We start from the raw sequence: 72089 nt of genomic DNA, 5'->3' as shown, positions 1-72089 counted from the left end.
ATTCTTTCAAACAAAAGAGCAGCCTGCAGGCACAGATAAGGGAACCCACATAGGAGGGCTTGCCTAAGACATGTCAACAGCCACACAGAAAAGAAAGGCTACACAAGTGACTTGCCCAGATGGGCCCACATGAAAAATTTCATCCCTTCACACACACGCAGTAAGGGAAGTAAAACAATATGGAGTAACTCAAGCTAAGGGCCTGCATGCGCACTTAGGAGGACAGGCTGGAGCTACCAGAAATTCACACCTTAAGTGAATAAGATGCCCAACCCTCATTGTTTTTTTCATAAAAGCCTTTGCACTCAACTGTAAAAATGACAACCCTCTTCCGGGCCCCCTCTTCATGGCAGAGAGCTTTCTTCTTTTGCTTATTTTTTATTTTTTATTTTTTTTGAGATGGAGTCTCGCTCTGTCGCCCAGGCTGGAGTGCAGTGGCATGATCTCGGCTCACTGCAAGCTCTGCCTCCCGGGTTCATGCCATTCTCCTGTCTCAACCTCCCGAGTAGCTGGGACTACAGGCGCCCACAACCATGCCCGGCTAGCTTTTTGTATTTTTAGTAGAGACGGGGTTTCGCTGTGTTCGCCAGGATGGTCTCGATCTCCTGACTTCTTTCGCTTATTAAACTTTCACTCCAACCTCACCCTTTGTGTCCATGCTCCTTAGTTCTCTTGGTTGTAAGACAAAGAACTCCAGGTAGTACCTCACAAGGAGCACTGCTATGTTGTGGTGCATTGGTGAGACTGTAACAATAGCATATATTTTGTTTTATTATGCTGGTTTTGTCCACTTACTGTTACACTGTGAGCTGTTTATAGCCCTTAATTGATCACTTTCAACTAGTCACTTAGATGAGGTTTCCTAAAATGCAGATGAACTCGTGTGTAGGCGATTTCTTGGGGAGCAACACTTTTGAGGGAGCGAAGGAGGCAGGAGTGACAGAGAGGAAAGTTAAACTGCAACAGAGGCCCCAGCCAGCAAATGCCACCAGAGCTCTGCAGCTGAGATGACCAACTCTGAAGTCGTCACTTCTTGAGGCAAGAGGGCTGGGCCTTCACACCCAGCATCCACCAGTGGGGCAAGACGTTGGGTGGGGTGACTCCCTTCCACTGAGGGCAATTCCTGAAGAAGGGCTCATCAACTGGGAGAATGCTGGCTTCTCCACTGAAAGAGGTAATCTAGACAGTGCAGCCCAGCATCCACTACAGCCAGGCATTTTAAAGAGGGGAGAATATTTCTAGAAAGACAGGGAATAGGAATTCTCCTATTTCTCCTTGCTGTATACCTTCTACAAGGCTTTCTATGCAGCTGCTGAAATATTTTTTCAACCACCATTTCAAACTTTTCCTCTTTCCAAAAACTTAGTTCTGGAGTCTAGAAGTCCAAAATCCAGGTGTTAATAGAGTTTGTTCCTTCTGAAAGTTGTGAGGGAAAAATCCGTTCCATGCCTCCCCTTGGCTTTCAGTGGTTTGCTGGCAACCCTTGGCATTCCTTGGCTTCTGCTGCATCACCCCGGTCTCTGCCTTCATCTTCACACGGCTTTCTCCCTGGATGAGTGTGTAAACCAACAATAAAATTCTAAGGCTCCCAAGCATCTGAATGGACCCCTCCTCTCGGCCAAAGGTGTTCCCTGAAAGTCTAGTTCAGGCCACGATGGAACATCAACATAGACCTTAAGTCTGATAAGAAATATTTAGTCTCTTCTCTCTAAAGCCTGCCACTTGGAGGCTTCATCTGCCTGATAAAACCTAGGTCTCCACAACCCCTTATCATAACCCAGACATTCTTTTCTACTCACAATAACTCAGCCAATTGCCAATCAGAAAATGTTTAAATCTACCTATGACCTGGAAGCCCCTGCGACCTCGAGTTATCCCACCCATCCAGATTGAATCAATGTAAATCTTATATTTTGTTTAACATATTATGCCTTCCTAAAATGTATAAAAGCAAGCCGTACCCAGACCACGTTGGGCACATTTCAGGACCTCCTGAGGCTGTGTCATGGGCGCGTCCTTAACCTTGGCAAAATAAACTTTCTAAATTGACTGAGACCTGTCTCAGATATTTTGGGTTCACAAGTATCTGTGCCTAAATTTCTCCCATTTATAAGGACACCAGTCATATTGGATTAGAAGCCCACCCTATCTCAGTATGACTTCATCTTAATAAATTCCATCTGCAACAACCCTATTTCCAAATAAGATCACATTTGGAAGTACTCTGGTTAGGACTTCAGTATGTGAATTTGGAGAGGAGCACAATTCAACTCATTACATACTCATTATATGGAGTAGTAAATATAAAATGCTGCATGTAAAATACTCAAAAAGCATCTGGCCCATTGTGAAAACTCACTGCAAGTTAACTATCTTTATCATTGTTATTCATCAAACCTATAATGGGTGCGTTATCTGTGCCAGGCAGTGTGCTGGGTGTTAGAAACACTAAGATGAATCAGATGTGGTCCTTGACCCAAAGGATGCCCAGCCTAACTGGAACCACAAGCATAAATAAAGAATTATAATCCTCAAGTTCTTTATAGCTAGATCAGTATTCCCAGCTTACTAAGCCAATTTGTACATCGAATGGCATCTGGGGTCAAAATAAATATCTTAGATGCCACCAGAGAATGAAGAAAGTTTATTGTTCAGAGGAAAGAAGTTTTCCTTTTTTCCTGGCTTCTTTATATCTTTGGGGGAAAAAAATTCCAAGTGTCATGGTCAAACACTACTCTGATTTCTTGTGCAAAGTTTAAGGTGACCTTTACCCTTCCTAATATATCATTGTGATGAAGCCAAAATTTTCCGAGATTCTCAAGACTGGCAGAAAAATAACCTCAGAAACTGGTCCCAAATTGGTAACTGAAGATAAGTTGGAGGGCAGTTCCTTCCTCAAGTGTTGCCATATATCTTACTTCATTGCATGTTGATAGTGTATTAAAATTGAAATAAAAATAAAATATTATCTGTGCCATTAAACCTGACCAATTCTCACTTCACTAATCTCCAAACCCTGATTCTTGCTAAAAGATGGACTGTCTTAACCCACTCTTGGCAAAGATGTACAGCAAAAGAGAGACCTGAGAGGTGGAACCTTCATCTTTTTGAAAAAAATATCCTGTCATCATTCAATATTTATGGAGCACACACACGGTGTGAAGCACTGCATCACCAGATGTCCTTTGCTTCCAGAAAGACATTGGTGACAGGGGAGACATTAAATAAACTGAGGGTTTCATGAGGACAGAGTTTGGGGGTGGGGGGTTGCTTCAGGCAGGACCTTGGTCATGAATCTTGTTTACACATCCGGTGGACCACCCCTGGGAAGCATGGCCCCCCAACCACAGACTTCCTGTCTCTGATTGTCCAGCCTAACAGCTACAGGCACCAGAGTTCCTCACTGGAGACAGTCCCAAGGTGAGGTGAGGTCCTCAATGGGAGAAGAGGGATGGGATCTAGGAGTGAAGCTGAGGGAGGGGATGGAGCAGAATGCCACCCCTAGATTGTGTTAGGTGTGTCCTGGAGGGTAAGGGAGGCCGTGATCAAGCCAGTGCTTTGCCCACCAAGCCAGGTTCAGTGGGTGTCTCCTGCTTCTGCTAGGAGGAGGGAGGGGGCCATTTTCAAATTTGCACAAAGCACCTTGTGGGCTATTGGTGCCCTAGGGCAGAGGGGTATTTTAGTCAGTTCCTGCTGCTATAACAAAATAACTTAGACCGGTTACTTTTTCAACAATAGAGCTTTACTTTTCACAGTTCTAGAGGCTGGGAAGTCCAAAATCAAGGCACCAGCAGGTGTCTGTGAGGGCTGCTGTCTCTTTGCAAGATGAAAGATGTGGCATTGTTGCTGTGTCTTCACAAAGCAGAAGGGATGAAAGCTCTCTGAAGCCTCTTTTGTAAGGACATGAATCCCATTCATAAGGGACAGGCTTCCCTATCCAATACCACCACATTGGTGATCAGGTTCCAACACAAAGTTTGGAGAAACACAAACATTCAAACCACAGCAAGGAGTAAGCTGTGACCTAGAACCAAAAAGTCCTACATTTCAGTCTTAATTCTTCCACTCACTCACATCACTTTCCTAGTCATGTAGCTTCTCTGGGTCTCAGTTTTCTTTTCCCCTCAGTAAAATGGGGTAGTACAGTCTGCCCTGCCTGCCCCACAAGGTTGAGCTGAAGGTCAGTATTTAAAATTGGATGAGGAGAAAACCTCTTTGCAGTCTCTGAAGAGCTTGGTTCTATTCTCTCTTCTCCACAGTCTCCTCAGGCATTGCTGGTGGGGTGTGCTGTCCTCTGCATAACTATGTCCTTCATTCTTCCCTGCTCACCTGCACCCCAGCTGGCACCTTGGATTGGGCAGGGACTTCCCTCAGATGCTCATCATGCATCTTAATGGGCAGGATATCCCATTTTTCAAGTTAACTGTGCACCATTCATTGACTGTCTAGCAGCGTGCACTGGAAACTCAGGATGGGGTGCTTCATCCCCACCATCCTGAGCCTCATCTGCCCTCCTGCACTGCAGATCAGCAGGTCACCTGGCTTCACCTCCACAGCCACCTGAGTGAAGACAGGCAGCAGCCACACTGGGCTGGATGTGTGAATCCTGGGGGAACAACTTCTGGGAGCTCTTGACCTTTCTGCACCCAGGGCAGTTCTGATGAGATGTGACTCCATGTAAACGACCTCAGCGATTACTGTGGTCACTGGTGGGAGGCACAGAGGAGGGCTAGAGGGCTGGACAGGGAGTGGAAGAGAAGTTCCCTCACCAAAGACAAGGAAGCACATTCCAAGCAAAGCAACAGTGTGCGCAGAAACACAGAGAACAGGAAAGGATGCGGCTGGTTCCAGAAATGCTGCAAGGTTCTCTGTGACAGGGCGGATAGTGTGGCAGAGTCCTCGGAAACAAGGCCATGGAGGTTGGAGCTGGCCTGGGAGGAGCCTGGAATGCTATGCTAAGGAGTCTGCACTCAGTTCTGCAGGGGCTGAGGAACCATCTCAGGTTTCCTCTAGCAGAAAAAGGGCATGATCAGAGGTGTGTTTCTCAAAGACACTCTGGTGGCATTATGGAGGGGAAAATTTGGAAGAAAGGGGTAGGAAGAATCTGCACATAGAGACCGTTAGGAAGCTGTTGTAATAGGTCAGTTTAGAGATGCTAAGAGCCCGCCACAGCACAGGGACAGTGTGGAGGGCACTGAAGGGGGTTTTGCTCAGAAGTTGTCCAGAGTAGTGATGAAGAACGTGGCTCCAGAGCTGGTCTGCCTGGGGTTGAGTCCTGGCTTTACTGTTCACCATCCTGTGGCTTTGGGCAAATTACTCACCTCTTCAGTGCCTCAGTTTCTCCACATGGTGGGAGGTTAATAATGGTACTCCACCTCATACGGTTGTTGAAAACCTTCAAAGTAGTTCTTGGAACAGACTGTCAAAATGTTAGCTCTTATTAGGAGACTGTATTAGTCAGGGTCTCTAGAGGACAGAACTAATAGGATAGATGTATATATAAAGGGGAGTTTATTAAGGAGTGCTGACTCACACGATCACAATGTGAGGTCCCACAATAGACCACCTGGAAGCTGAGGAGCAAGGAAGCCAGTCTGAGTCCCAAAACCTCAAAAGTAGGGAAGCCGACAGTGCAGCCTTCAGTCTGTGGTCGAAGGTCCAAGAGTCCCAAAGCTGAAGAACTTGGAGTCCAATGCTCGACGGCAGGAAGCACCCAGCATGAGAGAAAGATGGAGGCCAGAAGACTTAATCAGTCTAGTCCTTCCACATTCCTCTGCCTGCTTTTATCTTAGCCATGCTGGCAGCTGACTAGATGGGTGGACACCCAGATTGAGGGTGGGTCTGTCTCTCCTAGTCCCCTGACTCAAATGTTAATCTCCTTTGGCAACACCCTCACAGACACATCCAGGAACAATACTTTGCATCCTTCAATCCAATCAAGTTGACACTCAGTATTAACCATCACAGAGAAAAAAACAGACAGGATTTGGTGCCTGGTTAGAAGTAGGGAAAGAGCAGCTCCCCAGTGTTGCCAATGCTATTGTGGCTGTGAATCATCTGCCGCCTCCTCCTCCTCCTCCTCCTCCTCCGCCAGCTCCTGGGGGCATGCAGGCTGCTGTACTGGTCAGGAGCTTACATTCTGAGATCAGATTCACCTACTCTCTCGCTGGCCTTGAGCAAGTTTTTAAATCTCCTGTCTTAGTCTCTACATCTGTAAAATGGGGATAACACTAATATCCACCTCACAAGATTGTTTGAGGATTAAGTGAGATGATATGAGGAATAACCAGCATATGGGGAGTGTTCGATAGGATTATTCAATCTTATTTGTATTATTACTCACCAAAGTTGGAACTATAGGAGAAGAAGCAGTATTGGGTGACAAAGCAGAGGAAATACAGTTAGGTGTAGGTTGTGCAGAGAGCTAGAACTCAGGAGGGGAACTCAGGAGAGATGGAGGATGGAGGACTTACATGAGGAAGACAAAAAATATTATGCCTCCAATAAAGGTCTGATCAACCTTGAAGTCTGAGCAACACATTAAAGAAAATGGAAAATTAACAGGGAAGGGAAATTCGGTGAAGTTGCTTTATTCTGGCTTGGCTGAATCCAGATATAAATTTTAAACATTTTTGCTGAAAATTGTTCTAAAATGTATTACACATTTCCTTGCAACTTGATATTTGGCATATCTATTCACTTACTCTTTCAACATTTCTTGATCGAGGACTTAATGTTAAGCTCTGTGCTAGCTCTTCAGGGTTACAGATAGAAAGTAGATCAAGTCCTTGCCTTATGAGAAGCTTACTTCTAATTTTTCAGTTTCATAAACTTTGAATAGGAAGCATGCTTATATTTAAAGTTTGGGGGTACATACTGGACTATCTACTTAAAATTCTAAAGTGGGACTCCTTCCTGAAAGAGGATCTACTTTAAATGTTTTTGTAGTAGATTGCAAAGTAGAAAAGGAGACTTCAATTTTTTTTTTTTTTTTTTTTTTTTAAGAGACGGAGTCTCTCTCTGTCACTCAGGCTGGAGTGCAATCATAGCTCACTGCAGCCTCCAACTCCTGGGCAAAAGCCATCCACCTGATTCAGCCTCCCAGTAGCTGAGACTACAGGCAGGCGTCACCACGCCTGGGTAATTTTTTAAATTTTTTTATAGAGATGGGAGCCTCACTATCTTGCCCAGGCTGGTCTTAAACTCCTGGGCTCAAGCAGTCCTTCCACCTTGGCCTCTCAAAGTGCTGGACTTATAGGCATGAACTACTGTGCCCAGACAGACTTTAATTTTTATAATTATGTAAAATATACAGAAAACTACAGAACGTTCCTATTACCCAGACGAGAAATCTAACATTTAGCCATATTTTCAAGCACTTATTTTAAGTTAAAAAAAAAAAAGTTGATACAACTGAAACTTCCTGTGTTAACCTACATATGAAATAATATTTTTCAAACAGAATTTAAAGTTAATTCAGTATTGTTCTCCTCCTGAATAAGACAAGGATTTAGCATACTTAAAAAACTTGTTGGTCAGGCATGATGGCTCATGCTTGTAATCCCAGTACTTTGGGAGGCCAAGGCAGGAGGATCACTTGAGGTCAGGAGTTCTAGACGAGCCTGGCCAACATGGTGAAACCCTGTCTTTACTAAAAATACAAAATTTAGCCAGGCATGATAGTGCACACCTGTAATCCCAGCGACTCGAGAGGCTGAGGCAGGGGAATTGCTTGAACCTGGGAGGCAGAGGTTGTAGTGAGCCAAGATCACACCACTGTACTCCAGCCTGGGCAACAGAGTGAGACCCTTGTTGGACTTCTCTCCATTTTTAAGTTGTTTTTTTTATTATGTAGAGATTTTATTTTACTTTTTATATAATGTAAGCTTTTGAAAAGTAAATTAACTAAATTTCCCACTTGCCTGCTCACGATTGTTTCTTGTGTCCCACACCTCTGTGGATTTTCAATGGGTCTCCAGATGGTAAACTTCCTTAGAATTGCATTGCTGAAATGTCTTGATTTCACACTCATTCTTGAATGATGGTTTAGCTGGGTATAAGATTCTAGATTCATTTTTACCCCCCTCCCTTCAGCGCTTTTAAGTCATTATTTCATTTTGTGGCCACAGAAAAACCTACTGACATGCTAGCAGTCATTGTTTGGAAGATAATCAGTCTCCTCTGTCTGGTAAATATTAGGCTTTTTATTTTTAAAAATCTCTTTGGTTCTGTAGTTTCTTTATGATGTGTCTAGATGTGATATTTAGAACACGGTATTTTTTTTATTATACGTTAAGTTTTAGGGTACATGTGCACACCGTGCAGGTTTGTTACATATGTACACATGTGCCATGTTGGCGTGCTGCACCCAGTAACTCGTCATTTAACATTAGGTATATCTCCTAATGCTATCCCTCCCCCCTCCCCCCACCCCACAACAGGCCCCAGTGTGTGATGTTCCCCTTCCTGTGTCCACGTAGAACAAGGTTTTAATCTAAGTGGGCAAGTCCCAACCGGAATACTTTGTAAACATTGTGAGAATGTGCAAATGGCAGCAGACTTGGAATTTAGGGTTATGTGGGAGAAACATTATTGACACTTGAGAAAAGTACTTCAGAGAGGACAACTAAGCATTTATCAACAAAGGAACAATTTACTAGTTAAATGAATAATTAATTAGATTTGGGGGCATATAATATGTACCAATCACTGAAAGTCAGACCCAATCTGGCAATTTGGGGGTCCTATCTATCTACCCAACTCCCACACCACGTTCTAGGCACCCCAGAAATGGACTCTGTCCTTGTTGAGAATTTCCCTCCAGATCTGATGCTCTGTCTTCCCAGTCATCCTTGTCTCCCCTTCAGTGATGACTTGAGTCTCCTCTGGTCCACACCCCTCCAGTCAACCCAGCCTTAAGACCTCCTGTCTCAACTCTGCCCAGTTCTTCTGGGGAACTGAACATTAATAGAGAAAATATGGCAGTAATTTAGAAGAATAAGAATACATTAATGAATTCCTAAAAGGTGTCAGCTGATTCAAAAGGTAAAAACTCATGATGGGAACAAACCACACACTCCCCTCCACTCCCTCCCCACACACCCATGAGCAATGTTTATAAATCAAGCTTTCCCCTAACATGCCATGGCTGACTTCCTGAAGGAGCATATCAAATTACACAAAAGGTCAGTGAATGTGAAATACTGTACTGACCGTTATGGAATCATTCTTAATCTTCTTCATCACCTAAAACATTGAAGGAAAAATATATATTTAAATAATGTGGAGTAACTAATGAGAGTTTTTGGGTTATTCTGCTGAAGTCAGGAGATTTTTTTTAATCCTAAATACTTGACACTTACTAGAAATTCCATGCAATTACCCAAGACATCCGTCTTGAATTTTTTATGGACAGCTAGCTTTAGGAGGAAGAAAAAATGTCAAAATGTGAAAGTATTTGTAAAGTGGCACTGGTCAATAAGAAAAGGAAAGAGGGAGAGAGAGAGAGAAGAAGAAGAAAGAAAAGAAAAAAATAGAAAAGAATGAAAAAGGAAAGAAAGAGAGAGAGAAAAAGAAAGAAAAGAAAGAAAGAGAAGAAAGAAAGGGGAAAGAAGAAAGAAAGGGAAAGGAAGGAAAAGAAAGAAAGGAAGGAAGAAAAAAGGAAGGAAGGAAGAAAAGAAGGAAAGGAAAGGAGGAATGAGGAAGAAAAAAGGAAACACAGAATGACTTTGTCTCTTTTTCCCATTCCTGCGTGACTTTCTCATCTCATCTGTTCTTTTATAAGTTGTCACACCAGGTAGGGCCAGACACAAGTTGTCTAATCTGAGGCTGCAGAAGAGACTTAAATAGATGTAACCCTCACAGCAAGATGTGCCAAGTCCAGGAAATGAGACAGGATGAGAGATGCAGATTTTTATTATTTATTTTTTGAAAAGCTGTAAGGTAGAAACATTTTGAGAGGATCAAGTATACTTTCGAGAAATGAAAAGTCCAATTTCGTTAGGCCACGGAGTCAAGGAAGACGTGAGCCTCATGAGGAAATCCTCAGAAATAGAAGGGCCTGGACTTTGGCTCAGCCACCTGGGTGCAGCTGCCTGCTGCATGCATCAATATTTAAGCAAGGGAAATGATCTGTTCTGCCTTCTGGGGATGGCCCTCTTTCCTCCCTATCTGATCTGATTGGAGTGGGATGCAGAAGGAGCAGCGGCTGGCAGTTTGGTTTCGATGGGGGATGGAGCACTGTGAGCGTCAGGTGCCCTGTGGTCTGCTCCCCAAGAGGTGGCAAGCTCATCTTTCCTCTCTTTTCTCTTCTCTCCCAGTTTTCCCCTCTTCCTTCACCTGCTCTTATTTTTTCCACCTGCTGCCTTTTTCCCTGGCAATTCACTTCTCACTCGTTTTTTTGTTTTTTTTTTTTTTCTGATCAACTGGGATACTGCTGAATTCTCCTTATTTCTGATCAACTGAGATCAACTGGAATACTACTGGTGGGGTTTCTCCTTATCTCTGACAACATCACAGCTGTTCATCAAGGCTCTGTACTGGTGCCGGGGATACCAGGCTTTAACAGGGCAGGCAAGGTTCCTCTTCTTTTGAAGCTTCAAGTCCAGTGAGGCCTAAAGGCTGTGGCTCTAACCAATCCCCATGTTAGAACTGAAACTCTACCAAGGTAGGGATCCAGTCCATTTGCTATTTGTTCATCACCTTGTCGGCAGCTCTTAGAACAGTGTCTGACATGTAGCAGGCCAGTGTAAGTTTGTAGAATGAATGAAGAAAGGAGATTTCACCCAGTCCTTTCCTAAACCACGGTGGACTTATCTTTGAGACTTTCAAGTTGCCAATTCTTCCCCACCTTTAGATTCCAGTTCAAGGCTGCCTCCTCTAGGGCATGTCTCCTTACACCTTCCACACTGTATTATGTTGTTATCTGTTGCCATGGCAGACCTCCCTTTGCCGCCTACTGCACAGTGAAATTCCCATAGGCAGAGGGAGATTTCTAGTTGGTTTTCTAGGTTGCAGTGAGTGCTCAGTGTATGTTTTCTGACTAATGGGAATCTCATGACATTTGGATAAATCTTGATATCTTATGCCATATCCCTGGTCCTCTCCACTTTCTACCTGCTCAGATCACACCATCCTTTTGACCCAGATGATGAAGATTTCTCTGACACAGTACAGTACCATTCTCATCTGTCTACTCAGCAAAGACAAAAAAGAATGGGAATTTTAAAAGTCTGTTTCTGATAAGGATACTGGTGGGAGCAAACATTGGTAAAACCTTTCTGGAAGGCGATTTGGCCCAAAATATTTTAAAAACTTAAAATGTACACAACTTTTGATGCAGCAACTCCACTTCTAAGAATTTATTCTGTGGAAATAATTTCAAATGTGCCCAAAGACTTATTCAATATGATGTGTATCCCAGTTGATGTTTATAATGTTAAGAAATTGGAAATCCTCACTAAGCAACTGATTGAGTTGAATACAGGTAAAAACCTACAATGTAATATTTCAAAAATGAAGTTAACATAATTATTGACCTGACAAGATGTGAATGTTGTTGTTGTGTTTTTGTTAAATAAATCAGCATATATAATAGATCCTGTTTATATAAAAATTATAACATTGTATTTCCATAGAAAAAATCTGGAAACGTATGTAACTAAGTAATATGTGGGCTTCTCAGAGTGATGGAAAGTTATTTGATTTTTATGTTTTTTTCTTAACTGTATTTTTCCACTTGATTTTTTTTTTTTTACAAACAGGAATTATTGATTTTCTTTTCTTGTGACAGGGTCTCACTCTGTCACCCAGGCTGGAGTGCAGTGTCATGATCACAGCTCACTGCGGCCTCAACCCCTTACTTGGGCTCAAGTGATCCTCCCACCTCAGCCTCCTGAGTAGCTGGGACTACAGGCACGCACCACCATGCCCAGCTAATTTTTAATTTTTTTTTTAGGGACTGGGGTCTCACTTTATTGCCCAGGCTGGTCTTGAAATCCTGGACTCAAGCGTTCCTCCCATCTTGGCCTCCCAAAGTGCTGGGATTATAGGCATGAGCCACTGTGCTTGGACCATAACGATTTTTTTTTAAGTTGTAAGAAATTGTCTGAATGCTTTGCTCTTTTTTGACTCTAAAAGTAAACTGTTTAAAGTCAAATAGACTTGAAAAAATTAACATTCCCACATGGACTAAGGACAATTTTAGATCTGAGATGCTCAAAGGAGAGCCTTTAACTGTCTGAGCCTCTGTAGCCACCAGTGAGTCTAATTTCCCAATGCTCTGAGAAACTGTGACAGAGAATCATTACCCTTGAAATGGGTTTGTGTAATATAAAAAATCAGGGTCTCCTCTCGACTTAGTGAGTGTGTTAACATTCATGGGAGTTCCCATGCATGCTCTGAGGGAGAGTCCTGTGACATCGTGTCTGCGTTGTATTGAACTCAATCACTTGTAGAAAATGTGTAAGGTAATAGGGATATTACACGGGGTGATATTATGGAAAATCCTAATTGGTACCAAAGTAATTCTTACTAGAGTGGACTATAAAGCCTTCAGTGCCATTCTAACTAATCACCCCGTGGCATTCTGAGCAAATGCAGGTTAATGGTGACGATCTTAATTTTTTTATTAATTAAATTAAGTGTGTAATCTGACAGTGCAAGCCCATCGTCAGCGTTCATCATGCTGATAATAAATGGCTTGAATACTCAGCTCCTTTGGCTTCACCAGAGCCCCGAACTCCTCTTCCATCCACCATTCATGACCTAAGAGAGATCTCCAAGTGACCCATCAGAGCCCAGAAACAACAAATAATGAAGCCATATGCCAGAGATTGGGGTGAACAAAAGGCAGGGTGGGTTCGTGGGCCTAGGAGAAGCCTCCAAACTCAGAGGCTGCAATTGCTCAACCCTCTGTTCTCTGCTTCTACACCTTGAGTTCCTCTTTAGCCAATGATTTCTCATAATACTTAAACATAGAAAGGAGAAAGTTCAGAAAAGTGAACATGAAAATGGGAGAAGCAAATATAAAAATAGAAGAATGTCTTCTATAAAATATCTTAGATGAAAACATAAGACATGAAAGTGGCTGGGCGCAGTGGCTCATGCCTGTAATCCCAGCACTTTGGGAGGACGAGGCAAGGGGATCACAAGGTCAGGAGTTCAAGACCAGCCTGGCCAACAAGGTGAAACCCTGTCTCTATTAAAGATACAAAAATTAGCCAGGGGTGGTGGTGCGCACCTGTAATCCCAGCTACTCGGGAGGCTGAGGCAGGAAAATCGCCTGAACCCAGTAAGCGGATGTTGCAGTGAGCCGAGATCGCGCCACTGCACTCCAGCCTGGGCGACAGGGGAAGACTCCGTTTCAAAAAAAAAGAGAGATATGAAAGTATAAGTGAATGTGAAAATAGAGAATGTGTTCAAATAAAATTAAACAATTGATCAAGCTGCTAGATTCTGGCTCCTTGAGTTTAAGGCAGGAGGGTGTCTTAGTCATCACTGTTTTCCCACCACCTTGCACCAGACCTGTTATATGGTAACCTCTATCAATCTTTATCTTACCAAGCCAGGACATTTTTAGACTTCCTTTTCTCAAAGTGTGTTCCCTGGAAGACTAACTCACCAGACACATTCTAAATTGAAAACTGTGGACAATTAAATTTGAGAAATCCTGCCTTTCACCCTTTCCTCTAGGAGATTTATAATATATAATAGTAATTTGAAGTCAATATAAGTCCTTTGGAAAAGAAATATTTTTAAATTGTTGAACCCAACATGGTCTAACTGAATTGTCCGAGCAAACTTATTTGATCACAGAACTCTATCAGCATCCCACAGAGCACAGTTCAGCAATAGACTACCTTAGATATCTGCTGGCACGCTTACAGCCCCAGGGATCAGATAAAAAGATTAAGATGGAAATAACAATTTCCTGATTCTCCTAAATCCTGGCATAATAGAGATGAAACTCTCCCTTGATTGTGACTAAATCCCTAATAAAAATATAGAATTATAGGGTTTTAGACTGGAGGGGAGCTTGGACATCATATATCTTAACCTCAGCTCATTACAGGAATCCGCTTTACAGTATCCATGATAGATACATTGTCATCTCTGCCTGGACACCTCTGATAGCCAGGACTCAGCAACTCACCATGCAGTAGATTGCGTTATGATCCAATTTCTTCTTCTGTTGAGTCAAAGTCTGCTTTTCTGAGGTTCTAGGTCTCATCCTGGAATAATAAAACAACCTACTCTCTCATATGTCTACATCCCAGTTCCTATGCCCTCAGTTAATATATCAGGAATTTTCAGTCTCTACACTTCAAAGTACAATCAGAATAAATAAGAAAAGTCAGCCAGGCGCGGTGGCTCACGCCTGTAATCCCAACACTTTGGGAGGCCAACAGGGGAGGACCACCTGAGGTCAGGAGTTCGAGACCAGCCTGGCCAACATGGCAAACCCTGTCTCTACTGAAAATAAATACAAAAATTAGCCAGGCGTGGTGGCACATTCTTGTAATCCCAACTACTCAGGGGGCTGAGGCAGGAGAATCGCTTGAACCCAGGAGGCAGAGATGGCAGTGAGCCAAGATCGCACCACTGCACTCCAACCTGGGCGACAGAGCAAGACTCTGTCTCTAAATAAATAAATAAGAAAAGTGGTTCTTGAATGGCTACTAGAGGGGGGAAAGGAGAAAATCTTACTACTTGAGTTACAGAAACAAAATAATAGAAATCCCTTAGTTGCAATTCCAAAATCTATTAAGTTCTGAAAACGGAAGTGTTTTTCATAACTTTGGCGCACACTTATTAGGTGACAACACATGACTCAAACTGATTTGAAGCTATTTATAGTATTTATTTATCATGCCAAGTGTGGGCACACGTACATTTGACTAAAGAAATAATAATATGTTTGATTACAGAAATAAGAGTGTTTCCTCAGGCCCCACTGGGAATATTACATAATATACGGTATCTGTGCTGTATAACCTTTCTAAAATTGGACAAAGTCTGAATTCTGAAACACATCTGGCCCCAAGGATTTGGGGTGTGCCACCGTGACTCTATCCTTTCCTTGGTACCTTCTGTGTGCTCAGTGCTTGACCTATATTAGTGTCTTTACTCCTCACAACTCTGAGAGGCAAAGAACCATTTCTTTCTCACCTTACAGGTGAGGAAAGTCATCCAGTTTTGCAGACATTTTTCTCTTCTTATTGACTGTTTGATATTTGTGAAGAAATCCATTTCTCCTTCAATTAGTAATATACTAATCAACAACAAAATAATTAAGTCACAGGATCCAATATGGGACACTGGTGCACACCAGAAGAGTCCTTGCCAGAAAGGGAAGACTGTGAGGTCCATGAGGCAGAAGAAGCCCTCAGAGGAATCCCTCCTGCTGGCCTCCGTTGTAAGGTACTTAGATTCACAATGTCCGCAGCTTCCAACTGCTCCTTTCCCACCCAAGCCTTTGGAAACTTGGGTAGGGTTAGGAGAGCCATAGACACCTTTTGCAGGAAAGAATATTATTCTGTGTTAAATTAAATTATGTCAAAGCCTGGATCCAGCCTCTGGGATAGAACTTTCTTACTGCCTGCTGCCCGCCCCTCACATGACCAATTATGATGAGATTTGAGGATCATCAGCCATCCAAAATTCTATTCCATTGGTTCTTTCACTATATTTGAAATTCCTATATATTTGTCTTTTGTACAGGTCAACCTATTAAGCCATTATAAACTTAATTTAAATAATCAAGTGTGTGAGTCAGTCATTTAGCCAGGCCCAGAGGGAACTGAATGTAGAACACACCAGGTGTGGTGGGAAATAAGAGGCAAGAAGCATGGGGAAGTTCCAAAGCGTGGACACTTCTGGAGGAGATCTACAGAGGGTATTAACTTTGGGGACACTTGGGGTCCAGCTTAGTGGCATTGAGCAGCAGTGGGAAGAGGCACTAAAAGGGAAAAAGAGGCAGGAGAAAGTGGGCAGAGTATCTCCAAAGTTCAGCATGGCCCACATGAGCTACGTCCATAGGATTGTGCCTAGGCTGTACACTAAGCGTGTCCAACCCACTGCCCGCAGACCGCGTACAGCCCAGGAGAGCTCTAAACGCGGCCCAATTTAAATTTGTAAACTTCGTTAAAATACTATGAGATTTTTTATTTTTAATTAATTAATTTATTTATTTTTAGCTTATCAGCTATCGTTAGTGTTAGTGTACTTTATATGTGGCCCAAGACAATTCTTCTTCTAGTGTGTCCCAGGGAAGCCAAAAGATTGGAGACCCCTGCATGTAAACCCTCTTAAAATGGATGACTCATAATATTTTAGACCATTCACCAGGTAACATCACTCCCCAGATGGAGTCCAGGGAGTGGAATGGATGCCCAAGTTACAGAACCAGGGAAACAAGGAAAGAGAATGGGCAATAGCACGTGCTAAGAGCCTCCAACCTCGGCTATGCCAGTATCCCCTTGGCTGCCTTTGTTCCAGCCACACTCCTGCACATGACTCCCCTCAGCCAGGAAAGCTCTTCCCCCTTCCCCCACTTCTCCCACTCTCTGCTAAGTGACCTCAAACCCATCCCTGCCTTCAACATCAATGTCACCTCCCGGACAGGCCTGCCCTGTCCACACCCCACCACTCTAAATTGCATTCTGCTTATTCAACCTTTTTTCATTGTTCTATTGCTTTTCTCCTTCAGAGCATTCATCACAATTTGGAAGCACTGTTGTTCTCTCTTATCCACGGTTTCAGTTATGCAAGGTCAATCGCAGTCTGAAAATAGGTGAGTACAGTACAGTAAGATATTTTGAAAGAGAGAGACCACATTCACATAACGTTTATGATAGTATATTTTTATAATATTCTATTTTATTAGTAGTTATTGTTGTGAATCACTTACTGTGCCCAATTTACAAACATTATAAGTATGTATATGTAGGAAAAAATATAGTATTCATAAGGTTCGGCACTATCAGAGGTTTCAGGCATCCACTGGGGGCCTTGGCACATATCCCCCATGGATAAGGGGGAACTACTATATCTATTTATTTATTAGTTTAGTGTATGTATATTCCTCTAGAGTATAAATGCTATGAGTACCCACTAAGAGCCAGTCCTTAACAAATAGCCGTTCAATGAATCATTGTCAGGCACTATGTTCTCTGTTTCAGCAGTGGTAGCCCTTTTAATCTTCATAATAATTCTCTGAACTAAGTTTTACAGATGAAACTTAGGAGGCTTACAACCCAAGGGGGATCATTTTTGTACCCTGAAATGGTGAAGTGCATACCCTGCGCAGTTGTGTGTGACAATTCTGCTCAGAAGCTCCTTGTTGTAAACCATTTAGAAGTGGTATTATCTTCAAAGGAAGAGTGTCTCTCTGCTCCTCTTCCCACCATTGTGACAACCATGGCTGGAGGGGTTACTAATGAACAGAAAGTCCAATTAGTCTCACCCATCACATCAGTCCTAGAGTTAAATCCTTGTTCCTTGCAAGCCCCAAGTAAAGACTCCTGTTTATACATCATGTTAATAATTAATTGATTAGTTAATCAACAAGCTAGTTCCTGTAAGATTGTCCTGTCCTTTTTTGTCCCCTCTGCGTCCTGGTCAGGGTCAGTGGACCTGTGCTCATGTATGCATTATGTTGATATGAAAGACTGAAGGAGCTGGGCGTGGTGGCTCACACCTGTAATCCCAGCACTTTGGGAGGCCAAGGTGGGCAGATCACCTGAGATCAGGAGTTCATGACCAGCCTGGCCAACATGGCAAAACTCCGTCTCTACTAAAGATACAAAAACTAGCTGGACGTGGTGGGGCATGCCTGTAATCCTAGCTACTAAGGAGGCTGAGGCAGGAGAATTGCTTGAATCCGGGAGGCGAAGGTTGCAGTGAGCCGAGATCGTGCCACTGCACTTCAGCCTAGGTGACAGAGCAAGACTCTGTCAAATAAATAAATAAATAAATAGAAAGACTGAAGGAAGGACCATTTGGAAACATGCACATGATAAGTGCTTTTTAACGCCCTGAAATTTTATGAGGGAGCTGCACATTATGTACCTGTTGAGAATAGTTTTTTGTTTTTGGGGTTTTTTTTTTAAGTACTGTTTAAAGCTGGTCGGGCATTGATTGAAAATGTATAGCAGTACCTGGTTACACCAAGATGGTAAGTCAAGGTTCTACCTTCTAGGAGCTCCCAGTCAGGTGCTACGACAGGAGAGACAAGGAAGGCTTCTCACAAGAGGAAGCTCAGGGGGACAGGAGAGGGGCTAAGAGGGGAGGCCATGGAAACTATCCTGGGCAGAGGGCAGAGCCTGTGTGGGGCCTGGGAGTGTGATTGCAGAGATGGAACAAAAGCAGAAGGCCAGGCTAGAGAAAAAATGTCGTTCCTTTTTTCCTGGGTGCTTGTGGAAGGGGCTCCATGTTGTGATATTTTATAAGATACTGCAGAGACACTTGCTATGGAGAATTGTAACTGAAATGTGGACCAACTTACTCTTCCTGCTGCTTTGGTACTGCAGCTGTCAACTCTAACCCTAAAGTAACTGATTCCTTTGCAAGATGCAGGGCAGAGGCCAGTTTTCAAGAAATGCCAAATATTCCATTTCTATCAGGTTTTAAAACTGTCTTTTACTCCCTAGTCTAAGCAGCACTTGGGTAGCCATAAGGCCTTACAGCTCGGACCGGTGTTCCTATTCCCAGCAGCTCATTAGAACCACTTGTGGTGCTTTTTTAAAACACACACGCCCAATCTACTAAAGCCGAACTTAGGTATACGCTGCACTCAGCAATTCCACTCCCAGTTAAACACCCAACAAATGTAAAAATTCACCAAAAGACATACAAGAATTTCATGGAGGCACTATTTATAATAGCGCCACAAGGAACCACCCAAGTGCCCAGCAACAGCTGAATGAGTAAATAAATTGTAGTATATTCAAACAGTGGAATAGCATACAGCACTGAAAAGGAAAGAATGAATGCAACACATACCATCATAGGTGAACCTTAGAAATATAATGTAGAGCAAAATAAGCTTGATGCGAGAGAACATATCCTGCATAATTTCATTTTAGTTTTATACTAAAAATCAGAAAAAATTAATCCATATATTAGAAATCAGCATAGTGGCTATGTCTTGGAAGTATAGTAACTAAAAGGGGACACTGAGGGCCTTCTGGGATTCTGGGTGCTGACTGCATGAGTGTGTTCACTTGGTGAAAAGTCATCGAGCAGTGTATTTATGATTTATATACTTTTCTGTATAATGTTATATTATTTCACTGAAATATTTTTAAAACTACATCTGCCTAAATTTTACCCCCGTATATTCAATTTCAATCGATCTGGGGTGAGACTCAGTTACCTGTATTTTTTAAAGATTCTCGGGCAGGTGCAGTAGCTCATGCCTGCAATCACAGCACTTTGGGAGGCCGAGGTGGGAAGATCACGTGAGGTCAGGAGTTCCAGACCAGCCTGGCCAACATGGCGAAACTCCGACTCTACTAAAAATACAAAAAATTTGTCAAGCATAGTGGGGCATGTCTGTAGTCCCAGCTACTCGAGAGGCTGAGGCAGGAGAATCACTTGAACCCGGGAGGCAGAGGTTGCAGTGAGCTGAGATCATGCCACTGCATTCCAGCCTGGGCGACAGAGCAAGACTCAGTCCCCCCCAAAAAAAGATTCTCAGATGTTTCTATTGTACATCCAGGTTCAGGAATCACTGACTAGGATTACCACTGATTTCTATTTCCGAATTTAATCTCCTTTGTTTGTTTGTTTATGTGTGTGTGTGTATATATATATATATATACACACACACACACACATATATATACACATATATATACACACATATATATATACATATATATATATTTTTTTTTCCAAGTCAGCCTTTCGCTCTTGTCACCCAGGCTCGAGTGCAGTGGCGCGATCTCAGCTCACCGCAACCTCTGCCTCCCTGGTTCAAGCGATTCTCCTGCCTGAGCCCCCTGAGTAGCTGGGATTACAGGCGCCCACCACCACACCCTGCTAATTTTTTGTATTTTTAGTAGAGATGGGGTTTCGCCATTTTGGGCAGACTGGCCTCGAACTCCTGATCTCAGGTGATCCGCCCGCCTTGGAATCCGAAAGTGCGGGATTACAGGAGTAAGCCACTGCACCCAGCCTCTTTGCATATTAAAAGAGTTTACTCATTAGTTTACTTTTCATTTTTCTTTTTTTTTCTCAAAATAAGAGTAAAATAGCTACTGCAACCATGTGCATCCAGGCATCTTCACGCCACTGAAATGAATGGAGGCTGGAAAGGCAGTACTTGTTCAGTGTCAGTACTTGATTTGCAGAAGTATTTGTACTCTGGTACTTCAAGAATCCCTAACAAAATTAATTTATTCAATTAGCCAAACATTTATTGAACCCCTACAATAATAAGAGCTAATGATTACTAACTTTATGAAGCACTTCCCTGGGCCGGGCATGATCCTATATCCTTTGCTTACGTTCTGGGGTTAAGTGTGCGGACTCTGGAGCCAGGTGACCCTGTTACAACTCTGGCTTTGCAACTTAGTTGTGTGACTTTGGGAACATTACTTTGCCACTCTGTGACTCAGTTTCCCCCTCTGTAAATTGGGGATCATAATAATTAATAATACTGTTTCTTGAAGTTGGGCTGAGGAGTAAATAATGTTTAGCCACCTACTGTAAGTAAGTGCCACCTACTGTAGCAAGTGCTACATATATATGAGCTATTCATTTCCACAAAAGTCCGACGAGATGGCTGCTTAAATAATGCTAATTTTGTACTTGAAGAAAGTAAGCTTAGGGAGGTTACATAACTTGTCCAAGGTCATACAGCTGGCAAACAGCAAAATCAGGATTCCAAGCCAGGTTGCCTAATCCCAGCACTGGGATATGTTGCCATCACACTCTTTCCTATGCTGACGTATTTCTCTCTGGGTCTGTGTTTTGATAGACACAGGGATCACATTTACGAAGGGATCTTTCAAGAGCCTCAAAAGCAGGACTACTTCATGAGCCAACTCGTAGTGACAAGCCCTGCCCCTGCAAGTGAGAAGGGGGGCGCTTCCAAATCAAGCACCATTTGTCAAGGTGGGATGGAATGGGTAACTTTTTTGCTCCCTGAAGTCAAAAATATTTTTTAAAAATGAGTTTGTCGTGTCTTGTTGCATAATACAGAGCAGTATTTATAGAACATGGAAATGAATATGAAAACTTGTATTTTGATTCAAGGCCTCTTAAAACTAAGTGGTGGTTTCATTAATAATTCTGACTTGACTTTTTCCTCCCAGATTATTGGAATTTTTTAAACTTTACAAATAGTATGTTTCTGACTGGGGTTAGGGAATGGAGAATGGAGAGGTAGGAAGAGGGAGGAAGCACATTCCTAAAGACACTAACACTGCCAATTTCTGGAAAAGCAATTCCATGTATTGAGAGCTACCATCGTGTAACAGATAGTACCGGGTATTTGGTCCCCGATACTGTTAATTAGATATGTAAAGACTGCATTTTTCGGGCGTTAATTTTAAATAAAAACCTTCATTAAACAATATCTCTCAGTAAAAATTTAGGCCCTAGCAATTAATAGGCAAAACTGTGTACCTAAGATTTTTATTATATTGATTCCAAAATAATTAGGTTGGCAAAAGCATTGTGAATATCTCTCCCCACGTTAATACAAAGTGCTGCTATCATTCTGCTGTTTTTTTAAAAGATGGCTGCATCTTACCATAAAATGTATTTCCAAGTTTTGTCAAGTATTAAGGTGATTGATTTTATTTCTTTTATTAGGAATTTAGGTTTATCTTACTTTTTTAATAGACTGTTGAAACGCAAGCCTGCTTTCACAGGCCTCCTGCCACCCAAAAGACTCCTTGTTCAGCACAGAGATTTCTTGCTGATCACATTTTTCCCTCTTCTTTTCTTTAAGCAAACACTGAAGGCTTTCAGCAGCTGCCCCAGATATCACTTTAAAACCCCTTAAGGCAGTTTGAAAGGCCTCCAAAAAAGCATGACATTCAATCAAAGTTCAGCAAGGAAAGTTTTAATGAATAAACTTAGTAAATTAGAAAGCACTGCGGCAGAGTGATTAACTCTCATTTGGGCATTAGTGTTGAAATTAATTAAAATGTTTAAGCCATAGGAGGCAGGCTACCTCGTCAGGACCTGGCTCTGCCCTCGGAGTCAGTCTGGATCCAGGAGTGATTCATCTTACACAGATGAGAGGGGGATAAAAGGAAAAGAACAGTCAGGACAAATGTGTTTTCAATGGTGCTTAGCAGCAGGAGACCACTGGGACTTCAGAGCAACGCTACTGGAGTGTGACATCATAATACGGTATGTACACTGTGGAGCGGAGTGAAAAGGACTTCGCACTTACATTCTTGCCCTCTCTCCTTTGGATTGGATGCCATGTATATTCATTTCTCTGCCAGGCAGAATGCTGCAGTCTGCTGTCTTCAAGACCACTCACCAATTAGCTCTGTTTCCCTGCTCTTTTTAAACCTGCTTGCCACCGTTAATGTTCCTGCGGTGACATGAAGAGGTAGGCTTGGTGTCCTGGTGGATTTCCCTAAGATCAACTCCATAGAATGTATAAAAATATAATTGCTTCAAACAGACTCTCAGACACACAACAACGGATTTATTTTTAAATTCCCTTGACAATATGCAGGGCAGAAACCATCTTTTCAAGAAACCCAAAATATTCCATTCCCATTAGGTTTTAAAATAACTTGTAAGCTCGATTTCTTTCCAGAACTATGGGTCTGTGGATCTTCTTATAGAAACCCATTACCATGTGGCTGTTTAACAAATCCGTGCCTGCTTAAAATTATGAATGACAGCCCATTTCATAAAGAGAAAAGTCCTCCTTGACAGGAAAACAATCTCAGTTGGTTCTCCTTGGATAACAAATGGACTTGCATCAGGCCCGGCCCCATAGCTCTTTCTAAAATAGGGTGGCGAAGGACTGCCATTCCTATTTCAGGGGTCCTAATTAAGGAGCTTGCAGAAATTAGTGACCACCTGCAAATCTGAATTATCGCCACCAGGAGAAAATTATCATGATTTGCTACAGATCTGCATTCATAACTTTAAAAACTGTCCATCTTCCTTATTTTTTGCTCTATGGATTTCTTGTCAGAGGCAATGTCAGAGGTCACTGCCAGAGTGTCCCTTTGGTACCCATTAACTATAACCAGCAAACTTGTTCACTATTGATCCATTATGTCTAAGTATCTATTATGGTGGATATAAAAGGTGGCTTCACATCTTTCTAAACAGATAATTCATAAAGGCCAAGGGGTCATGGCTTGTGATATATTATTCTTTCACTGTATTTGTGACTGAATGGACAAAGAGAGAGAAGATGCAAAAGGGGTGCCAAGGGTCACGAGTGTTAGACTAGAGAGGTAGAAAGCTGTGTGTCAACTGGACACATTAACATCCATATAAATAATAAAAGGCATTAATAATATTTGTTCATGACCTCATTATCGATTCATTCTACTCAAAAGCAGAGGTTCCTAGAGCGAATGAAGACAGAGTTGATTTTTTACCACCAAAGTTCAGTTGAGGTTGAACTCTAAACTGGAAGTCAACTAGAGACAGTAAAATATATTCTGGTAGGCATATACTGGGTCCTGGGATTGATACATTTTGCAAGCAGTGCATCATCCGGGGCAAAGCAACTGTTTGGAGAACAGAAGCCTCACACAGAAAGTGTTAAGGGTCTGCAGGGCCCTAATGGGCTCAGCACATCACCACATTCCTTTGGGACTGTTTGATTCATCATGTTATTTAACCTCCACTGGTTCGTATTGAACATTCAGCAATACACTACAGAGGCCATTGCTAATGTTCCACACATTCCCAGCCTAAAGGAAAGCATCTCATTAGGAGAACAATAAAATCTAATGAGTGAGCCTTGCTCGCAAGTTAGCTGACATTGGGCTCATTTAATGCTGTTTATGGTCTTCTACCCACTGGAGAACCCAGAGATGGTGCGCTTTCTCAAGACTACAGTTTGGAGGAAAGTAAATTGAGATGAATCATGGTGAGATGAGATACTTAAAATGTCATGCTCCATAAGTTTGAATGCATCCTTCAAGTTCTGAACAGTAAAATGCAACTGAACACTGAAACAAGAGAAACAAAGAAATAGCAGATAACTAACAATACAAACCCGCCTTCTTGGGCAAGGATGCTTCATTGGGGGAAACCAAAAACATCTTTTCAGAGCCCTCCTTGAATACACACCAGCATGCACACACACACAGAAAGACACACAGACACAACACACACACACACACACACACACACACACACACTTCCTCCCAAATTTCCTTCCTTTGCCACCAGACTTCAATACATTACAGGCTTTAAAACAACAACAACAACAAAAAGCCCATTATGGATCAGGGGATGACACGTCAAGATTGTAAGATTTTTAGAGACCAACAACAAACCACCAGCTTTATTTCTGTTTACAAATGTGAGCCAGTCCCTAGACTGGCTGAGTAAATTATAAATTGTCCCCAGTAAATGTAGGAGCTAGCGATCACATGTTTCTGAGTCAGGACAGGCCTTTTTAGCTTAAGAAGTGGGTCGAGGAGAGGCTTGGGGGTTGAGAGGGTGGGATGTGGGAGCTACACAGTTACTTTGCCAATTTCTTCTTCCAGAGCCCCATTCATTTCAAATATCTACGGACTCGATGACCTCTCTAAGTTAGAACATCCTAAGAGAAATCCAAGGACAACCTATTTCCTGGAAGCCACCAATCTAAGTGAATAGTCTAACCCTGGGGATAGCTTTTCTTCATTACATGAAACCCCAGTTACTGAGACAACTGGGGTCCTGAGGGAATTTTCCTTCGATGTCTGTGGTTCTCAATCTTTTTGTGGATCGAGGACCCTTTTGAGACTATAACAAAAACTATGATCCCTCTCTTGAGAAAAATATTGATACACAGAAAATTTTGCATGTTTGAGGGATTCATAGCATTCCTCAGATTGCCATAAGTTAAGAACTGCTATTCTAAATAGGGTTAAAAAAAAAAAAAGATGAGCATTGATGGAATTGCCCTTCCTTCCTTCTTCAATTCAAGAAAGAAAAAATAACGAAGCTTAGAGATGAGCCAGCCATTGTGACCCCCGAACTCCAAATAATACTGTCCTTAATAATAATATCCAAGGGTCATGCTAGTGGTCTCTATGGACATCTCTAGTCGTCATAATAATTTTTATTTTTATTTAATGTTTGGAGACGTTGTAAAAAGTGACTACTGTTTCAAAATGTGACCTCTGTGAGGTTTAAAACCTACTGAATCAGATGAGATATGAAAGCGTTCAATATAATGTATGACTTAAAGCTATATTTTTTAAACTTTAATAAGAAATGTCTGACTCTTAGATCACTGTTTCTAAAGCCTGGCAGACAGAAACATGTCTTTTAAAAAGGTCTAATTTATATACCAAATAGAGATCCAGCAGGTAGAAATGATGCCTTTCCTTTTTACCTCATGCCAACCAGAATCTTTCATCAGCTTTGAATACACCTCAGCTCCAGCAATATTTAACAATGCTAACTCATCTCATTTATTTTCAAAGATTTTTCAAGTACTCTGCTAGACAGTTGGATACTAAGATAAGCAAATCACGGTCTTTGTCCTTGGGACGGTTATAGTATTGTGGGAGGACAGGTGTGTGTGAACACTCATGCAGCTACTGTGGTGGCTTAGACAGCATCCATTCCCTTCTTCCTCCCTCCTGGCAGAATTTTTTTTTTTTTTTTTTGAGGCAGGGTCTCACTGTGTCACCCAGGCTGGAGTGCAGTGGCATAATCTCGGCTCACTGTAACCTCCACCTCTCAGCCTCCCAAGTAGCTGGTATTACAGGTGTGCACCACTGCACCTGGCTAATTTTTGTATTTTTTGTTGTTGTTGTAGAAATGAGTTTCACCATCTTGCCCAGGCTGGTCTTGAACTCCTGGTTTCAAGCAATCCACTTATCTTAGCCTACCGAAGTGCTGAAATTACAGGTGTGAGCCACTGTACCCAACCCGGAACTCCGTTTTTATTTGGGTACCCACCTCTCCTGTACATAAGCTATGTGATCTCTGGAAAGCTGACCCACACCAGGCTATACCAATCATGATAATCCTACACACACCCTTGCCTGTGATTGGCTCAGGCATCATGGCTTCAGCCTATTGCTTAATTGGTGACGGTAATTGGTCCAGGGATGAACATGTGACCTAAAGCCCTCCTCACACCAAAGGGAAGGACAACTGCGGGGAAGGTTCTCTCTCTTCCCCTCTATGCATGTTGCCCCAATTGCTTTTAGCAACTGTCTTGCTACCACTGGGGAGATTGGCCTGAGGACAAAACAAATATATCTGGGATGACAGATCTGAGAAAATTACAGAAACCCTAAGCAGAAACCCTGATCGTATCACATCTGGAGCCCAGTCTACATCCAAATGGCCTTTATATGAGATCAATCTACTATTTTCTTTTTGTTTAGTCTTCTTTGGGTGGACTTTCTGTCCTATGCAGACCAAAAACTTCCTGACTGTCATCCCTACTATTAGAGAGTGAGAGTACCCCTGGTATGCTACAAAAATCTTCAAAAAAAAAGCACAGAGGATGGACACAGTCACTCTGGTGGGAACTTTCTGGAGAAGGGGATACTTGAACTGAGTTTTGAAGGTTGAATAGGAGTTAGCTGAGCAGATATAAAAGGGAAAGGGGTTCTAAAGAGAAGAACAAGTGAACAGAGGTGTGCTGGTGCCTTCAAGGTTGTTGGGAGAGTTGTATGGCTAGAGTGAAATGAGCACTCAGGGGATGTTTTGGAAGATGAGACAGAAGAGGTAGCAAGGGCTGGATCATGAGGGGTCTCACATTCCGTGTGAATGTGGATTTTCTATTAAAGGTAATTGGGAGCCATTGAAAGATGTTAAGCTAAGTGTCATGGTTGGTTTAGCGTTTTAAACAATTGCTGGTGGCCAGTGTGGAAGGTGAGTTGGAGACTTGGAGGTGAGTTGGACAGTTCTGGAGACAGGGGGATCAGTTCAAGAGTCTCCATTTTGCTGGAATTCTCAGTCATCCTCTCCCAACAAGGGGCAGAAAACATGGGCTCTTTCTGGACAGTTCAGAGATGGGAGCTGTGAAGACTGGTACAGATCCAAGTTGGTGCTCAAGATATAGAACAGTGCACAGGGTCATGGAATGAGCCCCTTACTTGCTGTGTGGCCTTAAGCTAGCTGCTTAACTTCTCTGCGATTCCATTTCCTTGTCAATAAAATGAGGATCCTAATGCCTACCTTGCAGTGTTTTGGTGAGTAAAATAACATTTATAAACAGATAAGGCTACTAGAGAATAGAAACTAGATTAATGACTCACTGGATGATTGAGTGACGGGATGACGTGAGTGGTTTTCCCTACTTAGATTAAATATGTGGTTATAGACTTCAAAATGGCAGGCCCAGTACTTGGGGAGATGTTACTACCAGATGAACAAGTTATCCCCACTACTTTCTGAGATAAGTTTAATTCTCATAGAATTTTTTTTAATGAGGGCACATCTGCCCACAAGGATTAGAGAAGCTTCTGCTCAGCCATTAATTAAAACAACATGCTTTGAAGCCCTGTGGATTTGCAGCTCTCCATTCTTGGGGCTCAAGAGGAAGCATTATTATAAATTGCTTTGGAAGGAATTGATTAGGGGTTTTCCATATGATACCCTCAAAGGGCTTGAGAGATTAGGTTTTGGCCCGAGCTCAAGGGCTGCTGCCCAGTTGGTTTGGATAGCCTGCAGGGACAGGAACTGAGAAAGGTGCCTGTCTGTGCTCCTTTCCATAAGCCAGATCCTTTGGTCTCCCAAGTTGACTGTGCCCATTCAGTGGTGGTCAGAAGAAAGGGCTAGGGTGGGACAGTGCGGAGCTGGTGCCCACCTGCAGATGCTTGGAGGTATAACGTGCAGTGATTGAGAGATTTACCATCAGAGGCATCCAGGTTTTTGAGTTCCAGCTCACTCACTTACTAGCTGTGTGACCTTGAGCAAGTGACATAACTTCTCTGAGCTGTGACTTTTTTCATTTGGAAAAATGGGTTTTATTTATTCCAATTCTACAAAGTGGGAGTAGATCTACTCCTAAGGTTATTATGTAGATTAAATAAAACATTTATATGAAGTATGTATGCACCATAGTTTATAACAGATGGCTAATAAACATAGGTTGTTATTATTATTTATAATGAACATTTGTAATGTGGGGTCTGTCCATCAAGTAGCTGCTCCCTGATTTCCTTCTGGGGAATTACCTTTCCTGATTTGGTGTAGTCTTGGTGCCCTCTAGTGTGCTGACTGTCCACCTTAGAAGTTGAAAGGTGGAGGCTCTGCCCACCAGACATTCTTTTCACCACCTAGTACAGCCAAGATGTGAGCATTTCACCTGAGTTCAGGCAATCAGAGTTTCTGTCTCCTGAGACCTTGAATCAAAGCAAAGGTAGCAAACACAGTGGGATAGTGCCTGAGGAAGACGGTCTTCCCTTCCCTCCTGTTGGTGCCCCAAATAGTTCCTACAAAGTCTCCATTCTCTCAAAGGGCCAAAATCCATTTCTGTTGCTTGTGACCAAAGAAATGAGATACTGTTGCTTTCTGCTTCTAGGAAATGAGTGTTTCCCTTCACAACCTGCTTCACTTCTTGTCTTGTCTTTACTCCAATACACAGGGCACTGCCACAACGGCCCTACCTAGAATGTTCCCCAAACACAGCGTAAATTTTTGTAACTTCCTGCACGTTTTCAAGACGTCCTTTCTGTTTGGATGTCCATATCCAGCCCTCATCCTCCAACAGGCAAATTCTACCTCATTCTTTAAGCCCTGGCTCAAATGTTGCTTGCTAGGGAAGGCTTCAGTGACTGCCCCTGACCCAGCAGTACAAAAACATTTCATTTCCTCCACGTTTTTCATACTTTCACTGAAGCATTTACTACACTTGCCGTGTTGTATTACAGTTAGGTTATTTGCTGCCATCTACATTGTGTGCTCTTTGGGGATGGTCTTGTTCAGTTTTGTTTCTCTAGTACCTGATTCAGAGCAAGAGCACGAAGCATTTTTATTGAATAAATGGTGAAGAAATGACATTTCTTACAAACATATGACTTGTACAATTGTATATGCAAACATATGCAGGGCATGTCTAAATAATTTCAGAACAGTAGGCCAATTCAATAGACCACCTGGTTTTCCCAGCAGTGGTAAGAAACCTGTCCTTGTCTCAGTTAGCCAAATTGACTATCTGGATTCACCCAAAAGTTAAGATCATTGTCTCAACTCTCTTCTTTGAGAGTTACATCCCAACATAATTACATAACACTAGTAACTAAGTCTTCTATGGCCCTGACCACATCCCAAGCACCAAATCAATATTAACTCACGTAATCCTCATAATAATCCTATGAAGTAGATTCTGCTATTTTTCTCATTTCAGAGATGAAAAAACTGAGGCATAGTGAGGTCGAGTCACCTGCTCACGGTTACATGGCTGACCAGTGAAAGAGCTGTTTCTTGCCTCAGCTGTGCTCTTCCATACGATGCTGCCTCCTCTGAATTCCAGAGGAATGAGCAGATTCAGCACTTAGCCCAGTTTCACAGCTTGGGGGTTGGACACCGGATAGGGGTGGCTGCATATGGAGATCTGCCCACCTTGTAAGAAGTATTGACGAGTGCAGGTTTTGCTAAGCTATAGCAGGGTAGTGATGAAGACAAAGCAGTTTCCTCCCATGATATTTGATCATTCTGAGCCCCAGAAATAACCCTCGTGCAAGTAGGGGTCACATTATTTGCCTTGGCTAAACTCACCAAGCTGGATTTGGTAGGCAGTAGAGGGTAGTTCCATGGTTAAGCTTTTAAGTCAAAGAGTACTGAATGTAAGGCCTGGCTCAGCTGTCTGCTGCTGTGTGTGATCTTGGGCTAATTATTTAACTGCTGGGTGACTCAGTTTCCTCACCTGTGAAATAGGGCATAATAAAAGTCTCCATGTCATAGAATAGTTATGAAAATTAAATGAGATAATTACACGGAAATTACTTGGTATGTCTGGCACCTATTAAGTGGTAGTATTATACAAATGTTAGTACAAACATTTGTGCTAATTATGGGATATTTAATGACCAATAGCATGTTGGGTCTTTCAAGGAGCAATGAGAAGCAAAAGAGTAGGGTTGAGAAGTGAATGTCCATCTACTTTACCAAGCAAAGTGCAGTCCTTAAGAATTTACTCCACTGCCTGAAGCTCCATGTCTGGCCACCTAGTTCTCCCAAGGATTCCACTAGGTATGAGCACAAGATAGGGTTTGTAGTTTTCACACCCAGTAATCAGGGCTGATGGCTCAATAGGATTATTTTGTATAGCAAACCCAATATCCTCTTTACTATTCTTTTCCCCTTTCTGATTTCCAGTTGAAAAAAAAAACCCTCCAATGATAAATTTGGTCAAAAGGCTTATTTTATTACTAGTGCCTGTTGCCAAAGAGCTGATATTTCTCACAAATCCTGAGCTGTGAGTTGTGACAGCCAGTGCTTGGGTGAAGTTAGCACCTGCCTCATCCCCAAGGAGAAGAAGTGAGGATGTGATTTTCCTGACCGAGTCCATTACAACACATGTGCCCTGACCCCTGGGATTTGGGGAGGAGGATTCCCAATCTGCCAGTTCATTTAAGCTTCCAACTTTGCAGATTCCAGATTCAGATACAGAGAGCCTTCAAATGTGTTCTATAGAAACCAGACTTCATTGTAAAGTTCTCTATTAGCTGCAAAACAAACAAAGATGTACAAATAAAGTACATTTTAAAGTAAGAAATATATTCTGTTAATGCACCTATCTGTCTCAGCTTTTAATAAACCCAGTTTACGTGGTTTACAAATGAGACCCATTTCCTGAGAGATCTTGGAGTTGAAAATTGGAGTAGAAGTGATTATAAGCATAGGAAGGTATTACTGTACTCTGGGAGCCTCCAACACACTTAAAACACATTAATAAGCCCTCTCCATGGAGGATTCAATAGGATGAAACTAATCCTCGTGTCGTCCTCTCTCTATTTGTCCTTCATGACTGGGACATGAGAATTATGCACTAAATAACAATCTCAAAAGGCAAATCCCACAGAATGTGGGAACCTCTTGGGACTGTGTGTAGGTGTTGTCACTCCATAGCTGGCATCAGAGTGAACTCCCACCACTGGGATATGGAACAATTTGTAATGTAGCAATTAATGGAAATATGGCGAAGTATTCGCTTAGCAGGAAACTGGTAACTGCAGGGATCACCAAACAGAACAGTACCATGGCATGTCCAATATCCCAAGGGATTCTGAAGACATTCAGATGACAACCAAGTGCTAGGCATCTTGAGAAGCCCCTCTGTGCCCCATTGTTACTTGAGGTTGAAGTTAAAAATGATACCTTCTCTTCCACCCAGCTTTTGAGCTACACAGAAGGGAGGAGCCGTTTTATAAAAATGCAGCCTCGGAAATGTAAGGACGCACCATGCTTGCTCGCTTCACCCTGGGTGAACAGCCTTCGGCAGATTCTCATTAGGAAAATGTTCCACTGGGCTTTCTCCTCAGGGTGCAAGGGAGACCTGGGCCGTTGCAGAGCTGCATTTTGCATCGCCTGGATGATTGTAAAACTCCCTACTCACCACCCCCAACCAACCAAGAAAACCCATCAGCTTAAGTACCAACCCCCCACCTCAGTTCTCATATACTTTCATCTTGTTCCCAGGATCCACTAAAGTAAATAAGATGTCCACCCAGATAATGGAAACCCCTCCAGCTCTCAGTTAGTGCCTTTTCATGCCAATTAAACACATTTTATACAGTCATCGTAGATGCATCAATGACTGCATTCCGAGACGCCAATAGGGCCGCGGCAGACATCAGCCTAGCAAACGAAATGTATTTCATGCGTGTTTTCTCTCTGTCTTATTCTAACCACTTGGCAACGGTCTCAATTGAAAACATTGATTCTGAAAGATATATATGGGTATATAAACTGATTAAGCAGCTTATTTGCTGCTGATTACTTTACTAATAAAGATCTCAGCGTGCTTAATTTAAATTAATACTTCTTTAATGAAAATCCAGCTTAGAGCATTAAAAACAATCTTGACAGATGCGTTTATTGCACAAACATACATTTATCTACGCCAAGCCAATTGAACATACAATCATATTTGGTTGGAGTTATAATTGATAATGATTCTACAATTATGACTTCAGTTAGGTGTGTGTCGTTCACCAGAGTTACTCTGATACTCTCAAAAGGTTTTCTCATTTTGGAGGCTGTGAGGACCCAGTGGGAAGTACATGGAAGTTTGCGAAGCAACTGCAGAACATTTGGTTACTTTTGAGATGAGGAGTAAGATATCCTTGCTTCCCCTCCCCCTCACTCCATCCTCCTCTGCCTTAAAAAGCCAAAAGGAGGGTGGCTGACTTTCCAGTGTAGTAAAAATTGGAAAGGGGACAAAAGGTGTCAAATGTTAAGACCTAGGGATTAAACAAAATTGGGTTATTGATTAACCAGTGTGTTGGTAACCTGATGTTTGTGGCAGCCAAATACCAGAGTCTCTCGCCTCTTGGAGTTTATGGGCCAATTTCTCCCAAGATGTGTGAGCTTGTTGTGCCGCCGCCAGTGGACTCGCCAGCGGCTGAGCAGCTCAGAGTGACAGCGACTCAGCGTCTGGAAGCCCCACTGGGTTGTGAAATGAAGAAGGCCTTCTTTGCCCCTGATGCAGCCTGGGCGAGCCCCGAGGCTCCAGAAGCGAGCATCTCCCAGCTCCTAAAGAGCAGACATATATCCTGCCTTTAAGACAAGACTACAATTGCAAATCTGAGAATATAAATTACACTTTCATCTTTCTTTGGTTTTCTTTCTTTTGCTTCAGTTTTCATTCCAGGATAAACTTTCCTGTCAAAGGGACATTTCTGATGTGTCAAATTCACCACTATAATGAACAGGTTGACAAATGTGGAAGGTGAGCAGACATTTGGATCTGCCGCAGCTGCCTGCAGCCAGAGGAAACCATGACTTTCACAAGGATAACGAGGCTTTGAAAGATGGCGAAAATGTCGCCATCAACCTGCCCTTCTGCTACTTAGTAATTAGATAATTAGTCAGGCCCTAATTATGGGATCAGGGTGCAGGAAAACAATTAGCTGAAAGAATTACTATATAAAACTGAAACGGAGATTCCTGAAAACAATATTTAATTTTATGATATTAATATCTGCAGCAATAATGGGAGTCCTTGGCTGATGCCACCCGTGTGCCTAGGCATCCGGAAGGCAAGCTGGGTATTCTCCTTCTGAGAGCTGGATGTCAACACGAAAATGAATCCTGTGACACTGTCTTTTCAGGACCCCATGTGTGCCCAGGCAGGAAGTTTGTGGCTGTTGCGTGTCAGCCAAGTGTGTACATACCTGTGCCACACACACTTGCCTACAAACTCCCAATTCCTTCCCCAGGCCCCAAGAAGCTACCAAATATGTCTCCGGCTGCAAAGAAAAATGGGGCCGGCTCATAAATTCTTCTTGCATATGGTATGAGAGAGTAAACAGGTAAACAAGTTTTCAAATGCCTTCCTCCAACCTGGAATTATTAACACATTGTCTTGTTATCATGATTAAAATTAAATGATGTTCCAGGCTCTTTGACAAATGAATTTGGAATGGTTACAGTAATGGCATTACTTTAAATTATGAAACCAGGGAGAAAAAAAAGAGAGACAAAGAGAGAAAATTGAGCCTAACAGCCTGATCCTTAACTATTATTTACCTATTATCTGAGAGAATTGAATCTCGCTGTGCTGCGGCAGAGAATAATAAAAGATTTGTAGGCTTTACAAGGCCCTGTCCTCCCATCCAGCAAGCACCAATTCCCAGGGGCTCCATTGCGAGCCCTGGCTCAGCTTGTCTGATCATTTATCCATAATTAGAAAATTAATATTTTAGATGGCGCTATGATGAACCCATTATGGTGATGGGCCCCGATATCAATTATAACTTCAATTTCAATTTCACTTACAGCCGAGTAATGGGTCCTGGTGGCGGTGTAGAGATGGGCTGGAGCTTCAGAGCATGACGAATACAGATCACTGCACATTAGGATGAGCAATTATTTGAACATGTATAAAAACTATTTACAAGCAATGTAATTGACCGGGGTCAGGGGGAGATGCTGAAAAATGGACAGGTTGACAAATTCTTGTTCCATACCAACAGAAAGGATTTATTAATTTCTTTGGCTGTAATTGAATTTTTGAAAGGTTCTTGTTAAGCTTGCCCTGCTTTGCTCATCTCCTGTGCTGACCTTCCATAGATCTGATGCTATAGCTCCTGCTTGCTTCCGTAGCCCTTGGCAGGGAGATTGCTGATGGAATTTATAAAAAAACAAGCAGCCACTTTCAAAATAGATTCAGCAGAGAATAACAGAACCACCACTCTACTATTGTGTAACTTTCTCTTTGGAAAAAAAAAGGCTCATAATCTTGTGGATATTCCAGCTAAACACTGAGGGTTTCAATTCTACATTTTACCAATTTTAAGGCTGACGTGAGCAGTGATTTAAAGGTGAAGTAACCTTTCAGTGATATAACAAAGTTCAATTTTAATAAAATGGATAAAAGCAGTTTTTACCATTTGCAGCTGAGTAGACATCAAAGCCATGTGTCTCTTCTATTTCTCTTTAACCATTTGTGTTTCCTAAGATAATGTTACCAATTATTTAAAATTCCCTTTGGGAGGAAGGAGGGAGAATAAGAAATAATTATTTGCGGGGGGTTGGGGGTATTATTTTCACTGTGATCTGTGCCCAGACCTCTCTACCTGAGAAGCTCTTCTCCCTTCCCCTTCCATTCTTCCCGAGCTGGCTCTGCTAGATCCATGAACGCCCAGTTTTAACAATTCCTTTTCAAGAACACACAAACAGACGGATGGCAAATATGCAAAGCGGGAGGAATGGCTTCCCAGACTCAGGCAACACACACCTTCTTCCAAAACGCGTAAACTCTGAGCAGGCTTGGGGCTGAGGCAGGCAGCAAGGCAGCCCAGCGAAATCACACCAAATCAGAGCGAAAGATAAATTATGAAAATATCTCAGTGTCTTTATTTGTTAATTTTCCATGGCCTTGGGATGCTGCTGCTGGTTTTGTCCTGGCATTGCCTCATGCATTTGCTCTTGTTTTTTTGATGTCAGTTTAATTGTTCACTGTCAGGGGCAGAGCAGCAGATAACAAGCTTAGCAAATGATGTCTGCTGTTGCTACACATTGGTTAATATTTTACATGTTATTATCCTCTGTCCATTACGACAGCAAATTAAACTATAAATCACACCTTCTGCCTATGTCACTGAATCATAAATTGTCTCTACCTCTTTCTCGCTCTGGTGCGGCAGCTTGCCGGGCTCTCTCTTTCATGAGAAAACGGAGTGGAGAAAAGTGCCTGTATGCTTTAGTCTGAGTTATGGACTAGTCAAAAGCACAATATACATCAGGTCTTATGAAAAATGGGGAGTTTGTTCTGCTATAAAGCAGAAGAAAACTAAGCATCTGGGTAAAAGTTTGAAGCTGTTATGGAGAAACAATATGTTACCTCAAAAATTTCTGGTGCTTTTCTTGTAGCAATTACTGTAGCAAAAAGCAACAGCTTCCTCTGGAAAATGTACACTTGTGGGTAAACTCACTCATATGCTTGTCTGTGTGGGTAAGTAGAACATCGATAACAGAAATTAAGCCCACGCTTAATAGTAAATATCCTGGGAGAATCAGCCTCACAGATGAACCTAGGTTATTATTCCAGGAATACCAGAGAGGTGCAGCCTTCCTCTGGGCTGCGCGCTCTGCTCTAGGCACAGGGCAAGAAGGGTACTCTGGAATTTCTCTGTTGGTGTTTGGGGTCTCTCAGGTGGGTGTGGGAGGATCAGGCCCTCTGCCTTTACGAGACCTACCTGAGCCAGATCAGCAATTTAGAAAGCACACAGCTTTTTGTAGCCATGCCAAAATAACTTCAGACAAACTCCTGACCAGAATGATTTTTAAAATGCTGGCTTCATCAATGGGCATCTTTGAAGGCTGTTTATTTCTAAGACACACCAGCATGAGCTGTGTGAAAAAGGAGGCTGGCCCAGATTTCACTAAGTGTAACCTGCCGAAACATTGCTTATCAGGCTGGATGCAAGTCGGTTGAGGATGGGGATCACTTGAAGAAAAGTTCTAGAGAATGACCACCAAGGCATTGCTTCTAATTCATTCATTCATTCATTCATTCTTCTTTCTTTCACTTTTCATTTTCATTTTTAAAAGAGAGCCTGCGTGGTTAGTTGTCTGTGTGGTTAATTTTTTTTCTAGTGAAATCAGCAAGATATGAAATGTGAGCTGCCAAATTAGATAACTCACTAATAATTCCTTGCATACATTAAAAAAATAAGAATTGAGCACGTATTTTGTGTGCTACTGCTATAGGTCCTATAAGGGATATACAAATTTAGTGATAATCATTCATTCACTCATTCAACAATATTTCTTGAGCAGCTATTTTGTACCAAGCATTGTGCTAAAGTGCAACAGTTAACAGAACTTAGGGTCACTAAGAATAAACGGGTAATCAACAAGATAATTGCAAAGTGTGATAAGGATTCCCATGTATGAAACAAGGTATTCCATGCTAACCACTTTGTATTTTTTTATCTTTTTTTTTTGAAACGGAGTCTCACTCTGTCACCCAGGCTGGAGCGCAGTGGCATGATCTCAGCTTACTGCAACCTCTGCCTCCTGGATTCAAGCGATTCTCCTGCCTCAACCTCCTGAGTAGCTAAGACTACAGACAGGCACCACCATGCCCAGCTAATTTTTGTATTTTTGGTAGACACAGGGTTTCACCATCTTGTCCAGGCTGGTCTCAAACTCCTGACCTCAGGTGATCCACCCACTTTGGCCTCCCAAAGTGCTGGGATTTTTACAGGCATAAGCCCCTGTGCCTGGTTTGCTTTGTTTTTAATGTAGAAGATGGTGGCCTCAAATTTTCTAAAAGAGCAAGTATGTTGGAGATTGCGAGAGGTTTGTTAAAAGGGAGACATGGTAGTAGATGCCGTGGCTGAATTAGAATGCCAGCTGTACTGAGTAAGCTTGAGCAAATTGTTACATGTGTGACTTAGAGAAGCCAATAGAACCTACATTGCAGGGTTGTTTTAAGGATAAAGCAAAATAGCATAAGAAGGTGCTTAGCAGCAGGCCTGACCCATGGTGAGAGGTCAGCGAAGGGTCTCTTCTCAAGTCAAAGAAAACCCATTGGAAATTACAAAGAAGATACCTGCTTGGATCCTGAGCTTGCATCTGAGCCTCGCCAGGCCTCAGGCGGGACTCTGCAGGGCCTGCCCACTCCTTGCCAACCTGAGGACAGTCTGCATCAGGGAGCGAAGCAGCGGAAGCACACTCCCATATATATTAATGAGATGAAGGAATGTGAAGACCCCAACAGAATCTGTTTATACATTATACATTTATCTTGTTATTATTCAGCATTGATTGAGTATCCTCAAATCTGTAAGCCTTTTATAGAATGGCCCAACAACTCTCAATTACCTGCAGTCTACAAAAGAAGGTAAGTCAAGAAATAAATGAAAGCAGAGAAAAGACCCGTAGTTCTTACCGCAGCCCCGAGAATTCACACCGAAGCCTTCTTTTGGCTCAGCCATTGTCAAGGACCAAGAAGGGATAGTTGGGGGCCAGGCTTTCAGTCCCATGAGGGCAGGGACTGTAAATCATCTCACAGCCACTTTGCCAGTTTCTAGCATAGAAACCATAAACATTTGTTGAATGAAAGAAGAATGAATCACTTTTTTGTATGCTCACTATGTGTCAGAGAGTATTCTAAGAGTTTTACGTATAGTAATGTTACTTAATTCTCACAACAACCTTAACAGTGGTACTATTATTACCTCCATTTTCCAAGGAACGAAAGCACAGAGAGGTTAAGTAACTTACTCAAGGTTGCACAGCTACTAAGGACAGAGGCAAGAGTCAAACCCAGGCAGTGTGGCTCCAAAGTCAGTGCTCCGATGTGCTCTCCCCATTAGCACTAGAGGCAGTAGAGGCCAGATACTTGCCTTTAGCCACCAGCTCATGTTTCCGAGCTTTAGAACTGTTGCTTCTTCATTCATCAGTGCCAACCCAGACTCAAAGGGACCTTTGACACCCCTCACAATCTCACCTGCAGGCCACTGGTGTCTACCTTAGTTGTCTGTGCTCCTGACTTGCACAGACTCTCAGGTTCCACTTTTCCTCCACTCTTACTAGATGTTTAAAAATTTTTTTCCATTTATGATACTTGTACACATTTATCCTTACTAGATGGTGATGTACCACTCAACCTTCCCCTTCATCTGATTTATTGCCCATGTTCAATTTTAGGTTCCTCCATTCCCCAAAAAGTGCAGACTACTTCAAAGTGATCATCTTGATATCTTTACAACTGTTTATCCAATGCCAGGCCCTGTGCAGCTATTCCTTATTTCTATTCCTCATGAGAACTCAAGGAGAGGGATGTACTTAGCCCCATCTGATAGACATATGCAATGATGTCCCCTGCCTGGGGTCAGCACTGGTGTGCGGTGGAGCCTGGACTCAGAGTCAGTGGGCCCAGCTTCAAGTCCATGGCCTTCTCCCTACTCGCATAGTTGACCCCACTTCCATGTTCACCTGCCATGAAAAGCCCCCCAAAACAATGAAGCAGCCAAACCTTGGGGGATGGGACAGTGGATGGGGGTGGTAGAAGAAGCAAAACAAAGGGGCCTCAGAGCTCCCCAGCAGGGCTCAGTCTGGGGGAAATATCTGTTCCTGGGTGCTTCATCAGCCACAAGGGCAAAGACCTAGGACAGGCAAGAGATCCGATCTGAACTCTGATATTAAAAAGGAGGCAGTAAGAACAGAGTGATCACTCTGAGCCTGTATATTAAATGTATTTTCCCTTTGTAAAAAAAAAATGCAAAAGTTATGTTTCAACATAAAGGCAGCCTGTGTTTCATAGCTATTCTAGTTTATGGGCCGTACATTCCTGTGATTGTCTTGAACTGAATAGGCAAGTAAATAATCATCGAGAGCCACAGGTAAATCACTTGGAGGTGAACCAAGCCTGTCCAGAGCTTCCAGAATTGGCACAAACATTATTTCCTAATTTTGCAGATTTCTTCATCTGAGCTCAGGAAACACCTTCTCTCGTTGGCTTTGAGGTTTGACACTTTTTTCCACTCACATCCTGAAGAGACAGCGACAAGGTGAAACGTGAGAAGTGTATAAAGCATTTTCAAGGATTCCCCGTCTAATTTGCCTTCTCAGTTCCAAGGAAATAATGCCATGCACTTCACTTCCCTAAGTATTTATTCTGTGCTACCAAATGACTAGAAATGGGAAGCGATGGGAGGAGTCCAGAGAGGTGGGAGATATGGACCACACTTTCACAAAGCCTAGAACTGGGTTGATTTTTTTTTTTATGGTGGCAAAACATACATAACATAAAATTTGCCATTTTAAGCGTTACAGTTCAGCGACATTAACCACATTCACATTGTTCTACAACCATCACCACCATCCATCTCCAGAACGCATTCCTCTTCCTCAACTGAAACTCTATGCCCATTAAACATGAACTCCCCATTCTCCCTTCCCCAACCCCTGGTGATCACCATTCTACTTTCTGTCCCTATAAATCTGACTACTCTAGGTACTTCATATAAGCAGAATCACACAATATTTATCCTTTTGTGACTGGCTTATTTTATATAGTATGTTTTCAAGGTTCTTCCATGTTGAAGCATGGAGGACATGGTTGATTTTAAGCATACGAATGTTGAACCAATGGACACACCAAATCTCAGGCAAGTCAACCAAGAGGGAAATGCATATCCACATTCACTTGTGGTTGTTTTAAGGAAATTTGACTCTAAGCTGCAGCAATAAATCCCATGCATTTATTTAGATCCTGCTGTGTGCAAAGGCCCGTGGGCAGCTGAAGCAGAAGTAGACACTGCATTTCAAGGATCTGAAATCCAGTCCAGGAGACATAGTGTGCAGATTCAAATCCAGGTATTAAGTGCTAAGTAACTTTAGGGTACAAATGAAAAGGCAAACAGGAGTTTAAGAGAGGTCATTTCAGGCAGAGGTGATTGTGGAAGAGATGAATGTTAGTGGGAATTTGAAGGTTGGGTAGAATTTAGTAAAAAGGAATGGCCTAGATAAAGAAAACATTCCAGACTGGCATGGGGTGAAAGCATGTTTGATAGCCAACTGTCTTTTTCACAGTTTCATCCCCAGTGCCTGGTACCACAACAAACATGTGCCTCATGAATCAGTAAATGCAGAGCCCAGAGGTGAGAAAGCCCAAAGTGAAATTTGGAAACAATGGGTAGATGGTCTGGCTTGAGAAGAGGGTCCCTAAAAAATGTTGGTAGAAATCAGGATGTGGAAAAACTTTGTCAGACTAAGAAGCTTGAACTTTATCCTGAGGAAAATAAGGAGGCATTAAAGGTGGTTGATCAGGACAGTGACTATTCCACTCTTTCTAATCATAGGTGCACCAGAACATGAACACCCCCAGAGAAGCTTAAAGTGACCATAGCTGGGTAATGGAATACAGCCATCTTCATCAGGTTTATGCGGATAGGGCAACATCTTGTTTGGAAGTATCATTTTTTGGAAGCATTGTAAAGTGACAGTAGGTGGAGGAAGCTGCTAGCCAACAGACTAGGGAGGACAACATCCCAGTAATCACAAACAAGGGCAACAATATAGCTGTGGAGATTAAGAGGAAACAGGCAGATCTTGAGGCCATGGTTGGAGAGAGGATTACAAAATATGTAGGGATCTTGAAACTCCTGGAGGACAATCGGAAGCCAGAGACAAGGACGAAAGTCAGGACTGATTGATCTCAGTGGCCAGTGAAGGAGGTTTAAAGGAAAAGGAGTTTTTTGCCTTGTAGACTGTGAGGTTAGAATGAGAGACCAGGCTTCCCTATTCAAAAGAGAAGCAGAGCTTCAGGATTAAATAGCTAGAGAGATTTGATCTGCAGCAAGGCAAATGTGGACGGTGGAAAGGCATAGAAATAAATGAAAGTCATGAGAACCCAAGAATTATGGGGAGGAGAAATGAGAAGAGAGGAAGGGAGGGCTGGGGAGGGGGACAAAGGAGAGGAGAGGAGGAGACTGACTTTGCACTTAACAGAAACTCACTTCAACTGGTTTAAACCGAAAAGGGGCATTTATTACAAGGTCACAGGGATATTTCATGGAACCCAAAAGGGCAGCCAAGATTGAAAGAAGAATGGAACCAGGAACTGGAGAGTTGTCCAGAACTAGCAATTACTCTCTTTTCTCTTTCCCTCTCCAATGCCACCTGCACTCTCTTCTCTGCCTCTAAACCTACTTTATTCTTGGCTTTCTCCACTATGCAGACACCTCTGAATGCATAGAGGAGACAGCAGGGTTACATCTTTGCATGCAAAAGACCAGCAGAAACTAAGTAGTGACCCTGAATCCAATTCCAAATGTCCAGGGGAGAATGCATGACTGGCCTCTTATCTAGGTTTAGGGTTCTCCTGGATTCCATCAGCCACAGGTGGGAGGTGGGGGTGGAGGGACATGGTGTAAATATGGCTCCTGAGCTCCACTCCCACGCGAGAAGGGCAGCTTTGAAAAGCAGATCCCACAGAAGGTATAGACCAACCAAATCAGGCAGGAGCCGTGAAACCCTACCATGTAAGAAAGGACTGAAAGCATTGCAGCTGTTTGCTCTAGAGAAGAGAAGGATCTAGCAACCATGAAAACAGTCTTCCGGTAGCTGAAGAGGTGCCTGCAGATGTGTGCATGATTCTGTAGGGGATGAGGTGGCCAATTCAGCAGAGGAAGGAGAAGCATTCTGCCAGGGAGTGCTGCCAGTTCTGCAGTGGACTGTTCTGGGAGCAGGAGCCTCCCCCAGGTGCAAGGGGAAGAAGAGCTATTAGTCCCTTAGCAGCAGGTGTTTTAGAGTGGGAATTCCAGCCCCGAGGGAAGTCACATGCATGACTCACAGGCTTCTTTCAAAGCTAAGGTTTTGTGATATTTCTTCCTAATCCCTCCACTCCCGCCCCACCTCCTCCTGTCTCCTCTCTCTTTTATTTTATCCAGTCACCACCTAAATCAGGGGCTTCTATTTGGAGAGGACATTGGGAAGCCCAGGAGTGTCCTAAAATTAGATGCAAAATTGTAGTGGGGAGAGTTAGGACATACATGTAGATTTCTCAGAGAGAGGGTTCAGTCAAGGGGACCATGACCAAGAAGAGGGTGAAAAGCAATGACTGAAAGAGAAGTGCTTTGAAAGGCAGCTTACAATACTAGTGAAATAGAGAAACAGAGATGGAAGTAGGAAATACAACTCAAAAAAGGAGAAGTCAGATATATTTTCTGAATACTAGTATCTAACAGCTGCCATGATTAAATTTCAAGTTTACTTTTGAGCTACCTGGCAGCCAGAGAAACCTAGTTTGTATAGCTATGAGAAGCAGCAGTCCATCAAGAGCAATGAAGCTATTTCTAACCCTGACTTCTAAAAGAAATTTCCCTTCAAGCCAAAAATATCATAAAAGTAAATATAACAATTATAAAAGTAGTAACTATTATATTAGTATAACTACTATAAGTATTATAGTATTAATTAGTATAACTACTATATAACTATTACTATTACTTTTATTACTATTATCACTATTACTATTAATTCAAAAGTAATAGTAATTACTGTTTATTCAGAATTACTTTGTGGCAGGCACGAAAGTAATTTTGTAAAGTAATGTGGCAAGCACATTATATATACTATTTCATTCAATCCTGACAGTAATCTATTAAGTAGGCACTATTCTTAAACCCAAATTACCAACGAGGAAATTGAGGCACAGCAAGGTGGACAGACTTGTGCCTGCATTTTCAGAGTTGGTAGAGAGGACACCCAAGCTGTGCCTGCCAGACCCAAGGGTCACACTCTTAGCCACTATAAATAACACAAATCTTTAAAAAGAAAAGGAAAGGGCCGGGCATGGTGGCTCATGCCTGTAATCTCAGCACTTTGGGAGGCCAAGGTGTGCAGATCACCTGAGGTCAGGAGTTCGAGACCAGCCTGCCCAACATGGAGAAACCCCATCTCTACTAAAAATACAAAAAATTAGCAGAGTGTGATGGCGGGCCCCTGTAATCCCAGCTACTCAGGAGGCTGAGGCAGGAGAATCACTTGAACCTGGGAAATGAAAGTAGCAGTGAGCAGAGGTTGCGCCACTGCACTCCAGCCTGGGCGACAGAGTGAGACTCCATCTCAAAAAAATAAAAATAAGAAAAGAAAAATATCACCTGTGGCCCATACCCTCAAGCAGCTTTTAATCTAGCTGGGAGTAAAGACGTGCACAAACAAAACATTAAAAGTAATAACTTTACCATCTTTGAGAATCTACAATGGTGGCTTTATTTTGGCTGCTTTGTATTATATGGGCTTTTCCTCGATTTTCCAAACAACGCTAAGAAGTATGTACTGTCGCCCCTCTGTTACTGAAGACTAGTCCTATCTGGGTCAAGTTCAGACTGCTCCACCTGGCTTTCAAAGTCCTGTATAATTTGGGATTTTCTACCCAACATAATTTTCCACCACTGCCCCAAAGGAGGCAGCACATACCAAATGAAAAAGCATGGAATTCCATCCAGACTCTACCACTTTCTCGCTCTGGGACCTTGAGTGAGTTGCTTAGCCTGTCTGAGCTTCTAGTTTCCTCAATCTATAAAATAAGAATAATGACGACTACTCTTCAAGATCTTAAAAGAATGCAAGATTTAAGAATAAGAGTATATTATGCAGGGATCACAAGACAATTTGAGGGAGGGAGGAAGGGACCAGGTAAGAGAGGCTCCAGTAGTGATATGGTTTGGCTCTGTCCCCACCCAAATCTCATCTTGAATTGTAGCTCCCATAACTCCCACGTGTTGTGAGAGCAACCCCATGGTAGAAAATTGAATCATGGGGGCAATTTACCCCATACTGTTCTCCTGGTAGTGAATAAGTCTCATGAGATCTGATGGTTTTATAAGGAGAAACTCATTTCATTTGGCTCTTTTTCTGTCTCTTGTCTGCTGCTATATAAGACGTGCCTTTCACCTTCCGCCATGTTTGTGAGGCCTCCCCAGCCACGTGGAACTGTGAATTTATTAAACCTCTTTTTTTTTTTTTCCCATAAATCACCCAGTCTCGGGTACGTTTTTATCAGCAGTGTGAGAACAGACTAATACAGGCAGTGATCTATGTATTCATTTCTTCATGCAGTCAGCAGACATTTACTGAGTCTCAATGGGCTTACATCTGTGTTAGGCACCAGAGATCCAAAATGAATGTGCTTGGGGAACTTGCAGTCTACTGGGAGCAGATGGGGGCATGTTTAAATAAGGACAGTGCCTTGCATAGTGAAAAGTGGGTAGTGATGAAGGTCTGGAACGGGCAAAAGTGTGAAGAGAGAGAGTGTATGAGCAAAACTTTATTGGAAAAGCTGACAAGACTAGGTATCTGAGTAGACTCATGATGAAGGAAAAGATGAAGAAAAGTCTGGGTGGTGGAAACCGAGATAGGGAAGTTGGTTTGATATGGGATAGCTTGAGTTTGAGGTGATGTGAGACATCTTTGTAAAAAATACCCAGTTGGCAATGACATGGACTGGCACTGGGGTGTGAAACAGGACACCTAAGTTTAGGAATAAGGACTAATATTGTGACTATTGCAGTCATTAAAATGGCGAGCTTTCTGAGGAGTTGTATTAAGATTGAAGAGGAGACAGACAGTTTCATATGCATCAAAACTAACAGCAAGCTTACCTTTTTAGCAAGTGTTAAAGGCATGCTACTGGGCTATTTGATCTATGTCCTGTTCTTAAATTTCTGTACCAATATGGGTAATATCAGTGCTTTGTCAATAAGGACACCCTTGGAGGCATGAGGAGGAGGAGGAGACAGCAAAGAAAGGGAATAGTCAGAGAGGCAGGAGAGAAGAAAGGTGATTAGGAATTGTGCAATATCCCAGGAGTCATTGTCAGAGAGACAAGAAGATCAAGGCAGTAGCTGAAATTTTTATTTATTATTCATTTATGTATTCATTGTTTTGTTTTTTGGGTTTTTTTTTTTTTTTTTTTTTTTTTTTTTTAAGACAAGGTCTCGCTGTGTCACCCAGGCTGGAGTGCAATGGTGCAGTCATAACTCACTGCAGCCTTGAACTACTGGGCTCAAGATGATCCTCCCTCCTCAGCCTTTCACATAGCTGGGACCACAGACATGCGCCATCACACCCAGCTAATTTTTTAAGTTTTCTAGAGATGGGGGTCTCACTTTGTTGCCCATGCTGGCCTCAAACTCCTGGGCTCAAGCGGTCCTCCCCGCTTGGCCTCCCCAAAACTTGGAAGTACAGGCGTGAGCCACCATGCCCAGCCAATTTTTTTTTTTTCTTTTTTTTGAAACAGAGTCTTGCTCTGTCACCAGGCTGGAGTGCAGTGCCACAATCTCGGCTCACTGAAACCTCCGCCTCCCGGGTTCAAGAGATTCCCCTGCCTCGAGTAGCTGGGTCTACAGGCGTGCACCACCACGGCCTGCTAATATTTTGTATTTTAGTAGAGAGGGGGTTTCACCATGTTGACCAGGATGGTCTTGACCTCCTGACATTGTGATCTGCCCGCCTCGGCCTCCCAGAGTACTGGGATTACAGGTGTGAGCCACCGCGCCCGGCAATTTCTTTTTTTTTAAGGATAAGAAAAAGCAAATTTTCTCCAGCAACAAATCAGAGAGAGAGAGAGAAAGAGCCCTATTTGTAAAGAAAACAGTGAGACTGTCGTGGGTTACGGAAACTGTTAGTAAGGACAAAATGGAGGTAGTTGGCATAAATGGCTGGCCTGAGAAATCCCACAAAGAAAGGAGAGACACAAAATAGGGGGTAAATGGGTCATCAGGGTCAGGTAAACGGTTGTTTTCAACTGAGAGAAATCTCCTCCTTTGAGAAAGATGTCTTAATGTGGGGTACAGGGAATGTTCTAGAACCTACACCCAGTAGGCTCAGTCTTCTTGTGCAAGATTAAATCAGGAAGCTTCTGACCGAAGCACATGAAAGAGAAGTATTCTTAATCCTGGGCAGTAAGTTGAAGCTTGACAGTAAGAACTCTTGGGGGCCAAATCTTCATAGTTATTTGTTTCTCTTGCCAGACAGCAGGAACAGAGGGGAAAAGGGAGGGATGGTGATCTGGGTTTCGGGTTGACACCTGTCTGGAGCAGTACTGAGAATCTGGAGTGTGGGCACAGTTAGGAGTCCAGGCTGGAGGGTGAGAGCTTCAGGGGGATGGATGCAGTCACTGGAATGAACTCGATGAAGAAGGAGGTTTGAAGATTGTAGTCTAAGGGAGCTTCATGAGGACTGGAGGGAATTGATGGCTGTATTAGTTTCCTTGGGCTGCCTTAACAAAAGGTGCAAACCTAGTGCTTAAACAACAGAAATTTATTCTCTCATAGTTCTGGAGGCCAGAAGTCTGAAATCTAGGAGCAATAGCTGCTTCTAATGGCTCTAAGAGGGAGCCATTCCTTGCCTCTTCCACCTTCTGGTGGCTGCAGGCGCCCCTCGGCTTGTGCCTGCGTAACTCTAGTCTCTGCTTCTGACTTCATCGCCAGAAATCCTTTGTGTGTCCCAAATCTTCCTCTACTTTTCTCTTATTAGGAACAATTGTCATTGGATTTAGGGCCCACCTAGATAATACAGAATGATCTGATCTCTATATCCTGAAATTAATTACATCTGCAAAAAACCCTTTTCCCAAATAAACTGGATTTCCCTAGTTTCTTATGCATCAAAACCAACAGCAGGCTTATCTTTTAGCAAATGTTAAAGACATGCTACTGGGCTCACTTGATCTATGTCCTGTCCTTGAATTTCTGTACAAATATGGATAATATCAGTGCTTTGTCGATAAGTACAGCATGTTCCATCCGCTGCCACCTAACTCTTAACAAGCTATCTGAGCGGAGGTGCTTGTGTGAAGGTGACACTTGCCCTCACCAATGTCATCTAAGGAAATACCCATCTTCCCTTAAGTGTCTCTCCTCCCTGCCTTCACATATCAGTGCACTATAAATGATGATGAGGAGGGTTTGTAAATCAAGAAAAAGGCCCTGTTTTCAAGAACTCCTTAATTAGGTAGGATGGATATGGCATCCTAGTTCATTTGGACGGGACAGTGGGGAACCGTTCCATCTCCTGGATGTCCCCACCTGGGTCCTGCAGTGTTCCCAGGGTGACTGCTCTGTGTAAGGAGTTTATAACTTAGCTTCTTATTCCTTATGTCAAGATCGATAGGAATATTGTGCAGGTTGAGTCCATTACCAGGTTTTACAAAATGGTTTGGAGATTCAACATGGAATTAAAATTTCTGTTTAATTATTTATACCTCACCTTGTTCTGAAAACAATTCAAGGTTCCTTGTCAGATTATATACAGTAGATCAGGGAAGAACAAATTAGAAATTGATGAGAAAAAAAGATGTAGGACTTGGAACCTGAAACTGAGCCAGGAGTGAGACTGTAACGCAGCAATGCATACCACAAAGTTCTGTCTGTTCACAATGGGTGGGATTCACATTTGGGATCAGACAGCTCTAACAACCAGTGCAAAAAGAGAAACCTGATCAGTCACAGCATTTACAGCATCCAAGAGACAATATGCCCACAGGCCGAGTTCTTAGGAGAAGCCCAGTTAATCCTGAACTGAGAAAGACAGGAATTTCACCCAGGGTTCCTCATAATGAGGCTACTCTGTGATGAAATAAAGAGCATTCCAATAAAATGCCCACAGAAGTGATGCCTTCTGTACAGGTCTATTCCTTCGTAGAAATTTGCAGCATCAACAGCCCACCAAAGGGGAAGACAATAAAAGCAATTCTTTGTGGGTCAACATGATGTAACCAACACAGTGCTGGCCTGGCTTAAATTAGAACTCAACTTTGGGGAAGGTTGACAGGTGGAAAATGTGGCTGGAAGAGAGAAGTACTGACTTTACGTCCCATTCCTCACTATTTAATATGTTGCCATGTGGGACGGTGATAAGAACTTAGGCTTTAGATGGAGATAAAAGTGAATTTGATCACCACCACTTAATAAGCTGTGTGTTCTTGATGTATCTGCACCTCGGTTTATTCATCTATACAATGGGCGAAAAAATCCTTTTCCTTGTGAGTGAAAGGCAATGTAGATGCAGTGCCCAGCACAATGACTGGAACAGAACAAGTGTGTGATAAAGAGCAACTACAAAGCCTTCTGTCATGTCTTCAGGTGGTATAATCACCTTGGACAAGGTGAATTTCTTGGGCCTCAGTCTTACCTTCTGGCAAGGTATTGTAGAATGGGTATTTCTTGAATTCCTTTTCATCTCTGGCATTCTATCTCATGACTCTATGACATTTAAGATATAACTTTACATCAAAGAACATGAATACTAAAATTATGTTGTTGCTTTTATACAAATACTCCCCCTTTTTATTTTTTAAAGACAGAGTCTTCCTCTGTCAACCAGGCTGGAGTGCAGTGGCATAATTTTGGCTCACTGCAACCTCCACCTCCTGGATTCAAGCGATTCTCCTGCCTCAGCCTACCCAAGTGCCACCACGCCTGGGTAATTTTTAGTATTTTTAGTAGAGATGGAGTTCCGCCATCTTGGCCAGGCTGGTCTCTACCTCCTGAGCTCAAGTGATCTGCCTGCCTCGGCCTCCCAAAGTGCTGGGATTACAGGCATGAGCCGCTACACCTGGCTAATACTCCCCATTTTAACAAAAGTCAGTATCATATGTGTGTTCTTAGACCTACTATAAAAGTGTGATAACTTCCAATAGTTCATTGTCGTACAATATAATCACAAGAAAGACAAGATGGTGGGAAAGTCATAAATGCAGGTAACCAACACACTCCTTCAATGCCTCCCCACTGCCTACTGGATAAAATCCTGTCTTCTTAGCAGGAAGCTCCAGGGTCTTCAGCATGTGGCCACTGCCCACTTCTGCTGCCTTGGCCCTGACCTGGTCCTTTTCATGGTGAACCTTCAGTCTTAATGAACTGGTCGTGATCCAAATGCACCCAGTTTTCTTAAACTATATTTTACCCAAGCTAATCCCTATGTTTCAAATGCTTCACCCCACCCCTCCCAATGGCTTCCAGAAATCCACAAAAGAAGTTTCTAGATGGTTAATACTAACTCCTAATTTATCTTCTCTGGAAGATAGAGTGTCAAGGAGCAAAAATATTATTTAAGTTAATTTTTTAAACTTTGCTATGGTTTCCATTTGTCATTATTCCTTTGGCAATACCTATGATTTCTTAAATACAAAGTGCCAGGCACTGTCTTACATACATTATTTTTTCATTTCTTGCAACATTCTTGAGAGGTAATAACCATCCCCATTCTACAGATGAGAGAGCAGAGGTTAAAGGAAGCTAAGATATTTACCCAAGACAGAACAACTAAGAGCCGGTTGTGGTGGCTCATGTCTTTAATCCCAGCACTTTGGGAAACTGAGGCAGGAGGATCACTTGAGGCCAGGAGTTCAGGACCAGCCTGGGTATTATAGTGAGACCCCATCCTACAAAAGCTACAAAAGTTAGTCAAGCATGGTAACATAAGCCTATAGTCTCAGCTACATGGGAGGGTGAGGTTGGAGGATCGCTTGAGACTGAGAGGTCAAGGCAGCAGTGAAGTGAGCCGAGATCTTGCCACTGCACTCCAGCCTGTGTGACAGAGCAAGACCCTGTCTCAAAAAAAAAAAAAAAAAAATGATTAGGGAGTTGGGATTCAACCCAAGCTTCTGAAACCAAAGTCAATGCCCTTTCTACCATACCTACTGCCTCCCCATAGGAGCAAATGGCATTTCCCACAAGGCTCTCTACCTGACAAGACAGATCAGACACATGGAGCATAGCGACTACTGAGGAAATGAAAGATATTTTGAAAGTTAATATATTCTGTTTTCTTGGTTCCAGAGAGGATTATATCTAAACTATTTTTCCTAACATACATACACACACACATGAGTTTATCAAAATCCGTTGGCAGTATTTATGGCAGCCACATCAGTTTGTTCCTGGAATGTGCAAGAAGTGTAAGACATTGCCCGGCCCCGAAAGAGCTGATAACCTCACTAAGGAAAGAGGACATGGAGGCCCACGATTCCATTAGACAAAGGCACTGATGCTGGAAATCGGGTGCCGAATTGTGTGTTGCAAATTATAATGTAACTCACACTACAGAGGAGGCTGGTCCGGAACCCAGTCTGGAAGCAGAACAGGTAGGGAACCTGCCCAAAATATGAGCAGGGCATCAGAACCAAAAGGATAATCCCTCCAACCCAAAGAGAAAACCCAAAAAGAATGTAATTATAAAAAAGATAACAGATCTGTCCAAAGAAAGCAGGATATATTAACTTATGAGATATAAGTCTTAGTTCTATTTGTTCTGGTATTTCTATAAATTTTGCATTGAAATAGAAAACACAAACTGAAATTAGAAGTGCCATCTTAAGGTGTAACCTTCCACTATTGTGTCTGAGTTATTCAAGCCTTTCCGCACCCATTTTAGTGGCCTGCGCATGCACTGTTTTTAGATAAGGGGTTTATTGAGGGTCTCCTTGAAGTGCCAAGGAGCTGGCGAGGCACTGGGGACCCAGCAGTGAACAAAGGAAACGTTGTTTTGAGAAAATCACTGGTGAGACCCCCCAGAATCTGGCCTCTGCAACCCCTCCTATCTCAACTCCTACTTCTGACCCCCTGGTTCACTCTGCTGTAAACACATGGGTCTCCTGGCTGCTCCATGAACAGCCCCGGCAACCGCACACCCCACCACTGTGCTGTTCCCTGGGCAGATACCTGCGTGATGCCCCCGCTCCTCCTTCAGAGTTTGGCCCAATTGTCACTTGATTACGGAAGCCAGTTGTAACTCTCACTCCTTGCCTCTTTCCATGCTTATCTCTAGAGAGCTAATCATCATCTAGCCCACCCGATGGTTTTCCTGCTTATTTGTTTATTGTCTGTTCTTGACACTGGAATGTAAGTCCCAAGAGGACCAGAATCTTTGTTTTGTTCACTTGTATTGAAGAATTTATGTTAAAGCTCACTTGGGTTGAAGAACATTAATTTGGATTGAAGAGCACCTAGCACCTTATGAGTACCAAATAAACATGAATTGAATGCAAGATCTTTATAGAATCTTAGAGTTCGCCAAATGACAGGGTCTGGATAATTTTCCTAATGTCTTAGAGGAAAGATTCCTAAAACCATAAGGATTTGTTCTTTGAAATGACATCGATGAAATAAGGGGGAGTCCACTGGGACAGTCTGACTCAGGGAATGAGAACAGGCCTCAATTAGCTGTTGGGACCAGCCTGGGGCCTCCTTTAAGTTGTAGAAATCCAGAAGTCAAATCATTAAATCAACTATAGACCTACCATGTGCAAAGGAGCTGTGGCCATAATCTGACCTGATTTCCCACATGTCACCAATTTTATTTCCATTCCCAGACTCCTGCCTCTACCTCCCAGCATCCAAACTCACAACAGACACCTACCAAAGCTACATATTGATGACAGAGCTGGAAAGGCATCCTGAACTGGGTGGGGAGGGAGTGGTGGAGTGCCCCAGGGTGCTGCCAAACTCTATTTTTGTAGTATAGAAGGCAAGCTAGTGATAAGGCCCTCAGGTCCCGATCTTAGCTGGCCCCATGACATCGGGAATGAACTTGGCTTCTTCGTGCCGTGTCCCTGGATAAGAGGACAATCGCTTACATTCCCTAATACAAAGTAGTAAATCTCTTAGCCTGACATTCATGTATTAACTTGTTTGGGTGATGTGGGAAGACCATATTAGGTTGAACCACGGAGTTGGCCATACTTGTACATGAAAAATGATCCAACAGTGGTAATTCCATATGGTTCATGAAGAAAATGGAAAACTATGATTTAGGTAACATTGGCTCAGGTGGGTGTGCTTTTCAAACATGGAAACAGTGGTTCATTGGTCCACGCTCTAACTCTACAATTGAACTAAGCTCCCAGAAGGTGATAATTACTAACATTTATCAAGTGCCTTTGGGTCGGAAGCACTTTCACTAAAACCATTTTATCTGATCCTAAAATGAACAGTTAACCCCCACATTCGTCTTACAATCAACTAACAAACATTAGGCACCTTCCAATTCATGTATCAGTCAAAAAACTGTGGCCTACGAGCCAAATTTACCTACAACATGTTTTTGTACAGCCCAGAAGCCAAGAATGGGTTTTACATATTTAAAGGTTTTATGAACCCACACACATACACACACAAGAATGTATGACAGAGATCATATGTGGCCAGCAATATCTAAAATATTTACAATCTGGCCCCTTTACATACAAAGTTTGCCAGTCCTGTTCTAGATGCCAGGCACCGTACTAGGCACACTTAATATGCTAATGCAATATGGTGAGAGTGAGCAGGCCTTTTAAGCTTCAGGCACAGTTTGGCACTGGTGTTGGGTGTGGCTACAGTAGGGAAAGAACTCAGAAAGCAAAGGTTCTGGTCCCTGTTCTGTGTCTCACTCTTGCCATGTAACCTGGGATAAGCTCCCTACACTTTCTTAAGCCAGTAGCTTCTTCTATGATATGAGCTGTTAGAAAGAAACTTCCTTTTACTATGAGGCTATCAATTCCTTAGAACTAGCCCAGAGGCCCAGAAATGAGGACATGTATTCTAGTTTGAGGGCTTTTGAAAATCATGATGACCCAATTACTTTTCTTCCTGTTGTAAATTTAAGAATAACTTTAAAGTGCTAAAAGGACAAGGGACAAGAATAGGGAGGCAACAGATTGTGAGGGAAAAAGGAACACATCTTCCAGACAGGAAATCAAGGTGTGTCATCTCTGTTCTAGGTGACAAAGGTAGAATTGCCATTTGAGGGGGTCAGAATAATGTTTTTAAGCAGAAAGTAGTTTTCCATGTTTGAACATCCAAATGCAAAAAGAAAAATACCAGTACTACAGACCAAATACAAAGACGGGAGGGGGATTAAATTTTAAAAATGCTCATGGCAATGAAAAACTGTAACTTCCAATGTGAACCAATTCATTGAGGCCTTAACATTCATTTGTTGGGAATGGAGGGGGCAGTAAAATCTGCCGTCAGAGCCATCTGGGGAGCTGCAGGCTGGAAAGGTCAGCTTTGGCTAGGGATGTGCAACTCCTCTTCTTTGTTAAAATGATGGTATTCGACAGAAGTTACATCTGAGGTCAAGTGACCGCAATAACAGGGGACAAGGAGCGCTCTCAAATCATTCTCAGGAATGAAAATGACATGAAACTGACATAATATCTGAGGTGAGATGAAACTCAAATCCTCGGCAGCTGAACACTTCACCTACTGATGGGCAGCCTGACCCTCACCAATCTCATAATCATACCTGTGTCAAGAGGGGAACAGTCTTCAGCAACACAAGGCGCAGCTCCTGGCGTTTTGGAGGGGAGAGAAGGCTTTGTCTCTGCTTCAGAAATGATGTTGTTAAAAGTTTCAATACTCAGCTTTAAACCTTTCAAATCAATGTCTTATTAGAAAAATTGGATTCCACCTACATGCATAGAATCTCTTCCCTTATGTAATTTCTCTCAGCTCTGGCTATTTCTTGCCTGGCATTTTCAGCAATAAAAGCTGTGTTTTAGTTCAATGACTATCTTCATGTTATTTAAAGCTTCAACCCAATTCCATTCAAACTGTAAGGGAAGTCTCTAATCTGGGTTAATCATCTAGTTTCAAAACTACCTTAGGGGATGGAGGATGGGTTGGGAAAAATGATGATTGATTATAAACTCTTTGCCCCCCAGTACCACATATGAAAGGAGGGTGGCCTAGAGACTGTTGAATATGCTAACTCCTAATAAAGGACTGGAGAAAAGGAAGCCCATACTACATTTGAATTTAAAGTGAGTATTAAAATTAAAACCCCAAAAGGAGAAATATTACATTTAGTCAGCTGTTACAAAAAATACTTCATGCTCTATCATCTTCCTTGTAATTGCTCTAATAGGAGGTTCAGTGTGGTAGACTTGTATTCCCAACTATTGGCGTGATGAAAAGAAGTTTTGGTGTCTATTTATTTTTTCCTGAAAAGAGAGAAGGGGACTCAAGGTGTGGCCCATTTGCATAAACACAACTGCCCTGTCTTCGGAAATGTGCCCTGATTTCTTCCCTGCCAATACATTTAGGCACCCCAAAGCCAATAAATACAGTTGTCAGCAAGGGGATGAATCAGCATGTATTTAAATCAAAGACAGCAGTGAAAGACTACATTAGTTCTGTTCCCAGGACCTGTCAAACCACAGAAGAGATTAAACATCTGACCCTCTTCATCCCCAACATTGTTCCACAAGAGACATTTCTGTCACTATTCCTGCCACTTGGCTTTCAAAGATGCCACAATGCCTAGGGCGACCTCTGCTACATTTCAGTGTTGTTTATTGATTTCTGACCCAGTGCTTAATAGTTTTCCCAGTCCCCCTGAATGGCTTTTGTAAGCAATGGGGTTTGTACATCTGACCGATCAATACCTTTTATATTTACAATAAAATTGAAACTGCTTCTGCTGGGGGCGCAGCCCAGCATTTGTCATCCTTCAGCGAGGGAAAACTATGTCATTATCTGAATTAAAACATTTATTTCTGATTAAGAGAGTGTCCTATCTCATTAATTTTTCCCTTTCCAATAGAATGGGAATAGAACCCTATTGATTTTTGCACTTTTACACATCTCCACTGCTGGGAAGATAATTGAGAAGTTAGCCAGAATAAATGAAGTTTCGAGTCTAGTGGGCCAGCCAATACCTTCCAAATTCAAGGTGTTTTTATGAAGCTGGATTTTAATTTGTTGGCAAGCTGAAGCAGTGGGACTTATTCGGCTGAGTAAATTGGATTAAGAGTAGAATCGGCTCGAAGCATGTCTTGGGGAATGCTGAGGGCCTGGTTCCCCCTGGACAGCCAGAGCCTTGCTTTAGATTTATGCTAAGACAGCTTCCAAATTGCCCTCCTTCGAACTCCAGCTCGCTTCAGGAAGTGTGGATCACTGACCCAAAAGCCTATTAACTTGTGTTTCCCTTCCTCACGCCTGTGGCCTTAAAAACAACCAAGATCTAATCAGAGGTTGAACTAGACCTTCAGATTGTCGGCACCAATTGATTACACTTTATTAGAATAATGGGACTAAATCCAAGCTTCATTAAAAGGAATTCCCTCCGCTTGGAACCCTTTCTTCCGCAGACCTTTCAATTATAAGCCCTTATGGCACACATAGGGAATACTGCTCACGTTGATACTTTTCTCATTAGGAATTAAAAGTCATTTGTTCTTATTTCCATATGCAAAGCCCAAGCCTTGTCTCCTCCTAGAAAGGAGAGAAAATGCACAGCCTCTAGGGTTAGAAGGACCCAGGGTCTACAGAGAAATTAAACCAGAGCTATCTTTGTTAATGTCTTAATTTGTTATCTTCTCTGTAATTTATTTGTCACTGGTCCATTACTTTTAACATTCACATTCACTTCTATGTATCTTTAATCCCTCTAGGAAAAACAGGTTGCATCCTTGCATTAAAGGAGAATGGGAACCAGGCTAGAGCCAAAGATCTTCCAGGTTAGAGCCAAAGATTCTTCAAGGGAAAAAATTTACTAAATGCCTTCCCTGGTGACCTGAAAATAGAGATCTGCCAAGAGAAGAGCTCATCTAAAAACAAGACTGAGAACTTGAGTTCATGTTTAGAATGCCGCAGCTTGAGAGGAATGTGGAGATCATGTTTCCTCTTAGAAGTATAAAGAAGTACTGAAAATTAAGGAAATTGTTTATAGAGAAAAGACTTCAAATTGGATTTAGGTGACATAGGACAGCCTGAATTTGGCGGGTGAGGGGGGGGTGGTGTGTGTGTATAGACCAAAAAGAAGCACTTCAAGAAGGCCCTAGTTACCAAAAAAAAAAAAAAAAAAAAAAAAAAAAAAAAAATGCAACACAGCAGATTAAAAATGCTGTGGAAGTGAAGAACTTAATTTCTGACTGCATTTTAATGCATGGTCCAAAGTACCAAAGTATGCAAAGGTTGAATACATTCATCACAAACAGTTCTGTTTTCTCTCTTTACACCAATGAGGAATTACAGGATTACCAATGACCTTCCTCCCAATGAAGCTCTGTAATTATGGTCATTTATTATACAACTGAGATGAATGGATGGGATTTACATAGAATAAAAATATTATTTAACAGCTGCGTTATTGATGTGTGAAGCATAATTTTAATTTATTTAAATGCTATAAATATACTGGTAATGTATGCTTTTCAAATTAACCTCCTGAACCACACACTGGCAAAACTTCAATTAATATTGCACTAAAATCTATTTTCTCATGTTGTGTGGAACCATGTATGGCTAAAAATCCATACTGCTATGATCCCCAGCATACTTTACCAGTGTATTTTACTTCCTCCTTGATTCACGATTTCAGTTTGAAATTGAATTTCAATTGGAATCATTTAGAAAAATATATCTTCTCTTAAACAAAATATCCCTATTTAACTTTAAAATGGTTTTTACTATAAATTACAAATGCAATGATTTGAGGGGAAATTCTATATATTTATGTTCATTTGACATATTGCAATATTTTTAAATATTGGGTATGTTTCCATTGAAATGATAAAATGGGAAAAACATTTAAACCAACAGCTCTATCTAATTTACTTAGCGTATTAGCATAATCTCAATAAGCCTGCAAAAAAACCACTAGCTATACATTATGTTGAATCACTTGATACTGAAAGCATATTGTATGTCTATATGTGGAGATAGACTTACGTATTTTACTTCTGGATTTATCTCTTTTGTATTCTGTCCATTTGCTCCTCGTTGTCATTATTCCATGCTCATCGACAGAAGAGTTATAGTTTGCAAAAACCTATCAGGTAGGCTGGACACTAGATAATTGAGGTGATGATCAGCCTCGGCAAAAGACAATTGATAGTGATAGTGTCAGAGGCTGCACCTAACAAGATCCGTACCCTTTGTCTCCTTTAGCCTTTCTCTGGAATGGACCGAATATGGAATAACATGGACATGTCTGATGCACATCTGGAGATGGGACGGCAGCGCATAATACTTCCTGGAACTGCGAGACAATGGGGTTGTCTTTTGACATTGAGGCAGGTTATTAAATAGAAGTGTGAACTATTAAGAGATGATCTTGACCCTCAATACATTTTTATCAAAGTCAAAAAATATTTGACACCACTGAACAGCTTATCACAGGCACAAAAGGGGAAATGCTTTATTATGGAAATGTGTACTATGTTCTTCAAAACAGAAGAATAAAAATATATGCATTTTTAAATGAATAACAGCTTGTAAGACTCCCAATGATTAACAGCAGTTGTACATTAAGTATTCTCTGAAATGATATTTGTAAACTGGAGGGTTGACCAATCTTAGTGCGAACTTCCTAAATTAAAAATTAAATTTTAAATTAAATTTTAAAACAAGGATGATTTTAAGTTGCTTTTATGTTAACATGGATTTAACAGAGCTTTTCCTAAGAGGCTTTTCAAATGCACTCTTATTTCTATTAAGGGCTGGAATTCTATGGGGGTGAAGGATATTTTAGGATACATATGGAAGCTTGTAAACGGAGATTTTTCCCCCACAGACTCTAAGGCACCTTCTAGATTTTTAGTAGACAGCTACCCTAGCCTCTCAGGTTGTTTTCCTTATAAACTGATCACCTGTTCCTGCCTTTTTTAAAACTGAGGGACCATCATAACTCTACACCTTCTACCTTCCCATATATTTATGAGTTTAAAACTGCATATTGTAACATCCTAATTGCAGTGGCAAAAACTGATGTAGCCCACAGACAATGGACCTAGGCCAGAAAGGATGAAAAAGTCCTAGTTTTGCATGGCTATTTAACACCCTATAGTCTATATAAAAATATGCCAAGTTGAGGCTTCATAGTAATAAAATAGTATGGGTATTGCCCTCAATCCTGGCTGAATGAGCAATGCCCCCTGATTGGGTAATTGACAAACTACATACTGTAACACACTCCAGAATAGCCCTGCTTTTTCATTAGATTGAACAGTAGGTTAACTAGATAACTCTGCACTCGGCAAAATTACTTTCCACTGACTTCAAACCATCGTCTTTTCTCCGCAAGCTATTGCTCCCTGTGATATTTCCTCATTCTTCTCCCCAGCAGTGTACTTTCAAAGCCAGTTACATGCTAGGTCAGTGGTACTCAGATTCTTCTGTTTTACCTTTCCCCAGGGTCAATTGCCTTTGGGAGGGAACCAATATAGATTAACAGGAAAGATACACTGCCTGATTCATGGCATTTAGAGAGGCCTTCAAATGCTTACTGGCTCTTCTGGGACTGATGCCGTTTCAATCAGAATCCTGTCTTCAATTAGTAAATAATTCCAGTTCTGAAAATTTAGTCTTTTTAGACTAAATGCAAGCAAAAGACCTATCTTTAAAGATATAGGTATGTCATTCACTTTTTAAAATGCTAATAGATTGGAATACATTGGGATACATTGTCCAGTGGACCAAGGTATTTGGAGTCCACGCAAGAATTTCCCAAAGCATCTGTTTTCTGCCTTCCCATCAGCGTGAGTCAGCATGGCCAGCAACACCTTAAACAAAGCTCCAAAGCCTCTCTGCCACTCCTCCTATGCATTTGGGGAGGCGAGGCCTCCTCACTTAACACAGGGTATCAATTGATTTATAACAAAGTGATAGATGTAACTATTGTCATCGGAATTACACTAAGTTATAGCTACATGGTTTTCTGTTCCAGTAGCCACTCCCCATATGCACCATTACTCAACCCCTGAATGATAATAACACTATCTAGGAAATTTATATGCATGATTATAAATTAATTCTTTTTTTTTTTTTTTTTTTTTGGCTAGACCACCAGCAGCATGGACTTGTAATTTCCAAACAGCATTTATGGCATTAACTTGGGAATACTATCCATCAGGTCTGATGACAAATGTGGAAGATTATGGTCTTGCCCGCCACTGGCTCAAGCAGCCAACTGTGCTAGGGAGGCAAGAAGATGCAATAACGGAGAAGCTGGGTGGGGTGGCCAGTCTCCCAGGCAGCCTGCCTCGAAAACAGTGACAACAAACTGTGGAAACTTTCACTGTCAAAAAGAGGAGGTCTTCACCAGTGAGGTTTTGCAGACACAATCTAGACCCTGCTAATAATAACAACAGCTGCTTTTTAACCTGCTACATGCCAGGTGCTCAGTATTCATTATCTCGAATCCTGCCTGTCATCCAGCAAGGTGGGTATTATTATACCCATTTAATAGATAAAAAGACTGAGGAGCAAAGGGGTTGAGTGACTTGCCAGGAGCTGGTGAGTCAGGATTTGAATTCGTGCCTGTCTAACTGCAAAGAGAGAGGAGGTGCCACAGATCCAGGTTTTCAAGGTTGGCTTTTCCAAGCATTGCACAGAGTGACCATCACCATCACCAACAATAAAAAACATTTTGATTTGCTTAAAAGAAAATATAATCATTCTAAACAACTGGGAATAGTTAGTACCTCTAACAAAATACCATCTTATAAGGAGTTTAGCAGAGCAGCAGTTAGGAGCTTAGATTCTGGGGTTAGACCAACCTGGGTTTGAATCTTGAGCTGTTACCAGCAAGTCAGTTAACCTGGCTAAGGTTTGGTTGCCAGGCTTGTAAAAAAACGAGTGGGGCGGGGGGAATAACTGGTAAACATCAGTTGAAAATTTTAGTTTTAATGGTAGAGGAAGATGTTCTCACAGACTTAACATAACAAAAATTGCCTGGTCATGGTGGCTCATGCCTGTAATCCCATCACTTTGGGAGGTTGAGGCAGGAGGGTCACTTGAGCTCAGGAGTTAGAGACCAGCCTAGCCAACATAGTGAGAACTTGTCTGTACCAAAAATAAAAAAATAAAAAAATAAAAAATTAGCGAGGTCTGGTGGCATGTGCCTGTAGTCTCAGCTACTTGGGAGGCTGAAGCAGGAGGATTCCTTGAGCTGGGGAGGGCGAGGCTGCAGTGAGCCGTGATCCTGCCACTGCACTCGAGCCTGGGTGACACAGCAAGACCCTGTCTCATAAATAAATAAATAAATAAATAAATAAATAAATGTCCCCTAATCATACAGGTAGACTGTTCCACAAACTCTTGGACCTTTTGGAAATTCTGCTATTCCTCACTGCCTTTTGCCCTCAAGACCTTAGAGGATCCTGTTAGGGAGGTGGGGGTTAAGAGGAAGTAGGGGAGAGGGAGAAGGAAGGGTGGGTTTGCAGAGCATCCCCAGTGCCTTTTCTAGAGGCTCTTGGCACATGCTGGGCAGCTCCCACTTTGTACTTAGAACAAGTGCTTTTTCTTGAGGATTATCAATCAGTATAATCCTCCTCCTCCTTCCCTCTCCTCCTCCTTCCTGATCCGCACGCACAAACTAAACCCACATGCCTGACAAGTCCTTTTTTGACCATGAAGTTTAATACTCTTGGATTATGAAGTGAAAAGCTGAAAATAAGTCTAGAGGACAGTTCAAGGCCAGGGCCAGGGTCACTCTGTTGGGAAGAGCCTGGTTGAAGAAGCATAATGGAGTTAAGGATCCCAGGCAGAGAAAACAGAAACACACATGAGTCCTCCTCACTTACAGTGACAGGGACAAACTTGCACTTGCTCCTGCCTTAGGCTCTCCCTGCCCTAGCACAGTCTCTGCCAAGTTTCCAAATGACCAGCCTCGGTTTTGTAGCCCTCTCTTTAAAATCCTTAGTGTGCCGGGCGTGGTGGCTCAAACCTGTAATCCTAGCACTTTGGGAGGCCAAGGCAGGCAGATCACTTGAGCTCAGGAGTTCAGGACCAGCCTGGACAACATGATGGAACCTCATCTCCACCAAAAATACGAGAAATTAGCTGGGTGTGGTGGCACACTCCTGTGATCCCCGCTCCTCTGGAGGCTGAGGTAGGAGGATGACTTGAGGTAGGAGGATGACTCCTGGCTCCGCCAGGAGGCGGAGGCTGCAGTGAGCCAAGATCACGCCACTGCACTCCAGCCTGGGTGACAGAGTGAGACCCCTGTCTCAATTTTAAAAAAATCCTCAGTGCTTACAACATGTAGCTTTCCAGCTATGGTTTAATGAACATCACTTTGTAGACATTATTTGGTGAATCTTCACAGTATCCCTGTGTGGGGGGTACCATTATTCCCGTATTTACACTGAGCTCACTGAGGCTCAGGAGGTTTCACTGTCAGAGGGAATGCACACTCAGGCCATTTGACTGCAAAGCCCTTGCTCTGTCCTTTAGTCACCCTGTCCCCATGCAATGACTCCATGTGGCCCAGCTAAAATGACCACTCCCTGTTGGCCGAACACTTTGCAGAGTACAAGAGGATGTCTTTGCCAAGAACATGGGCTCTGCAGAGGGCCACCTGGGTTTGAATTCTGATTTTGTCCTTTCCTCACTGTGTGAACTTAGCCAGATAATTTCTCACTGCCCAAGTTCCCTCTCCTATAAAATGAGAATTAAATGTGCCTATCTTATACAGTTGTTGTGAGAATATGCAGATAAATATTTATAAAGCACTTAGAACAATCCTGTAATATGGTAAGTGCTCAATAGATTCAGGCTAAACCTGTGATATTTTGCAGCCTTGGAGCTGTTTTTTGAGATGGAGTCTCGCTCTGTCTCCCAGGTTGGAGTACAGTGGCGCAATCTTGGCTCGCTGCAACCTCTGCCTCTCGGGTTCAAGCCATTCTGCTTCCTCAGCCTCCCAAGTAACTGGGATTACAGGTGCACACCACCACACTCAGTTAATTTTTGTATTTTTAGTAGAGATGAGGTTTTGCCATGTTGGCCAGGCTGGTCTTGAACTTTTGACCTCAGGTGATCCACCTTGCAGCTTGTAATCACACCATTTCTCTCCTTAGAAATCCTTGCACTCTCCTCACCCCCTTCCTTCTGGATCAGCCCTTCATCCCATGGCCTCAACATCACTCTCCTGACCTCCCACCTCAGAGAATGGATCTTCTGTCCACTCCTGCCACACTTACTGTCTACACCAGTCATCAGATGGTACTGGCCTTCCAATCTCTCCATTGGCCCTCTTCTTTCTTTCTTTCGAGACAGAGTCTCGCTCTGTTGCTAGGCTGGAGTGCAGTGGTGCGATCTCAGCTCACTGCAACATCCGCCTCCTGGGTTCAAGCAATTCTCCTGCCTCAGCCTCCACAGTAGTTGGGACTACAGGCGCATGCCACCACGCCTAGCTAATTTTTTTATATTTAGTAGAGATGGGTTTTCACCATGTTGGCCAGCACGCTCTCGATCTCTTGACCTCGTGATCCACCCACCTTGGCTTCCCAAAGTGGAGGGATTACAGGCATGAGTTACCACGCCCGACCTGGCCCTCTTATTTCTATTTCATTTTCTCATACATTGAAATAATTTTTCCATTTATAGAATATGTATAATAGCATGTACAGTGTGTGCATAATATTCAATATGTAGCTTTATAGATAAATATTTTTATAGAATGATACTATACATCATTATATGGTTATATTAGGTGATAACATGTGTATATTGGTAGACATCATTTCCATCTCTATACTTAGATTGCATCAGGTCCTGAGTTGGTGCTTCCTTCTCTTTCTTGTAGCACCTAGCCTAGAGGAGGCATTCAATAAGTGAAGTTAACTTGAAGCCCAGCTTTTATTCACAAATCCAAATAAAATGTAAGGCCTGACTGCTCCTACTTCCCGTTCAGTTTTAGAATGCCTCACTTCATTCTCTTTTAGAATTTATTTAGTTCTTTGTTTTAAGAAGGCATCTGGCAACATCACCCTAACACTTGCCCCCAGCTCTGTTCCAGACATGATGCACTCAGCATGCAGTGACTTCCAAGATCTTCCCTCCGACTCCAGCTCTTCCCAGCTAGGAAGCAGCACTCCTCTTCCTCAGGGTTTTCCTTTCTCTCATTATCCTCGGTCTACTTTTTTTTTTTTTTTTTACAATTAAAAGAGTTCTTCCAATCCTCATTCGTTCAATGAATGTCATGTTGTTCCCCTGCTTAAAACCCTTCACTAGCTTTCCATTATGCTTAGCATATGTGTGCAGTCACCCTTCCATATCCACGGGTTCCTCATCCGTTCTGTGGCGTCTGCAGCTGTGGACTTAACCAAACACAGATCAAAAATATTCAGGGAAAAAAAATGCTTTTGTGCTGAGCCTGTACAGAGTTTTCTCCCTTGTCATCATCATTCCCTAAACAATATGACAACTACTTACATAGCCTTTATTGTGTTAGGTATTACAAGTAACCTAGAGATGATTGAACGTATACAGGGAGATGTATACAGGTTATATCCAAATACGATGCCATTCATATCAGGGACTTGAGCATCCACAAATTTTGGTATCCTCTGGCGGGCCCAGAATCAATCCTCCAAGGATATCAAGGGACAACTGTATCCATGTCTTCACATGGCCTATGAGCAGGGCAACCTTATAATTTATCCTCCAAACTGAGACCTTTCTGAGGGTGAATCAGATGCTATTAATAATGTGCCGGGGGGCCAGGCACGGTGGCTCATGCCTGTAATCCCAGCACTTTGGGAAGCCGAGGCAGGCCGATCACAAGGTCAGAAGTTCAAGACCAGTCTGGCCAACATAGTGAAACCCTGTCTCTACTAAAAATACAAAAAATTAGCCAGGTGTGGTGGTGTGCACCTGTAACCCCAGCTACTCAGGAGGCTGAGGCAGGAGAATAACTTTAATCCAGGAGGTGGAGGTTGCAGTGAGCCGAGATTGCACCATTGCACTCCAGCCCGGGCAAGAGTGTGAGATTCCATCTCAAAATAATAATAATAATAATAATAATAATAATAATAATAATAATATGCTGGGACAACAGGTATCAATCAGAGTGTCCTGGGCAAACTCTCTTTCAAAGGCCCTAATGACCTGGCCTCTTTGTCCTTCCTGGCCCTTCTAGGCCTCTCTCTCTTGCTCATGTGGCTACAGCTACATCTCTCCTCCTTTAGTTCCTTCAGGTGGTCCAGCTCTTGCCCCCTGGGCCTTGACCCCTCACATGCCCTTTCTTCAGCTTTCTTCCCCACCTGGCCCTTCAGGGCCAGTGGTCCTCCTCAACCACCAATCGCCAGCAGAGTTCCTGTTCCTGGCTCATAACCTCCTGTTGTTTGCTGTCCTAGCACTTGCCCCAGTCCATATCTGTGCATTTATTTCTGTGCTGAATGTGCTGGGGGTGTTGGTGGCAGCAGGGCCATTCCTATTTACCTCTGAATACAATCCTTTTGTGTGGCACAGGTTCTGGGATGCTCCATGTAAAATGTTTTCATCGATCCATTCAACATTTTCTTTCAACTTTTATTTTAGATTCAATGTATACATGTGCATGTTTGTTACCTGGGTATATTGTGTGATGCTGAGGTTTGGAGTATGAATGATCCCATCATCCAGGTACTGAGCATGGTACCCAACCAACGGTTAGTTGTTCAACCCTTGCCTCCCTTCCTCCATCCTCCCTCTAATAGTCCCAATGTCTATTCTTGCATCATTATGTCCGTGAGTACTCAATGTTTCACTCCCCCTTATAAGTGAGAACACATGGTATTGAGTTTTCTGTTCTTGTGTTAATTTGGTTAGGACAGGGGGCCTCCAGGTGCTTCCATGTTGCTGCTCAGGACATGATTTCATTCTTTTTTACGGCTGCATAGTGTTCCATGGTGTATATGTACCACAATTTCTTTATTCAATCCACCATTGATGGGCACCTAGGTTGATTCCATCTCTATGCTATTGTGAATAATGTTGCAATGAACATGTGAGTACATGTCTTTTTGGTAGAATGATTTGTTTTCTTTTGGATATATACTCAGTAATGGGACTGCTGGGTCAAATGATAGTTCTGTTTCAAGTTCTTTGAGTAATCTCCAAACTACTTTCCACAGTGGCTGAACGGATTTACATTCCCACCAACACCGTATGTACGAGCGTTCCCTTTTCTCCACAGCCTGGCTAGCATCTGTTGTTTTTTGACTTTTTAATAATGTCCATTCTGACTGGTGTGAGATGGTATCTTGTTGTGGTTTTGATTTGCATTTCTCTGATGATTAGTGATGTGGAATATTTTTCCATATATTTTTGGCCTCTCATCAAACATTTATTAAGCTCCTACTGTGTGCTAAGTTCTGTAGTAGACACTAGAAATACCAAAATAATATGGCAAGAAGTTCAATCAAGGGTGTAAACAGACACATACACACAAGAGGTATGAAACAATGTGAGAGTGTTATATCTTGGAAGGGTCCCAGGCTCTAGGAGCAGGGAGGAAAGAGGGCTTCACCTCCCTGGGGTTCACCACAGAGGCCAGAAGCTTGGAGTCCAGTGGGTGGGTTGAGTTCTCTGTGAAAGGGAAGATGGCGTTCTGGGCACAGAGATTTGATGAGGGAAGTAGGGGGTACATGAAGGGCTGGGGGCCTGGATAGGTGACTTGGAAAAGCTGACCAGTGTGACTCCTCCATATGGGGAGTGAGGAAGTACCAGTCAGCTTCCTGCTGCAGAGATGACCCCGGGCCGGCACAGTGGACGAGGGGTTGCTTGGGATCCTCGTTCTTATTCCTCCCCTCCTTTCTGCACATCCTCTCTGAGTCGTGGCCCAATTGCCTTCTTTTCCTAGGAGACAGTTTCTCTTTCAGGCTCACACTGCCCCAAATGCCATCTCTCTTCAATCCAGGAGTGGCCCACTCTGAGCACCGGTATCGTCCACGCCCCCATGTGGGCCTGGGATGCAGATCCTCCCCTTTTGGGTCACGGCCATGAGAAGCAGCCTTGGAAGGCTACCCTGGAAGGCTCCCACTCAGGGACACCAGTTCACAGGAAGGCTACTGCACCCATCAGAGAGTGGAGATGCAGCTGTAGGGTATAGGGTAGCGGGCCTTGAGGACCCGCCGGGCGGCTGCCTGGAGCTGGAAGGAGGCTCACTTACAGAGCCTGTCATCCTGGTTCAGGACGCTGGGGCAGATGCTGGGGCCCGCTAGCCGCTCTCCTGGGCCATCGTCCCACTGGGGGGATTAGCTGAAGGATACAAGTGGCGTGGAGCCAGTCCTGGGATCCCCAGGCCCCCTTCCAACTCTTGATGATCCATATGAAAAGGTGGCAGTGACTCAGGGAAGGTGGGTGATGCTGTGAGGGAAATGAGCCATTTACAAAACGAAGGTCTCCCCGCAGGCGGAGGCCAAGCCACAGAGGAGAACGAATCCCTCTTTGCTTCATGGACATGGCTCTTTCTCTGAACAATCTGTGCTCCGGACCAGGACATTCCTGTTAGCGGTGTCCTGTGGGACCCTAGTTGTCCCACATTTACGCCTGTGGGCCTTGCTGCTGGGGATGACACAGTCTGCTTACCAGGGACCTGACCCAGAGAGGTACAAGAGGACAGTCGTCTACACAGGGCCCCTCTTTGCACGAGGCCACACTTTAAGGGTAAGAGCAATAACAGCTCTCAATTTATTAAGCATTTGAGGTGAGGCATCTGCTAGGCCATTTACATGTTCAGTCATTCCTCTGTATCCCCAGGGGATTGGTTCAAGAACCCCAGGGATACCAAGATATAGATGCTCAAGTCCCCAATATCAAATGGTATAGTATTTGCATGTAACCTACATGCTTCCTCCCATATATTAAATCATCTCTGGCTGGGCGCGGTGGCTCATGCCTGTAATCCCAGCACTTTGGGATGCTGAGGCGGGCAGATCACCTGAGGTCAGGAATTCAAGACCAGCCTGACAAACATGGAGAAACCCCATCTCTACTAAAAATACAAAATTAGCCAGGCGTGGTAGTGCATGCCTGTAATCCCAGTAATTCGGGAGGCTGAGGCAGGAGAATCCCTTGAACCTGGGAGGCGGAGGTTGCAGTGAGCCAAGATCGTGCCATTGCACTCCAGCCTGGGCAACAAGAGCGAAACTCCTTCTCAAAAAAAAAAAAAAATCATCTCTAGATTTCTAATAATACCTATTACAACGTAAATACTATGTAAATAGCTGCTACATTGTTTTTAAAATTTGTATTAATTTTTGTTGTTGTATTATTATTTGTTCCTTTTTTCTGAATATTTTTCATCAGCAGGTAGTTGAATCCATGGATCTGAAACGTACAGATACAGAGGACCAACTGTATGCTTTCTAATCTTTATAACTGAGGCTCATGACTGGGAAATGGAAGGGGAGGATCCAAATTCAGACCCATGTGACTGGCATACTCCATCCATTGTGTGACACCTTTCTCCTTTCTCCGAGAAAGATAGGGAAAGAGCTAGAGACAATCTGGTGGCCTTTGATACCCCCTTTGATAGAATGTGGGCCTGGGCTCACATGGTGTCAGGTGCTTACCCCATTCTATCCATTCTTGCCGCATGGTCTGATGGGAAGAATGCAGGGGATACACCATGTTGAAGGGCCCAGGGTTTAGCTTCTGTCCCCACCAGTGAAATGTGCAACCCTGGGCAAACATAGTGTCAACTGTAAAATCAGGATAATAATACCTACTCAATTTATGTCAAAACAGAAGGAATGAGTTTACAAACGATGCTCCCTGGAAGCCTAGGATGGAGTTTCTCAAGCTTCGGAATGCATAAAAACCACCTTGTGTGGGCTTGTTAAAATGCAGATGCCCAGGCCTCAACTCCGAGATTGGAATCAGCGGGGCAATATGAAGCCACGGAATCTGCATTCTGTGGATGAGAGACAGCAGGTGTGGAGAAGCCCGGACCTAGGCTGCATGGCGGCGCCTCCAGGGTGGGTGGGAAGCGAGGGAGTCCATGGGTGGGATTCAGAGTCTCTCAGCCCAGCTTCACCTAGAACTGTTCTGTTTGTAGCTCCATTATATATTGAGGTTTCAAGTAAGATTTCATTTAAAGGACGATTACATGATTTAAACATTAAAAAAAAATGTTAAAGATTGCAATGCATCGCCACACATGAAAATGCTTTGGGTAAGTGAAAGGTGCTCTCCAGATGAGAGCAATTTTACTAAAACTGTGGCCATCTGAAACCCTCTGGGAATGAATCATTCTGGAGAGCCTAATCTTCCTGATAACATTAAAACTTTTTATTAAATGTTAATCGTTTTGTGGGAAATATGTTACACTCTTCCTTGCCTTTTAAAAGAGAGAATAAAGAACATAATTTAACTGTTGTTTGAAAACTCAGGACCACCAATTGGATACTGTGAGGCCATCCCAAAAGTGAGTCCTGCCAAGCTTGACATGGAAAGTGCATCCATGGGATTCCACTATTCGTGTCCCCTACTCAGGCCACGGTTTATATAACACCAAGTGGAGGCAGAGCAATGTGGTGAAAACAGGGGGCACTGGAGAATCAGGAGGATGAGCTCCAGCCTCCACAGTGGCAACCGAGGGCCACAGAACCCAGAGGAAGTCCTCTCGCCTGGCCCTGCTTTCTTTATCCATAAGGCAAGAGGCTAAACCAAGCCGTCACCTGAAGAGGGGTCCAGTCTCTAAGGTGGGGGTTGCAAACTCCATGGCTGTCAGGGGCCAGGCTGGTGGTGCTTGGGGAGAATGGGAGAGCAAAAGCCCAGCTGGGGCGCAGCCACCGCTTCACACCAGCAGACTGCCGATGTGAGAGTGACAGCCCACTGCTATCAGGTCTTCTAAGTTGCCCAGAAAAGCTGGACTTTCTTGTGAAAGCTCTGGATTCCTTCCATGTTGGCACCTGTGAAGGATATGGGGGTGCTGGCTCCCACATTCCCCCTCTTTTTCTGGGTGGCCTTTTGTCCTTCAGAGACCACAACATCAAATACCACATTTCTCATTTCCTTACAGCTAGGGTTTTGGATGCAAATCAGTTTGCGTCAATGAGAGTAAGTCATAGTTTTGAAAGGCAACGTAAGGCAGAAGCTGTCTTCTGACTCCCTATCCAGAGCCTGAGCTGCCAGGAAGTGTGGGAAACACAGGTCAAATAAAACCCATCTGTGGGCACCACTGAGCCCGAGGTCTCTTCTGGCTCTAACACTTGTAAGACAGGGGAGTAGCAGGGTAGACAGCCCTCAGGTGGCTGACCTGCAAGGGGCCACCTACACCCACTGGGTCTTTTTCTTCAAATGCCTCTTCAGCCTCCAACTCCACCCCTGAGGGGCACGTGTTTGTTCACTGACCCAGTAGAATCCAAGCTCTGGCGTTCTCGCCTGGACTCCATTGCCCAACTTTTTCCCATAAGGAGGATTAAGGACACACGATTCTGTTTCCCAAAACAGGACAGAGATTGCGACCCTTCGGGCAGGGTCCTGCCAGGGCAGTTGGCATATGGAGTCCCTGCAGCTTTCTCCATCCCTTTCAGCATGTTCCAAAGGGAGCAGCTGGGGGCTTCGTACCAAGGGCTCAAGTTTCCAACCCTGTTACTCTTAAGCTGCCCAAACCGAATTGTATCTGCCTAAGTGGTATGTGGGTAGGGAGGATTTAGGCATGTTTGTGGGGACAAATTTCATGAGCACCCTTTTTGCACATAATAGCTGTTACTTACCAAGGACCCACTGTGTGCCATTTCTAATCCTCACAACCACCCTGAGGGGCAGACATCACTGCCTCCATTTTACAGATGAGGTAACTGAGGCTTGCAAAGGTTAGTGACTTCTCTAGGGTCCCACAGATAGTAAGTGTCAGAGCCAGAATTCAAAGGCAAACTCCTTCTCTTTATTGTTCTTGATGAACCAGGGCTGGGTTACTCTTGGACCCAGAGCAAGCAGATTCTTTTCAAAGGCGTCCAGGCCCCTGGGTGAGCCTGCCAGTGAGTTAGGTAATGTGATCCTGCCTCCTAGTGGTCAGGTCGGTGGCTCAGTTCCTCACACTAGGGCAGGAAGCCTCTCCCGTCTCCCGCCGTCCCAGGGGTCCTGGCAGCTGGTTATTTCAAGAAGTGGGCTTGGCCACTCTGGGACAGTGAGGCCTGGGAGCAAGTGAAAGCAGCTGGCTCCTGTTCTCAGGCCCCTCACCTCTCACCCGGGGAGTGGCAGCCACAGCCCCAGGCCCTCCGCCCACATCAGTCCTGGTCAGATAGAACATTAGGCACATTGACCCCCTCCCCATGTGCAGGGCATCTGCTTAACTTTTTACATCTGTTGCCTTAGTTCCCACTCCCTCTCCCAGGTGGCGATTAACTACTATCTCTTATTATTCAGCCACCCGGAACTTGGCATGAGAAACTGCTCAAGAATTACACTTTGGAGGGTGGGGCTGGGGACACTATATTTATCCTTATCTGAACAGTTTAATCACCTTGAGACCTTTTCTTTAGTAATAATCACACACACACACACACACACACACAGTCCCATTAAACCTCACAATCTTTTTTCAATTCAGCATAATTTCAATTATTTATTTAATTACAAATATAAATATTAACACACACACAATGAAAATCAATGCCACAGAGCCCTTCATCCAGTTGCCTATGCTCCAGATTTTGAGTGCAGACACCCCACACCATTCTTCCAGGAGCACGTGTATGTCACACTCTGTCATGCCAATTAGCTAAACAAAAGGTTTGTCTCTTCCTCTCCTGAAAATGCACATTTCCCTGTTTTGAGCATGTGTGTTGTTAGATGATGTGGGTCTCCACAGGAGCTCTTCAGCCCCTGGTGACTTTGAGTGGCAGCAACATTCTCTGCTGCGAGTAAGGAATCCCTATATGGCCAGGCCACCTGCTACTGTTGCTTCTGTAATGATCTCAGCAGCACAGAATCCCTGATTAAGAAAAATAAAAGTATTAATTCTAATGGCTTCACAGTAAGCCATTAATTTGCATATCTCCAAAATTGTATCTTGCTTAAACCTAGAAAATAAATGATCTCGTGACACCTTTTGACCTTTTATTTAAGAATATCTCTTGTCTTCCTCACTTATAATGCATTTTTCCCTTCCAAGCCTAGCTAACTCCTACCTATGCTATGAGATTCTGACCAGGCATTGCCTCCTCTGGGAAGTCCTCCCTACCACTGGGGTGGGCTATATCCCTTCCCTCTGCGCCTTGTAATTGGATAGCACAGGTGCTTATTGAGAACCAAATAATGTAATTAAGGCAGAAGTATATACATGCATCTACAGATAAAATTCAAGAAAAATCAATAAAACTTGACATAAGAACTTCTGATTTTGGAGGAAACCTTGGTTTAGAGGAATGAAGATCAAAACCTTAAAGCCATTTAAATGTTTTATTGCACTAAATTACTAGTTGCAGCTCCCTCTCTAAAAACTGAAATTTTTTAACACTATCAAGAACCATATTGAAAAATGTTACTTGCCCAAGGGACCACAAATAAATACATGCTTAAATGAAACTAAAGAAATTTAATTAAGTGTATGAACAGTTATACTAAATGATTTCTCCAGGAAGCCAATGGGAAATTATACCTAACAAGTAGCTACAGAATAAGGTCTGTTGTTGAGAGGTTATTAACCTAATCACATAATCAAATTTCACCACCAACCGTAGCCATCTGATTTGCCATGTCAAAATAAAACCATTGTTAACCCTTCTTAATGAAATCAGAATGGGGAGGAGGGGGGTGGCTGGTTTTAGAACAATGTAGTTCTTTAAAAGCAAGGCTTACAAATTTTATTTTCTTCTCCTGACACCAAAAACAATACTTTACCATTGTTCAGTGAAAATCTGAAACTATCCAGCTTTTAAAAAATGAAATTGGAAATGAAATTCATGGATGATTCTCTTCACAAAAGTCATTGACAAAGGGGGAAATAAACAAATTGGTTTTGCTCTCAAAATTTGGTGAAGGAAATTTGTTCCAAGGCTGAGGTGTTCCTTGCCAGTTTTA

The 72089-nt window shown here is 42.8% G+C and overlaps 1 long non-coding RNA gene across 3 annotated transcripts, besides 3 other annotated features; it reads left to right on the top strand.

The window, feature by feature from the left end:
- The first annotated feature begins 20982 nt into the window (after positions 1-20982).
- On the top strand, positions 20983-32957 carry LINC01739 (long intergenic non-protein coding RNA 1739). 3 transcript variants are annotated; one of them, NR_146606.1, is made up of 2 exons: positions 20983-21120; positions 32651-32957. It is a non-coding gene; the product is annotated as a long intergenic non-protein coding RNA 1739 (long non-coding RNA). The 3 variants fall into 3 exon arrangements; NR_146605.1 differs by lacking the exon at positions 20983-21120 and adding an exon at positions 22186-22368; NR_146607.1 differs by lacking the exon at positions 20983-21120 and adding an exon at positions 22529-22576.
- Positions 33408-34843: an enhancer, noted in NCBI's record as "VISTA enhancer hs169". NCBI's record gives its function as "enhancer in: neural tube[4/4]" and the evidence as "EXISTENCE:transgenic organism evidence [ECO:0001131][PMID:17130149]".
- Positions 54241-55591: an enhancer, noted in NCBI's record as "VISTA enhancer hs168". NCBI's record gives its function as "enhancer in: dorsal root ganglion[3/4]" and the evidence as "EXISTENCE:transgenic organism evidence [ECO:0001131][PMID:17130149]".
- Positions 66261-66761: an enhancer, noted in NCBI's record as "H3K4me1 hESC enhancer chr1:63432364-63432864 (GRCh37/hg19 assembly coordinates)". NCBI's record gives its function as "activates a minimal SCP1, AML or CMV promoter by ChIP-STARR-seq in naive H9 embryonic stem cells {active_cell/tissue: H9 hESC(naive)}" and the evidence as "EXISTENCE:reporter gene assay evidence [ECO:0000049][PMID:30033119]".

The sequence above is a fragment of the Homo sapiens genome, chromosome 1 (genome assembly GCF_000001405.40).
Source record: "Homo sapiens chromosome 1, GRCh38.p14 Primary Assembly".
Lineage (NCBI taxonomy): Eukaryota > Metazoa > Chordata > Mammalia > Primates > Hominidae > Homo > Homo sapiens.
This window is presented reverse-complemented; position numbering and strand designations above follow the sequence as displayed.